This window comes from Haliaeetus leucocephalus, unplaced genomic scaffold (assembly GCF_000737465.1).
Source record: "Haliaeetus leucocephalus isolate CR32 unplaced genomic scaffold, Haliaeetus_leucocephalus-4.0 Scaffold953, whole genome shotgun sequence".
Classification (NCBI taxonomy): domain Eukaryota; kingdom Metazoa; phylum Chordata; class Aves; order Accipitriformes; family Accipitridae; genus Haliaeetus; species Haliaeetus leucocephalus.
In genome coordinates, this window is record NW_010973389.1 from 3,598,186 (window position 1) to 3,669,353 (window position 71,168).

A 71,168-nucleotide genomic window follows, 5' to 3' on the forward strand; every position below is an offset into this window, starting at 1 on the left:
ATCATGCTGGTGAAGCAAGAGGGGTGATTCTCCAACCAGCCCCTGGATCCACTCCGCACAACTGAGCCGTGCACTCACGGCAGTGCAGGCTGCAAACTCACAGCATTACCCTCCACCAACAATTTGTGCGCTACGAGTGCAACAGGCACTCTGTGAATCATTTCAGATGAAGAGACAGAGCAGAAACTGCGATGTGTTTGCAGATGTGTTTTTCTGCTCCATTCTGTGCCCAGTCCCTCTTCTCTCCAGTGGATGCTCCTGCATTTTTTTCATGCTGATGCCATCAGGGGAAAATGCATTAATTCTACAGTGTTCGTGTTAATTTGCATGCTAGCTCTCCTCCCCTCTTCAACACCATCCGATTCCTGCCTGACGTCTCTAAGTGCATCACATGTATTGCCCCAGATTGGTAATAATTGCAATGGAAATGGAGAAAGCAGAGGTTACACCAGTACAAAAGGAAAGGGAGTGGGTGGAAACCGAGTTACGTTTAGTGCAAAGCTGTTGACTGCTTTCTGCTTTTGTCACTAGGCCAAAAGCAAGTTCTACCATAAGTTAAAAATGTTCCTATCTCTGTTAGAAACCTCTGACATATGCTAGTGAGGTCTCTGAGCCCCTGCTCAGGATCTGGTGGGGGACTGCTTCCCAGCTTCTACCACTTGTGTTTCCTTGGACCTCTTGCTTGGTGAGATCCCACTTGCCCCTGCTGACTTCAGGGGCCAGGCTGACAGAAAAATCAAAGGCAGTGCAATCCAAAATGTGCTTTTCAAATGTTTGTCTGCCCTTTTGGAGGGTAAGAGAGCTCCCACCTTGTGGAAGCAACCACTTTTAGTCCACAGAATAGCATATGATGAGCACAGCAGTCCCCAAGGAGGCTTCAAGAGAAAACAAAATCCTGTTTGTGGGAGTGCAATCAACCGCTGTAAAACGCCTTTCCTGCAAGACTCAGGCCTATCAATTCCTCAAGCATCAGCTTGTGTGAAGCCGGTGCTGGAGAAAACTCTGAGAGTGGTTAGGGAGACAGGATTTCCCGGCAGTGCCAACCTTTGCAGACAGAGCTTGTCCTCCTGATGGTCACAGCACTCATCCCCTTTGGGAGAAAGATGCTCCTTTAGGCTGTCCTCCCCCTGCACATCTGACTGTCTCAGCACCGCACACATGGGGTGGGCACTGCTCTGCAGGACCTTCTTGCTTTTCCCGACCACGCTCATCCACATGCTCCACATCCCTTGTCTCTGTTGTCTCTGGCCAACCAGGTCCAAAAGCAAGTTGATTTTCCAAACTCATCAGCACCTCTGCAAGCACCAGGGGTGAGAAACAGCTCAGTGACACCTTTTTCATCTGAAAAGACATGTATTTGTTGAAAAGGTAGTGACCCTTACATCTGTTGGGCTAGGCACGGGGCGGGGGGGGTGCTGCCTTTTTTTGTCTTTTCATTCGTTGAACCCTAAAACTGGAGATGAGAGGGAAAGTAAACACATGCTCATTTTATATATATATGAGGCAAAATTACACCATCACCCTGTCCTAGTTTCAGCTGGGATAGAGTTAACTGTCTTCCCAGTCTCTCTGGGTCTTGGATGGATAACCTGGATGCAATCCATCAAGATTTTCCCAATGTCACAGCTCCACTGCCCCTAGGTATCTTTCTGGCACAGCTTAAGGTACGGTGGCTTGGAAGAGAAATCCCACCAGTCTTACTTTCTTCAGCCCTGTGAATGCCACTGTCTTCACTGCTCTCCATACCTGTTCTTCACACCCAAGCAGACATGCAGACAATCCTGCTCACTCCCTCCTCTACGAAAGCAGCCTGGCAGGGAGCACACTCATCACTCCCCCCTTTAATTAATACCTGTTGCATGAAAAGTACAGCGCTGGCTACCCCCTCTGAAGAGCCTACAGTGCTGTGAATAGGTTTATAGCTTAGCTGTGATTTAGGGGGGGACATGTACTCCCAGCTGCAGCCTTAAAAGCCACATGGGGGCTGAAGAAAAGCAACAGCACTGTCAACACAAATCACCTGGCACATGCTATGTGCCAAATTCTCTACAGAGAGGCTGAACACCGCTACTGCTTTACATCCTTTTAACAGCAGCCATTCCCTTAAGTAAAATCCCCAAAGGATCCTGGTGAAGCAAATAAAACCCTACACTTCAGGAGAAGGTGGGAGAAATCCAACCAATTCTTCCTGTTTGAGCCTGGGCTCTAATTCTTCCAATCTCACCCGAGGAGAATTCTTTCTTGAAGTCACACGTTTTAAAGCAGTGGGAATAGAACATTTTCTGCCCCAGAGCTTGTCTCCTGCTCAGGCCATTCCCTAACACCTCAGGAGAAAGAAGCAGTAATGGCATCAATAAAAACGCACAGAAATAAATTGAAGAAAAAGCAGAAGTTGATAAAAAAGGAGGGGAAAAGCCTCCTTCCTAGGTGAGCAGGAGGAGCGAAGAAGCATGTGTTGACTCAGGGGAAAGCTGTGTAGTACAGACTTTCTCAGCTGCGATCCTTAGGAACTCCACAATCACATTTTATAAAGGAGCACCTTGAACAGGAATGTCTACAGCTGAACTGCAGCCTTGTCGTGAGCAGAAGTTTCTTACCAGCCTCATCGGACAAGGGATTGAAATTTGTCTTTGGGCAATGTACCGCTCAAAAGGATTGTGAGGATCACCAAGAAGATGCCCAAGGTATAGCTGGTGTCCCAAGCTCTGTGTAGCCTTGCTGGATCCTGTGGGAGATTTGGGTGGATCTCTGGATCTGACAGGGCTTAGATGGGAATAAGTGATTTCTTTCTTCATTGCACTCCATCTCAGAGGTTAGATTTAAAGAGTTTTAAGCAATCTTATGATGAGGAGTGATTTTGATGATTACAACCTCAGAGTTAGGTATTACTGGTTTTATGAACTTCGACATGTCTAAAATTTTGGCTTAATTTGTCCATCTTACACAGGGAAACCCCAGACCAGACCTTCAGACCTTTCCACCAATGGAAGGTAGATAAATAAATGTTTGGCTCACGATATTAGGCAGCTCCTTAACATGTCCTGTGATGAGGTGTTTTCAGAAGGAAAACAACTCCTGTCCACCACAGCTAAGGCAAAGACTTTGGATGACTGTTCATATCTCAGACGCTTTTAAAAGATTTCCCACACTTCCACATGCCTCATGGGAGTAATTTTCTGCCTGGAAAGGTTATGTCAGCACACGTTTGCATCGCAGGAGCATGGTAGAAGAGGTCAATAAATGCAGCTGAGCAGGAGATCACAGCAGGGACAAGAGAGTGGTCATTGGTACCTGCTCACTAGGCTAAGGCACCACCTAAATGCTAAAGGTAACAAACAACACTTCTTTTTCCCCTTTTTGACAAGGACTTTCCTCAATTTCCCTCAACATGTTTCCTGCCTTTTTGCACTGGGGGACATCTCCTGGAGATGGAGACTGACCTAGGACTCACCTGAATGGAGTTTGGGTGAGGACATATGATCCCAAGAGAAGCCAAACAGGTCTGCCACTCCTTTGCAGGGGTCTGCACTTCTCTACGCCACTGTGGTGTTTAATAAACCTGATGTGGTTATATGGAAGAGGGATCAAAGAAATTTAAAAAAACAAAATCTAGGGACAAAATATATTGCCAGCAGACAATATATAAAACAATGTATAAAACCAGGAGGCAAGATATATAACCCTGCTAAAGGAAGTCTAAGCAGTCATATTCATTAAAAAAAAAAGGCGGGGGGGGATAACCTATAAACTAAGTCCCATTCTTAATAGCTTGCTTAAAATAACACTGTGAGTTTACTTCTTGTTTCCTTTTCTTCTACACAGAAGAGGGAAAGCAAAGGCTTCAGAAGCCTTTATGATAAATTGCATGTAGTTAGAACAGGCAAGGTATTTTATAAGTTGTGATTAATAGAAATGTTTATCAAAGACAGTGTAATTACCAGATAGTTTGGGTGCCTGAAAGCAGAGTTCTTGAAAAAAGATGGGGAAAAAAGCTAGAGAAGGAACTAAAAGAAAAATTCAAAGGGGCATATGTAGAAGCAAGTGGCTTTCAGTCCAAACTAGTGTCTCAGCTCTCTTTACACAGAGCAACAAGTATATTATGACAGGACAGTATGACCAAGGAAAGCAAGAAATACCTGTATTAGTGGGAATGAATGACAGCAATAAAAGGTCAGGGGGTGTGGAGGATGTCCCTACCCGTTGTTTGAGGGCATATTTATTGAGTAAGACACGAGTCGCATCCTCAGCCAAGCCAAATAGAACTTATGTACACATTTAAGGTTAAGTACACTCTTAAGTGTTTTGCCAATTGCAATCCCCAGGTAATTAAAAGGGCACTTTTGAGACACCATCTCAGAGCAGTGCTGGGAGATGCTTCATCAGCGATGCCAGCTGCAGGCGAGAGTTAACCACAGCGGGGCTCCCCACGAGCAGTAATTGCAGAAAGAGTCAACCATGAGACTTGGCCAAGCTCCAGGCCAGACGAACACCTCCTTCAACCCTAAATCCCATAATGATCATCACAGATAAGGTACGCCTCACGCTGCCTGTCCTGAGCTGTCAGGCAGTATTGCTGTTTAAGCAACCCTCCCGTTTTACCCCTTGAGGAGGTTGCATTTCAGCACAGGGGGAAAGTAATCACTGTGAATTCTGCACCTTGTGAACCCTGGCTGCAAGGCAGAGTTTGCAGCTAACACCAGGGATCATATTCCTGATATGCTCAATCATTCAGCCAGTGGAGTTCTACTAGACAAATAATGTCTTTACATCGTGTTTCCACGGATTTATCTTTAAAACTGTGGTCCACCTGTGCAGACTCATTCGATTCAGAGATTATCTGACTCTTACTCCCTTCCCAACGGGTGTCTTTTGAAGGTCGACTTTTTTTAAAAAGCTGCATTATTTAGTGGATGTTGAGCAAATCATTTGCTCTTGCCATTCTTTGTTTGCAAATGAGCCCAATATTTACCTCACTTGGAGCACATTGGTGTGAAGGCATTAATATTTGCAAAGTGCTTCGAAAGCTCTCGGACACAAATGAAACACCTTCCTCCCAGATAAGCCACAAAGCAAAGCTGCTCAAACAGCCTAGCTACCGCTACTGCAGCCAGGTTCAACATCAAAGCAGGAGTCACCCCAATTAGTGGACTGTAATTGATGCTTTCATGGCCAAAAATCCTCAGTTCACTGTAAATTAAACAGTGCCTGGGGATGTTTCCTGTATTGGAACACCATTGTCTGTCTCGACCCTGGAGAAGTTTTGGTCCCAGTCAACTAACACCTTGCTGGTTTGAAAAAAAACAAATGGGACATTACGGATAACTGATTTTTAAAGTTTCTTACAGAAAACAATAATTGCAAATAAATGAAAACAAGGCTACACAATGCTGTGTGGAAAATAGTCTAAACTTATAAGTAGTACAGTTTTATAAATATAGCAAAACGAGTAACCTATTCCCGCTGAAACTCTTGTGGGTTTTACAGTCTTAAGAAACACTAATAGGGGTCAGATGTTTTAGGTTAAGTCATGTTAAAGCTGCTGGTGTTAAAGTAGAGGGAAGTGTGAGTCTGCGCTCTGTGCACACATGCACACGTGGGAATCGCAGCATCTCCAGGGCACAGCCTACCTTCTCTTCTGCACTCCCTAACGTAAAGTTGCATTATTACAAATACAGTAACTACTTATGCTTAATTTATAACCTTTTTTCCAGGCAAACTCTATCAAAAATTTAATCTCATTTTTATATTCAGTGGTTATCTAAACCAGCCTGATTTTGTACCATGGCTGATGCTGGCTGTTCAAATGGAAAATTCATTCTTTCTGCCCCCTCACCTGTGCCCATTTCTTTTGATCCCTCTTCCCTTGATGTCTCTTTTTGATTATCTTAAGCTGAAAACCTTAACTTAGATAGCTCTGCAAAGCTTTATCTGTCCTGTTACATTCCCATCAGCATCATTTGCCAGTAACTTGCTATTCTTTATATTTAAGAACAGTCTTTTCACTCAACACTCACGCAGCACTGAGTCTAATAAATGCAGCTAAATGTCTAGCATTGTCCAAAAAAAATTCTGTACAGTTAGAAGTTAGTATGGGCCAGGGACTATTTCCAATAACTTTGATGCAGTCTTCCTACTTGGGAGGGTAGGAGAATTTGTAGCATTTGCACAACCATTTCTTGCCCATTGGTCTCAGTGGCAAAAATAACAATTAAAAAACAAACCCAAAACCAACCAAAAAAAAAAAACAGAACACTCTTACAAGGATATTTCATTTACTAAGGGAGATAAAGGCATTGCTTTTCAAAGCACATGCTTGTCACTTTGTCCTTGGAATTTTTAAAAAGGTTGCCATAGCTTCAGAAATGAATGGCCAGAAGAAAACAGCAGACCACATTGCCTCAGCTCCTGCAGAATTTATGTTAACCCCACTAGCACTGCGGTGAGAGCAATACCTCACCTTTGGCAAAAATCTATCTTCCAAAAAGGCTTCCAACCTTGAGCTGAAGACCTCAGCCAGAAGATGTACCTATTGGAGCTGATCCAGAGAGAAGTAAAAACAATCAGCCGTGGTCTAGAAAATGTGGCCAGGGAGGAAAGAAGAAAGTACTGAGGTTATTTCATCTTGGAAAGAGCAGGTGTGAGGCTGTAGACAAGCAAAGGTTTTGCAGAGGATCTCTTAGCGCCAAAACCCACAAAAGGCTGAGAAATGGGTGGGAGAAATCCATGAAGACAAGTCTTTCATAAAAAAACAGAATGGTCTGGATACCACCTCCTGCTCATGAAGCCACAAAGCCACAGGTAGCCAAAATTAGGGGGATATTGTGGGAGAAAGCAGTCTTTTCTGACTTTTTCTCTTATAATCTTTCCCTGTGCAACCACTAAGACCCAATGGCAGAGGCAGCACATGAGCCAGATGGACCTTTTGGTCCAACCAGGGATGGTCATTCTCCCTTTCCTAAGCAGTAGGAGCCCCACAACTTTCCTGGTTACTTCTCTCTGATGCCTAATCAGTCCTACTGCTATAAATAGCCATTGCTTATTCATGCTAAAATCATTCCAGTAATTAATAGAAAATTAATTCAAACTAGGCTGCTATGCCCCTGAGAGCATACAACCTTGCTTTGTGAAGTGAAGAAGAATTAGCCAAGGTCTATCCAATGTGAACCATCAAAATGGGAGAAACAGACTGTTCCCTGAACTCCTGACTCTTTTTTTGATTCCATGCAGGGTTTGTGGACCACAAGGGAGGAACGGCACCTGTTACCTTTCCTGCTACCTCTTTATCTATTCCCTCACCAGCAATTATTTTGTATCATCCTGGATATTGAAATCCCTGACATTTTCTTTGGTGGTTTTAGCCTTTTTTCTTTTTTTTCTTTTTTTTTTTTTTTTGTGTGTGTGTGGTCATGTCGTGCTTACAGTTCCATAAGTTCTTAACCTGGTCTATGGAAATATGGCTTAGCTTAGGCAGTTGTATTGACTGTTCATCCCTCTATCCGTCCACCTGCCTGCCCACGTATCTGACTGGCTCTCAGCCTGCCTAGGTTCAAGCAAACTCAACGAGGAGAAAGTTCTCAAGGGTCTAGACGTATTCTCAGTTTTGTGAAAATTGGTCAAATAAAGGAGAAAAACCAAAATGAGTGGTCCCTCAGCTCCTCAACCACTCTTAGAAGCAGCAGCCAGCTGGCCAGTCAGAAAATCCATACCCTGAACATGATGCTTTTTGCCCAGCCAAAGAGGAAGGAGTCATGCGAGGGAACCAAAAGGTACATAAACAGGGAACTGGGAGCTTAGAGGACAGAGGATACATGTGCATGGAAAACTAAGCTTCACTAACTTTGCTGCTCATCAGAAAACTTCCTTCATGAAAACTGCACCCTTTTGGCTGTGCCCAGGCTGCCGAGTCTGAAAATCCATCTCCTCTATTCAGGCACTGTCGGATCTCCGTTTTAATCCCAGGCACATTCCTGTCTCTATCCTTTAGCATCACAGTTTTTGCTGAAGAGACTGATAAGGCAGTTGTTAAGTCATGTGCTCAATGCAGGGCTGTGGTATCGATTACAAAAAATCTATGCTTGGGGTCTGTGGCACCTCTGAAAAGGTTACGGCAAAGCAGGACGTGCAATTTGTAAAGGTCAAGTAGGGGAAGGGATCTCTGACTCCTGCCTGGGGATGTGTGAAGGATGATTTCATTCCAGTGACAAAACCAAAAATGTAACTGCTGAGAACAGCTTTGAGTCACACCATATGAACACTGTTTTGGTTTTTTTTTTTCCTTTTATGTGTGCATTTGTTGTTGGGCATTAGACAAAACATGACCATCTGCAAGGTAATGGCCTATTTAGGGCTGAGTATCCAAGCTCCCACTGTAGTCAGTAGAGATGTAGCCAACAAATGGAGCTGGGGGGACAATTTGTCTGACTTTAGCGTAAGTTAGACAATACCCAATGCTCCCCTGACCAGGTCTTCCCTGAGGGTAGAGAGTGGCCAGGGTGGTATGGCCAGATACCACAACCCAATCACATCGCATGAGCTCATTGTTAGTGGGTGACATGGGAAGAAACTCAGAGAATCACTGAATCAGTGTGATACGGGCAGTTAAAAACTGTTAATCTGAGGATACACCAAAGAATACTTTGAGGATACAGCAAGGAAACAATGAAGTAATGATAATTTTTTTTCTAATCTGTATTGATTACTTTGGCTACTTAGATACTGTCAGGATGAGAGTTGAAGTTAGAAACAACTTCATTCCTCTGGTGCTGCTTGCCAAAGAGCCTCCTAGCCAGTACTTAAAATAGGATATAAAGCCAGAATAAAGCCCTCTCTTTAGAGCTATTCTTATACACCTTATTTAGCTAAAACCCCTTTCTTTTTGCAATGACTCCAAGAAACTGTGGGTTGATTTTTCAAATTGATTTTCCAGATAAACAGTTAAAACAGGAGGAAATGACAGATATTAATCAGAATTCCCATTATGTCTCCTGGGTTGTACCACTCATCTTCTGCTGTCCTAAGCATTGGAGCATTTGATAAAGCAGCCAGGAAAAATACTTTTTTAATGAAACAGTTTTTGTAAGAATTTGCCAATTCATCAAAATCAAATTGCTTCACGACACTGCATCTCTCCAGCCCAATTAGTTTATAATTAGTTAACACAAAGTGGAACAGTTCTAAGAGGAGGGACAAAGTCAAGTACAATCTGAATTCTAGTATCTGTGGATACAGCATCTTCTCAAGCAAAAGGAAATATGACTTAAAAGGACTGCTCCTGTATCTCCTGCATCTTAATTGCATGTCCTAACCAACAGCGTTTGGCTTTTGTAGACTGATCTTGCGTTCTCTACCTGGGTTCAATTGCAAAATCCATCCTGGACTTAAAATAGCTTTATTATTTCTGCAGAACCTTTCTTTGTCAACAAAATGATATTTTGTCAATAAATTCACAACCAAGTCACAAAACGGCCTGACAAATCTGTTCCCTCAAGAAAATACTTTTCCCATATGTAAGACCATGACCTGAGCTCCCGTGCTGAAGTTTCCTCCCTAAGCTGTGTTGAAATAGGGTAAGCAGTACCACCCATGAGTACTGGCCTCAAAATGAGGACAAGAAGGACAAAGGAAGGACCATAAGTCACCATGCATTGAATGCACCACTTCCACATGGGGAGCAATTGTCCATGATGGCCTTATAACAGGCTTGGTGTGTCCAGCCATCAGGTCTACCCTTTTCTACCTGCAGCAGCTGGACTGGAAATCGCAAGTTCTTCCCCATTGATATTCTGTGGTTTCCTATAGGGGCCAGAGTAATTAAATAATTTTCCTGATGGAAGGAAAAGGACACAGACTAGGAAGCAGCAAGCGTGCTAGGGTCCTAGTCTGAGGTCTGATGTTGCCCCACTGGGTGATCTCAGCAAAGTCATGTTTTCTGCCTGTGTTTCAAACTACCTCTTGCTACATCTGGCCATAGGAAACTGCAATGCCTGGTATGTGAAGGCATAAGAAAGTGTTTTGCGATGGCAAAGCAAGCACAGAACTGCTTTGTGATCGTAGCACAGGCTACTGTCCCCACATTTTACCCCAACTCCGAAGCGTAGGCGTAGGAAAATGCACTCCCTTTTTCCTGCAAACTCGGAGATGCGCAAGGCATGGCCAGCAGAAGCTGGCAGAGATCCCACACTCCGAGCCTTTTACAACCAAAAGAGCTTAGCAATTAGCAAAATAACAAAAAAATGTCAAATGCATTTTTGATGCTCTGAAGTTGCCGAGATTTTCAACAAACAGTCTGGGCTGCTCCCACACACCGAGAGGTCTGTGCGCCAGCAACGCAGCAACAGCACCACCGTATGGGCATTTCTAACCTCTACAGCCCTCAGAATTTTGTCCACCTACAGTTTGCTCCGCAGACAATATTAGCACCGTGGTGGGATTAATTTGCAGCAATGCATTGATTTCATGGTTGTCAGCAAGAACGCGTGGGATGTGAAGGTGAAATTTTTCTTCAAGGTTTGTCAGGCTAGCCTCTGAAATCTGAAATCCCAAATGGGAATAGCTGGATGTTTGGGTCTGTGCCTGGACCCTTGTAGAAATACTCAAGGTCAAACAGGTTGCTTGCTTATTAAACCTTTACAATGCTCACTGGTTGTACTTGTTTGCACCCATAGATCTCAAAAAAATTCCCTTGTGATGCAGTAGTCATGATGCCTATTAGCAGAAGAGGCACAAAGAAGGGAAGGCACATGCCAAAGGTCCCTCAGCAGCCCAGTCACAGAGACCCCAAGACCTTTCTGTCTTTGCTCAATGTTCTGCTCTTAATGACAGCTCCGGTCTCCGTTGCTGGACTCTGGAAGATGTCTCAGGCAGCCTAGCCTTGCCTCCCTGTGCTCTGAAGCTTACTTGAACAGCAAACCTAGAAATAAATCCTTGTAGTGTGAGCTAGACCATAACATGAAACAGCGTTAAGCATCTACAGATGTAGCAGCTGGAGCCTATCTCTGCTGGCAGTCAAGGGCAGCCCTGGAGCAGCAGGAATCATGTTTCCTGCTGCTGGGCCAGCATCGTGCCTGTCCATCCCCAGACATGTGCACAGGAGAGTGGAAAAGGGCTGAGAGGTTGATAAGAAATCCTTTAGGCTGAGACAGGGGACATAGAGCAGAGCGAAGCATGCCTGTAATCCCGCATGTAGAAGAGGGTACACAGGACTAGCTACTACAGCTCCTCCTGACTGCTAGCTATCCATCCATCTCTGTGGACATCTGTATATCTACTCGTTTTTAAATCTTTCTCTCCCCTTATCTATCCGTCTTCCTGTCTATCCAATCACATCTCATTTAGGATCCATGCTTCCCTCCTTACAGATAAGCCTGTAAAGTGATTTGCCTTACTGTCATCTAGTGAATCAGTGTCATTTATTCCCCACCTGTTCTGACTTGGGACAGTTCGCTGCTCCTGAGGCTGCTTACATTCCAGGGAAAACAGCTGTGCAGGTGTTAGAAATTCCCACTTTGATGCCTAAAATTGGCCACTAACATCCCTTATCATACATCTCACATCCCCATAGCCTGAGTAGATTTGCAGACATCACTGCAGACAGCACCAGCTCATTCACTGCACATATACCAAACACCTTCCAGGAGTGGAAAAGTCAATAAGGTTTCCTCTGCAGTCCATTGCAACCTCCACACGTGTACTACAGAACATCCTGAAAAGGAGATGCAAGCCACGTTCATGCTGAGCAAGCAATGCAGTGACCTCTCTTCAGGGCCAGGCAGCCTTGGACAGAAGCTCCTCGTGTTCTTGCACTTAATTCTGGCTTGAATTAAGGCATCCGAGAAGGTGTTACACCTCTGAGCTCAGAAGCTGGAGGTTCTGCAGGATCCCCTGATGATCTGGCTCTTTCAAGGACTACAGTTCATTCAGGAGCTTGGATAAGTGCGAGGAACTTCATCTTAGTTTCCTCTTTACCAGGTTCTGTTTGGGTTTTTTTTTCTCTGCTGCTCATAAAAGACATGCCCACAAAAAAAAGTCAGTCTTAATACATTATCTCTATCATCTTGCAAACTTTCCTACAGCCTCTTCAGACCACCTAGCCAAACAGTTGACACAGCTCAGGAAACTGAATGAACTGTATTTTGCCTTCAGAGACACTTGGTATCTCTGTCTAGATTTCCCAGGCATCTTTTTACCTATTGCCCTTCTTGTCCTCAAATTTCCAGCTCATGCCTACCACGGTTATCCAGCTCTTCAGTGTGATCCACGACATCACGCTCTGTACCACGATCCACCACCACCCACTTTCCCAGCCTGACACCAGGCAGGTGAACCAGGATACAGCAAATAATCAAGCCTTCTTTCCCTCCCTCCTCAACAGAAAGCTCCAGACCTGTATCTATCAGGAATCTGCTTTGACAACATAAATCAGTATTTAAAAAAACCAAAACCAAAACAAAACCAAAACCCAAGTGATTTGTAGATGTCCTTAGATTCCCAGGGAAAATAGATGGTCTTGTTCATGCAGTTAGATGAACTTGGGATTTTATAACATCAGGAAAATAAAAGATACCATGCACACACAATCCTATGGACAACTGCATATTAATGTATGTATAATAATTATAACAGGGCACGTTTGCCATCTTCAGGAGTTGAGCAGGAACTGCATGCATATGTTGAAAAAAACCAGTGAGAAGCAACACTCGATGTAAGGTTGTAGGAATTACTGGGTTCTCACACAGCCTTGGGCTGCAGCCAAGCAGGACTGGGGCATGGACAGGCTCTTAGCTGTGTGCATCTCTTTTACAGCACCGTAAGTCCTGGTCTTCACTGGCAGCCCTGATGCTGTTAGGAAAAAAAATAGAAAGAAATAATAGTACTAGGAGAGTTTGACTGGCAGCAAGTCAGGCCGCTGAGGATGAAAAGAGCACTCCCTCTTGCTTATCGATGAGTGGCTTGAAGGAAGAAATATTTAATTCAAGGCCTGGGTGGATTCCATAGGGTGACTAGGTTATGCTTTCCCCTTGGCTCTATCCTTCCCTAACACAAGGAACCAAACTCTACAGGGACAATCATAAGGTATTAAAAAAGAAAAATAGCCTTAAGTATCTCTGAATAAGGAACACCAGAGTCTGAGAACATATTGCCACTTTTTTTATCCAACTCTTCCACAGAAGTTGGCTATAAATGAGATGATAGTCTGCAAAAATACTGTGAAGCAAAAGTCAATAGAGACAGAAAGAAAGTGTTGGTCGATTGGGGTTTTTTCCTTTTAAACAGAAGTTCAAGAGTCCAAGGAGAAGCACTTAAGATCCCCACAGAGGAAATAGGATTTGCAAAATCATCCCCTGTACCAGATTCTCCACTGGTGTAAATCAAGGCAGTGTCATTAACTTCAGCAGACTTGGTCTAGCTCACCTTCTATCACTCATCCCAAAGTCCCTGATCAAGAGCAATGATCCACCAACACGCCAGCACACCTTACTTTCAATTTGAAGAAGTGCCTGGTGTCCTAAGAGCTAAACTGCGTGAGAGCAAATCCCTGAAGGTTATTACTGCAAAGCACTAAGTTCCTGAGTTTTTGGAAAAACCCTAAATAAAGTGAGAAACCATGGCAAATTGAATTTAGCAGAAAGGCCTGTTTTCTTTTACGCCGGTATGTACTGAGAAGTGGTCAAAGGACACGAGGGATGGGAGAGGTCTCTAATCAACCCTCAAAAGCAAACATTCACACTTCAGTTTGGAATGTGGCTGAACTGACCCTCATCTGTGATGAGAAGTGACATTTCTTTGACAAGCCTGAATTGTTTACAATACACACTGATGTGAGTTCAAGTGTCAAAATGGTACTCAACCTATCCTAGACAGACAGACAAAGAGAAGCGTGCCACAGTACAGATGTGGCAGAAGAAAATAATACCAAACAAAGCCACCACAAAGTCCCTTTGGTTTCAACACACATAAAAAAAAAAATTTGAATTGGCCATTGTCTTTTACTAGACTACAGACAATACATATGAATAAGGGAAAACGAGCACCTGGACACCTGGAAGATGCTAATGTACTGTAATTTGCCCACATACCTTGCTACCACATGCCACGAGTGTCACAGAGACACTCACACATGCAGATAAATAGCCGGCGGTGTTTATTAAAAGAACATTCTGTCCTGGGTTTAAACACAATAGCTCCACTCAGGATAGCAATGGGGGTGGAGAGCCTTGTTCACAGGGTGCAACCACAGCCTCGCTGGCTCTGGAGAAAAGCATAAGGCCAGCCTTGTTCTAAAGAATTTGGGTTTTTTCCACTCATGTGAACACTTTGCTCAAGGGTAGGAGGAAAGGCAGGGGCGTAGTGGTGGAGAGGAGCTGCTGGTAGCTCCAAAAGTCGCAGTCAGATAGGAGAGGCACCTAACACAAATACCACCACCAGAAACCAACCCCTCCATTGGTCCAGTGAGCAGCATTGCTCAGGTGCCTTCACAGGGTAACCTTCTGGGCATGCCTGATTGCTGCCTCCCACAGTATATAAACTGTCCTGGGAGGAAACAATCCCTATTCAGCACGAGAGAGGCTATCCCAAAATGAAGGCTTTCCTTGTCCTCCTGCTGGGAGCAGTCCTGTGCTTGGACTCAGGTAAGACAGCACGGAGTCCCTGACCCACGTGCCCTCCAGCAGATCTTCAAAAAAAAAGACTTGTGATGGAGTTTGGCAGTGAGGGAAGAAATGCTGACACAGTTGGCATATGAAGACATTTGCTTTTTGACGGGATGTTGCATGGAAAAAATGCATAGTCCCACCCTGCTGAGGGTGTGATCCTAGTGCTGGGTCAAGCAGCTTCCAGGAAGGATAAATCCTATACAAAACTGAATTTAACTGAAATCAAAATTATTTAAGCCAGACCATATAGCTATGGGGGGGGGGGGGGGGGGGGGGGGAAGGGGGGGGGGGGCATTATTTTTCTTCTTCCCAGGCTATCAAAATTGCAATGTTTCTGCAAAGGTAAGTTTTGTTCCAACTTGTTTTCTGATTCTTCATTTCAAAAGTGGCACAGATTATCAGGATGTTAATGGGACAGAAAAAGGGAGAATGCCGTGGCATGTTATTTTATAAACTGGATGAGTGGGATTCAGACACTGTCAGATTTTTCTAGCCTCACTGGGAAAAAAAGAGTTTAAACCAGCTTTTCTGTTACCAGAGAAGAAGCAGGTCTGAGCAGAAACGTTTCTCAATCAGCTGAGAATGTTTAAGGAAAAGGCTGGGAAGAATTTTGTACAGTCCTAGCCACATCTTCTCTTCCGCCAGCTTCCATCAGAGTGCTCTGAAATTTGACTTACATTGCATTAAAAGTCAGATAAACATGAGAGCAGAGTGCAGCACCACAGACAAACTGGGGTTTGGCTCCTTGCCTCTGTGACTGCATCAGTCATTTATACCAGAACAGCTTGGACAGAGGGAGACCAAGTGCCTAAAATCACTTCTTGTTCCTGCTCTGAATAACACTAATTTCTAAATAGGGCTTTTCTGTGTCCTCACAGGGTATATTAGGCATTAGGGTATTGACCTGAGGGATTCATGATGCAAGCCTGGTGGTCATGGGGTTAAAGTACATACATAAACATTAACTTTCACACTTGCAAGGCTCCAGTGATGCCCTGGGGCACAGGTAGGTAATAGGAACAGGTAATTGCACCATGTTCTCACTCCTCTGAGGACTATTTTTCATCAGGGCTAGACACTTGTAAGCTGCAATGCTTATTCTGCCTTTGCCTGATGTGTATAACGGCACAGCAGACATTAACAACGCTGACTTGCATCCCCCATAGAGTGGCATGTCCGTGAGGGGGTGGAAAAACATGGTGACCTGGTTTTCAGAGGGAAGCGAAAGCTGTGTTTGCACTTTGCTTTCTAAGAGGGGGTGATGGAGAGTACGTGTCACAAGTTGGTCAAACTGAGACAACGGGCTGGAAGAGACCCTGCAAATTGCCTGCTCCATCCCACCCTCACCCTCTCTTCCCTGTGGGCTTTCCCTCTTTCATTCAACCCTGGCAATGCCTCAGCTAAAGCTCACAAGCCCACCTGGTAAAACATTAATGTTTATACAGGCAGACAAATAATATCATCCTGTCATTCTGGGGACTTCATCCCTTCATCCCAGCTCAGGAGGTGGGAATATCACAAAAAGCCTTTTCCAGACAGGAACTGAGTTAGGCATCCCAAGTGCAGAGGAAAAAGCTTTTGGGAAGCACTTCCCATTGACTGATGAGATCAGTCAATGAGACCAGCTATCCAGCTGGTCTCTTTTTGCTCCCTCACTTCACTGACTACATCTGAAACATCTTCAGCACGTGCAAAACTAGACTCTCACCTCAAGTGAGTGTACTATTCTCCACCGAAAATGGAAACCCCCTTGTTTTCCCAATAACACAGGTGCTATCTTCCTTTGAGGACCCACAGGAATGGTCCTGTTTCCCAATGCAAGCACGAAGTTGGGTTTCCTGGAAAGCTTCAGATAGATTTGTCTTATAACCTCTCTTGGTCTCTTGCAGGTTCTTCTTTGCAGTGTTACAGCTGCACATCACAGCTCAGCAATGCCAACTGTCAGAAAAAAGTGGACTGTAAGGAGCAAGAAACATGCAAGACAGATGTGATCAGTAAGTCAAAGTGGGAGTGGGTAATATCTTAGTTGTGATGTTGGAGCCAAGCATGGTCCCAGCCTCAGATGTCCAAGTCAGCCTCACCTACTCTAGATACACCAGCTGGTGTGGGCCAACATATCTCAGTGTGCAGCAGGAAGAGAAAAGCCATCTGGGGAGAAATGATAGAAGAAAAATATTTATCCCTTGGTGATAGCTGGTCCCTTGGTAGTGGTGCTGGTAGTGGTGCTGGCCATCACCAACTATTCTCCCCACACTGGCCACAAGAGTGTGATTATAAAGTCATATTGGTTCATGCATGCTGTACCCCATAAATTCCTCAGTGTTTGCCAATAGATCATGCTAAAAACTGAGCAGTATGGCCAGTACAGTGCCAATGCCTGGAATGAATCTCAGGACGGTGTGCTTGACATTGCAAATACCTACCAATGTCTCTCACCTGTACAAAATTAGGTTTATTTCTCCTTCATAACACCAAAAAGTTTTGCTTACAAGGGCAATAGTTCAGTTCGTGGTTTTGAAAAATTTGGAACATTAATTAAAATGTGAGGGGCTGAGTCTGGTGAAACTTAGTCATGAAGTTAGGAGGAGCATTCAACGACAGATTGAGCTGACTTTAGGTGAATTCAATGAATAGAATTTCACCTAGGCTGACCTACAGCCAGCTCTGAATGCAGCCATCTGTCCATCTCTGGGTAAAATCCTTTAGCAGATTATGATTTAATTTTCCCATTCTAGATCTGGCAAAAAAAATGTTTGCCCTGTCCAGACCTGTGGTGACAGCTCAGTTGCTCTTAGACCTGGGGCACAAAACCATCAGTGGCATATTCAAACTGATCTCTGTCAGGCAGTAAGTGCAATACCTCCAGTAGGTTTTGTCCTTGTTGGAAATGTGCAAACCCATGGCCATGCACTCACATGCAGGAGAGGCAACACATTAACCTTAGCCCTATACACTGAATTTGCATATGTCAAAGACTTGGTGCCCAGAATAGATTGTGCAAGATCAGGAGCAATCATGCAGACCATAATCTGCTGGTAACCAGCAGCTACTGAGTACGACCTGGCCACAGAAAAATAGGTTGTGCCTCTCAGAAACAAATGAAACTGTAACTCTGTCATCTGTGAAATGTGGAGAGCCATGTTTCCGTAACTTCCCCGCATGTTGAAAAGCTCTGTGCAACAAAGATGTATAGTATATGAGCAAAGATTACCCCACGTTTGCTCCTCATCCCCATCCTAACTTAGACTCCCCAACAGAGGTGTTAATAGCTACTTGCATTATTAATTAATTTATTAGAATTTCTGCAGCTGGTGCATTTTTAGAAACCCCTGAGAATTGTGCTGTGGAATACACTGCCTTAAGCAAACACTCGGGCATTGAAATCCTTCTCCCCTTGCTGACAAACTGACACCCCAAAAATAGAACCTGCTACAGTGAAAATTGCAGCTGTTTCAAAACACTCATTTTTTTCCCAAGAAGTGAGTTCAGATAAGAATAACATTTCATTATTCAGTTCCATGAGGCTTGGCTTGCATTGAATCCTTGTAATAATGGTCCTGCTTTCCTTCCAGGAGTCATAGGGCTCTTCAGCATCATCAGCAAGGGCTGTGACCCGTCATGTGAACCATTCCATCAGGACTTCAGCGTGGGCAACAGGAATATCTCCTGCTGCAGCAGCAACCTCTGCAATGTCAACGCAGCAGGCAGTGTGAGGTGCAGCTATGGGATGGCAGCAGGGATAGCAGCCGGCGTGCTCGGGACCTTCGTGAACAACAGACTGTGAGGAGCAAAGAGGACTCCCACGACCACAGAAAGTCTTCGTGCACCCCTCTTATGACAAGAATTGTAACCGGGAGCAGTGTGGTGCGTTGGGCACACAGCATCCTTGGAGCTGATGGCAGATCTTTGCCATATGATAGCTTCTTCATTCCTGTTATTGTATTCCTGTAGTGCTACCAGATAAGAAAACATGTGTACATGCTATCTGCATAACACCTAAAATATGCTTATTTCTGAATCCAGTGTGGATGTGTTACCTCTATATCACTTAGTCATGTATTTCTGCACCCAGCAGCAACTGCAAGTGGGTGTGTTGCATGTCTGGCCAATGTTCAGTCTTGGCCATTGCTGTGTAACGATGATCTGTGCTGAGAGGTGCCATGGCAGAGCAGAACAGAGGTGGGAACTGCACCTCCAAAGCTTGAGGGGCTCTGGCTTATGACAAACGCTGGAGGGCATATACCCCAAGAAAACCTGTGAAGAGCAATCACACCCAAAGGAGAACTTGCTTGTGACCTAGAGACCCTGGGACCCTGCACCTTGTTAGCTACCATACAAGACAAAAACAGTGCTCACCTTCCCTGCTGCATGTGCATACAGCCATTTATATGCCTACCCATAGATGTAGCATCCTTGGGATGATGAGCAGGACTGCACATTCAGGTACCTGGGCAACCGTGGTGGGCAATAACCATTGGAGTGAAGTGGAAAGGGTGTCCCCGTCGTGTCCTGGTCAACCAATCCAATTCTGGGATTGCCAGTCTCCACGCCGGCCATAGTGGCATCCCATGAAGGTCCCCATCTCCCACAGGCAGGTTCTCAAGCTTTCTTCACCAAGTTCCTCCTTGATCCATTCCCCATGCCACAGCTTGGGCCACAGGTCCTGTCACAAGGTTGAAGAGGGGTTTATCTTAAAGGTCCTGTGGGGTTGCCTAGCAGACCAGGGAGAGTGGAGAAAGTAACCATCAGAGCTCCCATTTTCCCCTCTGGATACCTTGATCGTGGAGGTGAGCACGCACCCACTTCCTTTCCCAGGTGAGATACAGTAAGTAAGAGATGGGGAGGAGGCAAGTGTGGGGAAAAGATGAAGGAAAACAAGAGCAGGGGAGCTAGGGAAAGGCATGGGGCTGACTTCTCCTGAGGTGCTCTCAGGACAGGGCTAGGAGTGCTGAAGAATAGGGTGAGACTGGTCTTTCCTGAAGATTTGTTGAGGTCATGAGGATACCCACAGAGTCCTTTATTCCCTTCTTTACAATAGAAATTTCCCTTCTTCACCCACTGATCTTTCCCCTTTCCTGGGACTCCCTGCTGAAGCCAGAGTGGCTTTCTCCACTTGTCACATATAGAAGATTTGGCTTATGTCTGATGAAGGAGCAGCTTAGTGCAGCCTCTGGCACTGCTACAATCATGCTTTGCCCACTTTTACTGGTGTAATGAATGTGGCAGCCGTGCGAGCTTCAAATGTCTGGAAAACCATTTCAAGCCCTCTCTGCTGCTGATACCAATGAGGTATCTGCGTGCAAAGCAGACTTTATAGTTTTAATACCTCTTCTACACAGTTATAGCCCCTCTATATAGTCACAGATTCTGAATTATAGTTTGCCTTCTCCAGATAGTTTATTTTATGGATATAAACTTGGGTGTTCCCACCTTGCATTGGGAGATCCTGCATAGTGTTTGGCAAAGGCAGCAGAGTACTATACAAAGCTGCCTGAAAGAAATCCTCAAATAAGACCTCCAAGAAATACATGTGTGAAGAAATCTGAAAAACAAGGTAGAAAACATTCTGGAGAAGGCCACTGTGTCACGTGGGCTTCCTCCCAATAGACAATAAAAGAAGGAAAACAAGGCTGGTGTCAGCAGAGTGTACACAGATACACCTGCGGTTTGGATTTGTGTGGCAGGGTTTTGGTAGCAGGGGTGGCTCCTGTGAGAAGCTGCTAGAAGCTTCCCCAGCTCCAAGTCGGACCCGCCTCTAGCCCAGGCTGACCCAATCAGCAATGGTGGTAACACCTGTGGGAGAACAGATTTAAGAAGGGGAACCTGCAGTGAGTGAGGATACTGGAATGTGAGAGGAACAGCTCTGCAGACACCAAGGTCAGTGGGGGAGGAGGGGATGACCCCGCAGCCCCTGGTGAGACCAGACAGCAGGCTGTCCCCCCCCCAGCCCATGAAAGGAAGCAGGGGAGCAGATGCCCCCCTGCAGTCCGGAGAGAGAGGACCCCATGTTGGAGCAGGGGGATGGATGCCCCCCAAGATGGCCAGGACTCCATGGGAAAGCCTGCACTGGAGCAGGCTGTGCCTGAAGGACTGCAGCCCATGGAAAGGACCCACGCTGGAGAAGTTCATGCAGAACTGTCTCCTGTGGGAGGGAGCCCATGGTGGAGCAGGGGACAAATGAGGAGTCCTCCCCCTAAGGAGGAAGGAGCAGCAAAGACAAGGTGTGAGGAACCGACCCCAACCCCCATTCCCTGTTCCCCTGCGCCACCCGGGGGAGGAGGTGGAGAGAACTGGGAGTGAAGTTGAGCTTGGGAAGAAACAAGGGGTGGGGGTAAGGTGTTTTAAGATTTTGGGGGTTACTTCCCATTATCCTTGTTTTGATTTGACTGGTAGTAAATGAAATTGATTTTGTTTCTTCCCCAAGTTGAGCCTGTCTTTTGCCCGTGACCATACGTGGGGAGTGATCCCTCCCTGTCCTTGTCCCAACCCATGAGCTTTTCTTTGTATTTTCTCCTCCTCATCCCATGGAGGCCCGGGGGAGGAGTGAGTGAGCGGCTTCGCAGTGCTTTGTTACTGGCTGGGCTTAAACCACAACAGCCTGGAAGAGCCCTGGGTGGGAACAATAAGACAGGCTGGACCCATGAAGTCAAGGAGCTCTGAAGTGGGAGCTCAGGAGAGAAGTGGGTGGAGGACTAAAAAGGGAGGGATATTGGCCAAGAGCCCCATTTTCCTCTCTCATACCCTAAGAACTATTGGAGCTGCAAAGGGTGTGCAGAGCCACGGGCTGAAATAACAAAGAAGCATTTACCTGGTGAGGATGAGTCACCTGGGGGACCCATAGCCATGGGACAAGGGCCAGCATCAAATTTTGGATGAAGTAAATGGGATGTCAGAAGATAATGACACTGTCTGCTATTGTGAAAGAGAAAAGTACATAAATCCTTGGGACACAAGACATTAACAAGCTGCTAGTTGTAGGAAGCAGGGAAGGGGTTTTCCCAGAAGGAAAATCCAGAATGAACCACCTTCCGTGTATGAGTCGAGTCTGGTTATTGGCAGAGGAAGGATATGGGGCACGTGGGGTGATTTATTCTAGTTTTTGCAAACCCCCTGGGTCTTAGTCACTGAAGAGAGGGCTCTGTACCTCTCCCATCCAGGCTGTTTTCTGCATGGGTGACCAGCTCCATGACCTCTCCAGTCCAGGGGCTCATCTTCTTGCACTGGAGGAAGGTCCCTGACACACTACTGTCCTTTTCCCATTTTCTGAAACAATTCCCAGGCAGTCAGGCATGCCCACATCCAGCGGCCTTTCTCAACAAGAAATTTGGTTACAATGGCCCTTTCTGGAGACTGGGAGTTCAGTTGTACGGAAATGGCCAAAACGTGTTAGCCAGCACCAGAGCCATTGGAGTCCCCAGGGACATTGGGCGAGACACAGCCTCTTCCATCTTCTGAAGAGGTCAAAAACATTCAGCCCTGAAAATAAGAGGTGTCAAAAGTCTTTAGGATGAATGGGGGTTGTTCACCTGTCTTATAGCATACTGGTCCCATGTGGCAATGACAGCTACTTGCTGGAGCACAGCGTTTAAGAATTTCTTGCTGGAGCCAAGAGGGGGTTTTCCCATGCTCTGGTGGTTCAGACCTGATGTCCAGACCTTTACAGGCTGAAGGTACGATTTCTTCTCCCAGTTTCTTGTCTGTACATATTCTGGAAGGAGTCCATGATTGACCACTGAGTGATTCTCCTCTGGATTTATCTGGAGATATATTCTTTCTGTGGATATATCTGGACTTTTGGCATACAGTGCTGGAGGTGGGGGGGATTAGATAGTTAGAGAAGGTGCAACAGGAAGAAACCATGACTGGGATAGACACTGTAAAGAGCAGGGTAGGAAGCCCCAGCAGATGCAACACGGCGCTAATAGGTAGAACTCACTGCTGCTTGATGGGTGCCTGGCATGGCACTTGCAATAGCACAAAACCACACTCTCCATTCAGGTCACCGACAGCCAGCCTCAAAAACAACCCTTTAAATTCTGGGAAGGATTAGGAGGTGGCGAACTGGGGCAGATAAATGACTCAGCCACGGGTCAGAACCTGGGCTGGGTCAGGGCAGGACCAGGAAGAAGACTGTTTTTCCAAGTGCTGTGACTGCACGTTGACAGAAAGGCTGGCCTTCCCTCCTGCCTTGTAAACCCCTAACAAAGATAAACAGGGCTCAGTCCCTCCTGCTCTGATCTGCAGCGTGCTTTCTTGGTACAGATGACCTGGCATCACGCAACTGTGCGAGCCCTGGCTGAAGGTGGATTTACTCTCAGGGTGCTGAGAAAAAGGCCCAAGAGCCGTTTGCTGGGTGACAGGCAAGCACAACATTGATTTGAAAAACAAGGCTATTTTTTTGGCCCAAGCAAGTTGCTTCTTGACATTGCTGGCTGAGTAGTTTTATCAGTTCTTCTCCTATCTTTTCCACACTTATCAAAAGGCCTAAAATTGAGGACAGGCTCTTTAAGCAACTCAATCCATCATGTATGCAAGAGATTTCTATTCCTCCAGGATCAAACTGCAGTTCATTTATTTAAATAATGAATAGCTGGACAATAAAATGGATGGGTTGTTTTTTTTCAAGGGCAGCAGCTGCACTTTTCTAAAAGCTGCAGTTGCGTTATGAACTGAATCTAAACATACAATTCTCTGTTGAGGTTACCTCTTACAGATGGAAAGAGTAAAACAACTCTGATCTAGAGTAACTGCTTTGGTATGATTTTTGTGGTAGGAAACGTTACAGAGTAAAAGAAAAGTGCTGCTTATATTATATTATTGTTATGATGCTGTATTTGCTACTGGTAGTATTAGCTAGTATTCGTTATCTCTGTGGACAGGGATTAGGGTGCACAGTATTTCCTATAGCCCAGTAGAAGTTACACCCAGTGCCTGTACCTGGCCTGAAAAATGTCAGCAAGGTCCCCTGAATTCAACCCAATTTGTGGCAGCTGGTTAAAAATATTTGATCATGCTGGAGAAAGTCTCTTGGGCAGAGAGGCCAGATGAGCTGGCATTTAAGGACCAGCAGTTCCTTGCTGTGCTCCACATTTGCTTTGTGGCCTGGGGCAAGTTACACAGTGTCTCCATACCTCTGCCTTGTACAGATGTTATCAAGTCCAATACACTGAAAGATGCTCAGATAGTGACTTTAATGGGGCCAGGGGAGAGACTTAGGCTAAAAATAAGCTCAAATAGAGTCAGCTAGCATAACAGAGCCAGGGAAGGATTACCTGCTACCAACCCACCCTGCACAGCCACATTCCTGCTCTGAATTATGCACACACTGTTGTGCAATGAGGCTTTCTGTGGCCCAAATAGACCAGAAAGCAAGCCTGCAGTTAACTCCATTCTGCCAGCTATTCAGCCACTGGACAGTCACTAAAAGCAATCAAAAGACCTGCCTTTTGATTGCAGAACATCCCTAAATAACTGTACCTGCCACTCACCCTCAGCAAGGCTGGCTGGACAAGGCCGGTGAAGTCAACTTCATCCCATGCCATCTTGACTAATCCCACTCCCATCCTGCCACTTGACAACTCTGCGGCAGAGAGATCCCTCACTAACTCATTTCTGACCTTACCTTGAGCTCTAGTAACGCCTTTCTAAGCTAAATCCCAGGACTCCCTGCAAATCAGATGTTGCACCCATGCCTACCCCCTTGATGCTCTCAACCCACAGCTCCTATTGCAGCCCTTATCTCCTCCCTATATGCTTCTGATTTCTCATCCACGAGCCCATATTATAGAGACATCACCTTATAAAGTCACCACCTGATTAAAACACCTCTTGCTATGTGCCTCTACCAGAATTTGTATTCCCCAGCTGTGTTCACCACCCACACTGAAATAGCCTCTATGCCCTTCATAGGTACATGTTCACCTCTGCCAGTGTTTCCCCACCTGAATCACTTAGAGATGCCGTGACCCAGCCCTGGACCCTTTCACAACTCTGCTGGTGGTCCTCCATGGCTGGGGTAGTTTGATTGCCTCCATACACCTCCTCTGCAACAGAGATGAGAGGAATGGGGCTGAGTCAGGAAAGTGTTTTGCTCCTTCCTCTCTTGTTATTTTTATTAAAGATTCCATCTGTCCTCAAGGGAATTTGTGGAATGAGGACTTCATCCAGGGCAGGTGAGTGAAAGTGGAGTGGTGGGCAGGGAGGGGACTTGTTTTCATCAGGGGTCACTACACGTTGAATTATTTGCAGGGACCCACCTGTCCTCCTGGGTGGCTGTGTGGTACCACACACGTGGGTGCCTTCGGTCCAAACTAGTTGTGTCTTCTGCTCTGGATTTGCGTTCAGCGGCATCCTTTAAACTTGCTTTCTGCAATATAGCAAGGGTAACATGTCTGTTTGCTCTCACAGACAAATTGAAGAGAAAATGATGTAATCTCTCTCTGTAACATCCACTGTTTCTGTAGTGAGGAAAAAGACATTCATCCAGCTTAAAATACTGATGTTTGGGCAGAGTCTATTTTTTTGGACACCTATTCAACTGTAGTAATTAAAAAGAGAGGAAGGTGTGGCTAAAGTTTCAAATAGTTGAGATGTGATAATTTGAATACATCTGACCTATTCTGTTCCTCTACATGTGAAATGAGCTTTAGAAAAACAAAGGAAGGTTAGACTTGACATAAGAATTTGACTATTCAAAGTTTAAATGGGAACATTTAAAAGAAAACAATTAAGAAAACAACCCTCTCTGCTCTTTCTCTTGCATCCCATAGAGGCAGACAATGGCAATCCTTTGCCAAGAGTGTAGTGCTCATGTGCAGTCACTGCTTCTGGACCGGCTCCAATTGCTTTGTGGTAAAACGGCAGAGCGTTTCACAACAGTTCTCACACCCATGTACTATCAAAAGCAGATGTTTCCCTGCCCTTCATAATCCCATGCAATTCATTTCTCTTCTTTGCTGCTTTTGAAGCAAATGCTCTGCTACCAGGTACTATTCAAATGCAGCAGCTCTACCCTCTACTCCCCATCCTTGCCCCAGAAGGATGGAGAAAAGAAGCATTTGCCTTTGCCATGGAGATCTGTCGATGTGATGTCTTCCAATGTCCATTGGAAACAAGGAGTCTGAAGCCAGTTACAAGCATGTCCGTGTCAGAAGTGCTACATGAGCTGCTCCTCAACCTTGAATCTATTCAAGAAGTGATGATTTGAAGAGCTGGCATTTGACACAAAGACAATGAGAGAGAACTATCCTGGCATGAAGAAATACCCAGCAAACAAAGGCTATTCATCTCAGAGAGCAGGGGCACTCACAGGGTGAGTGGAAAGTTGTCCCAAATTCCCCACTCTGGAAGTTTGAGGACAACCCTTACTCATCTTGCTAATGTAGAAAGAGCTGCTGTCCCAAAGTCTGGGGAAGTTGTGAAGGCCCGAGTCAAGAGCCTGACAGGAGCCCAAAGAAGCCAGCAGAGAAACCTCATTGCCATCCTTGGCATCTGTGAATACGGAGGCTGCAAGCAGCACACCTGCAGGTAAGGGTGAGCATGTGTGGGCATGAGAGGTACAACATTTGTTTTGCTGGCTGGCACCAGGTATTGGCATTAAAGGCAACAAAAAACAGAGACATTTTTCTGCGTCTTACTGTCATTCCCTCCCTACACTCAAAATGGCATCTGAGGACAACAATAAAAGTATTCCTTATCCCTCTTATCTCCTCCTCCTTCCTGGTCCATGCAATGCCCTCATCCAGCACAAGCACTAGGACAAGGAAACCAAACCAAATGTCTTCCCTTAGCTAGACTGTGCCCTGCTCCTACTTCCCTCTTATTTCATCCTCGTTCCAACCACTCCATTTCAACAACTGCTTCCATGACCTGGTTCTGTACAGATTTGTTTCTGGAGGCCGGTCTCATCTGTCACTTCCCTTAACATGTATGAGAGCTGAGGGCACTGTGTGGCCTCTTGTACAGACAGGATGGCTCACTGGTTCAAAAGTTCTTGGCAACATTCGGGTGGGCAGAAAGGGCACATGTGTGTATTTATAGTGTGACAGTTGAAGGAAAAGAGGTTAAGAATCAAAAGAAGGTTTCATTCACATAGATACATATTTACTGAGGACTGAGACTTTACTGGAGAGCACACAAGTAGCTTCTGATGGAACGTTAATCACAGGGCAGAACAGCTGCTCCAGGAAATCTTGTCTAGCTACCATAGAAACCTCTGCAGTCTCATTACTGCATAGAGCTTAATAAGATGTTAAGTCTATGCTAAGAAAAAACATAAGTTCTTGCAGGGCTTTTATCACTGACATCTGTATCCATAAGAGTCAAAATTCACTGATGCTTGGATTGCCAGAAGAGATTCAAATGTAGTTATTACCTGGGCCTCCACCAAAATATCGTCCCCCTGTGATGCTCTTTTAACATTATTGTATGTATTCAGAGGCCCATTTAGGGGTAAATCAAGCCCAACAGCAAGTCACCGTGCAACCAGTTATACTACCTGCTATGATCCTGCTTAACAAGCACTGGAGGTTGGATATACCCACATATCCCTCAGAAATGTAGGGTGAGAAAAGGATGAGAAAAGTATTTTCTTCAAAATCATGGAACCCAAAATACAACTTACTACTTTTCTAACCTTCCAGGGATGGAACGAGCAAGTTCCAGGCCCAGAGGTTACAGTTATGTTTGTAAATCAAGCCAGGCCAGTGGACACTTCTGAGCATGGGAGGTTAGTCATCCCTACAGTCACCAGCATGGGTTAGGCCCAAGGATCTTCCAAACAATTCCCGGGGATGGCAGAGGAGTTGACACAAGACAATGACCATTCCCAGGAGGCAGTTTGGATGCAACCAGTCTGTTTTGGCAGGAAAGACCATGCCTTCTTAGTCAGCTTCAGTGCCAGAGATTGGTCCTCAGCATCTTTAATTTTTTAGCTACTCTGCAATAGCAGTTTTAAGCAATAAGCAACGTCTCTTGCTGTTGAAATCTGCAGCAAAAGACTGAAGAAGAGGATGTTTGCAGAGACTGAAGAGGTGTGTGTGAAAGGTGGCACGATGTTATCATTAAACTGTGGGATTTCTGGGGCAGGAGATAGAAACAGCCATGGAGGGAGGATGGTTAGTCTAACCCAACGGTTGGTGTAAATCTCTATTGCTACAGCACCAATCTGCATAAGATAACTGGTTTCTCATTAATTAACAGCAGCTGCTAGGTGATCAGTATTCTGATGAAGGAAACCCCTCTTCCAAATGGACCCAGGAGTTCTCAGGCTGAACTGTTTCCTCCCAGCCTAGATCTGTCCAAACTCTTGGTAAAGTGCCTTCAGCCGGTCACTACCTCAACTCCAGTCAAGGTCTACAAAATGGTCATCGCTGTTGCTTGTCCATGCAAGGTCCTCCTTGTATTCTCCTTGCTCAGCAGGCATAGTTAACAGTCAGGCTGGACCAGCTTGCTTACCCGTAAAAGTAGTCTTCCAAAGCTGTATGACTCCTGTGACGAGGGAGGCTGGGGGCAACCACTGGTGACACTGTATCCCCTTGTTTTCCAATAACCATGTTCTGGATAAATCTCTCATCCCCAGAGACCGTTTTGTAGAGAGCAAAAAAGATGCAAAGAACAGAAATAGAGAACCTGGAGTCTGGGGTGGATGTTTATTCTCCAGATGTGGAACAGAATGGAATTAATGATTAAAGGGATGAAATTTAACAAGTCCAAATGTCTCGTTCTGTGCCTAGGATGGAGTAACGCTGGGCACAAGTATGAACTGGGAGAGGAGTGGCTGGAGAGCAGCCCTGCAGAAAGGGGCTCTGGGGGTGCTGGCTCACAGCTCAATAGGAGTCAGCAGTGTGACCTGGCAGCCAAGACGGCAAACCGCATGCTGGAGTGCATCAAACACAGTAGATCCAGCCGGTCAAAAGGGCGGATTATCCTCCTGTATTCAGTGTTGGTGCAGCCTCACCTTGAATATTGTGTGCATTTCTGGGCCCCACAATTTAAGAAGGACGTTAAGGTCCTTGAATGCATCCAGAGGAGGGCAACAAAGCTGGTGACAGGGCTGGAAGGCATGTCCTGTGAGGAGCAGCTGAGGACTTTGGGCTTGTCTAGTTGGGAGAAAAGGAGGCTGAGGGGCAACCTCATTGCTCTCTACAGCTTCCTGAGGAGGGGAAGGGGAGAGGGAGATGCTGAGCTCTTCTCCCTGGGATCCAGCAATAGGATGTATGGGAATGGTTGAAGCTGCACCAGGGGAGGTTTGGACTGGACGTTAGGAAGCATTTCTTTACTGAGAGGGTGGCCAAACACTGGAACAGGCTTCCTAGAGAGGTGGTCAATGTCCCATGCCTTTCAGTGTTTGGACAAATGCCCTTAACAACATTCTTTAAACTTTGGTCAGCCCTGAACTGGTCAGGCAGTTGGAGTAGATGATTGCTGTAGATTCTTTCCAACTGAAATTATTCTATTCTATTCTATTCTATTCTATTCTATCCTCTCTAGAACAGCTGGCTATTTCCCTGCACATACTTCGCCATGCTTTCCGTAAAGAATCCCAAAATGCAAAGGGTGGAGCAGAAATACGCAGGAAGCATATCTACAACACTGTGTGGATACCTCAAGGTAAATTCCCTGCCATCACCACCCTGGTGATTCACCACGAAATAAAAAACACTGGACACCTTTGCATCACAGAAATTACATTGAAACATTTGTGTCCATGTTTCTGGTTTCAGGATTAAGATGTTGATGTAAACAAGTGCAAAGTCCTCAGGCTAAAGTAGAATATACAGCTACCTCTTTCCTATTGAATGGTGTGATAAGAAGCAGACACCATCCTAAAGACAATCAAGGATGTAGGAGGCAACGTGACCATGTGAACGCTCTCTGAAGATGGTTGGTGAAGGGGGTGTGCTGGTCTACCTCACATAATGAGACTGTCCGTCCAAGAAGAGCCTAAGAGGAGAAGGGTCTCATCTACTCCATCAGTATCTTTAACAGGATACTAAGGCAAACAGAGAATTCAGGAATAACGCTGCTGTCCCAAAACAGACCCCACACATCACAACCAGATGAATGTTTCACTTATGTCATCCTTATTATCCTAGTCACATCTTTTCAACAGTACCTAGCCAGATTTGACATTAGACTTATCAGTGCTTTCAGAAGAAATGAAGTACGAATTACTCTTATCTTGCTCACATGTAGAATAACTTTAAAAACTACCTAGCTCTCCTCCAGACCACCAGAGATGCTGCCTGGTCACTTCTTCCTTCATCACCCACTTCTACCACTCCACATACGCCAGAGCCTTGGAGTTACCCAAACACAGATTGCCAGGGCACTGGCACGGAAAAAATAGGCCTTGGTATATAGAAAAGCTTGTTTCATCTGTGCGCAGAGCTGAGCACTGGTCCTGTCCATGAACTCTTATTTCTAGCTATGGGGGTTATTTGCACACCTAGAATCCCAAATGATGCATATACCCAACATCCTTGTATGACAGGGCAGTACCATGAGGCTCACTGAGTAGATGCGTGTTGAAGGCTGAGGAGACTAATGCTTTGTCTGGAAGGCATAGAGCCCTTCCACTCAAGTGCCTGGCAAGAACCCTTCTCATATTTAGTCCAAACTAGCCTTTGCTTCTGTGTGTCCATGCCAATTTGCCAGTCACATGCACATGTAGGGTTGCTCCAGCCTTGAGCAGCTCCGAGGCTAACTGAACTTGGTACATTTACATGGAGAAGTGAAGGACCTGCCTAGTTCAGCTTTTCTGTGATCTGGAGCCAGTTTGTGTTGAGTGGACTGCCCATCTCTCCCCTGAGCATAAAAGAAGCAGTGACTACATCATCTGACAGCACAAAGCAAAGCAACTCTAAAAGCAACTTAAGAAATGAAAGAGATAATCCTGGATTACTAAAGTTATTTCTGTGCTGTACCAAACACATCATCTTGACAATACATTGATCAATAGATCATACTCTGATCAAACTCCATCTTAAAATCCAGCTCTTTGTTCTTTTCCCAACTGTTAGTAGAAGACTAATTCATTGTTTGGGCACACATTTCTAATTTCTAGTCTTGATTTGTTTCATGCCCAGATCCCACCTATGTGTCCAGTGCCACTTTCTTTTTTATCTCAGACAGATCTTCCCTTCCAAGTTGCCTGCTGTTGAGTATATCCATATGTGGGAATCTTTTCTCCTTCTGCTGAGAAATCCCAGCTCTTTTAGCTTGATATACTGTCCATTCTCATCTTCATATTAGCCTTTGTATGGGACTTCATCTCCTTTAGGCACAGGTTGAGGTGAGAAATACAGGTGAGAAATGCAGCCAGTGTTGCAAGTGTGGTCTTATTGGTGCCTTGCACGATGACCTTACCCTTGCACTGTCCTCACTGACAGCCCCCAATCATGACAGCTTTCTTCACGCTTCATCAGATGTCTGACATATATTCAGCCTGTGATCAACCAATATTCTCATGGCTTTCATCTCTCCAGTCATTTACAGGTGACCTCTTAGTTTACTGTATAAGTTACTTATTACAGTATATGATCTTATTAGTATATGATTTGCATCCAAGCCACCTGGTTGTTTGCGACATCCTGATCCTTCTCGGCACTGCTGATGCTTCCCAAGTTTGTACCCTCAGTAAATTTCATTAACACCATCCTATTTAGCATTTTTCAAGGTCTTTACAGGAAATATTAAAGAGTACTGCAAGACCAGTTCCTGAGGAACTGCACTACTGACCTCCCCCAGGCTCATATCCCCCTCCCAACATTTTAAAAAACTTTCAACCCTTCCACTTCCAATTATTATATTGTTTTATTACTTTGCTAAACTCTTGAAAATCAGACTTTATTAATGTGAAATCAAGGAAGATCATCATCTTGTTTTTTAAGCCTTTTCATGTTTTTCATTATTCTCTCCTTCAAAAATTGTTTCTAATCCTGGCATGCTATCAAGTTCAGACAAATGACTTTTACCTCTCCTCTCTTTAATTTAGGTGGTAAATTCTGACCACACGATGCTGTCTTGATCTTGATCAATTTATGAACAATACTTGGGAGTGAATCTGGACCTGTTATTCTGTATGCCAGTTCTCTAAGAGTTCCAGGATGGAAAATATCCTGTCCGGTTTTGTCCCAATTTTAATACATTAAAATTTTTTATTCCACCTCAGATGTGGTTATTTCTACAACTGGGCACCTGTCTCCATGCTGTCTTCAGCCCCAAAGACAAAAGCACTTCCTATTTTGAATAAGTAAGTGGTTAAATTTAATATTCAGTTTTCATCTACCACATATTCACTACTTTCTTTTGTCTCTCAATATAAGGGCTGAATAATTATAACGTTTAATGTCTTTCCTGAGATCTAAGTCATTTTTACTATTGCAAAATTTCATTTTATATATTTCTTAATCGCCGTCATGTAATTTTGTCTGCTGCTCAGTTTCTGCTTCCATTCTTTTAGGCTTCCCTCTCATTCCTAGTATAATCTTTGAAATGGTTATTCACCCATTTTAGGCCACAGTTATTTTTCTGTAGATGTTTTTTTCTCCACTTTTCCTCTTTGTTAGGGAAACAAATTCCAAACAGGTTCCGGAATCTTTGCTTTCAGGGATCCACAAGCTTCATGCCTTGCATGCACATCCTTGAACTCCCAGTTCACTTACCCTTTCTCTAGCCACCATATATCAACATTAATCTTTGGTATCTGTTTATCTTAAACTGAATCCATCCAAAACTCAGCTAAATCAGAGAATATTGTTCCAAGTGTGTTACAGTCCTGAGCCCAGCCATCAGAGTATGCCAGCTCAAAAAATATCTCTGTAAGGAGGGGAGATATGGGGGAGGAAGGGTAGAGTCAATTAGTCTGTGCTGTAGGCGGCTAAATGGAGGTGAAGCCAGATTAGATCAAACTTAATCCAAACAGCTAAACTCTGGGCAGGCAGCTGAGCTCTAGAAACATATAAGACACCCAGAAGAAATACACCTAGGGATGGCAAATGCAGAGAGCATTGGCTGTGGTCATTTTGGTTGGACACATGAAGGAATGAAGAAGGAGCTTGGTCCAGCTGGGAAGGATTGGCACAGTTCTGTATGGGGATGGCATTTCTTTCTTGAATTTGAGCAAGAATGTTCTCTCATTTGAGACACTGACTCAAAAGCAGGGATGGCAAAAAAAGAGATCCATGACAAAGACCCATTTGGGAAACATTGTCCTTTTCAGCTGCCATTTGCAGGCACGTACCAAAGGTAGGAACTCTTCATGCAGCATGAGGGGAGGGTGGAGAATATTAATTACTGAGAAGACTGGAAACCATGGATCAGAGCCATTCTCATCCTACATCTCCAGGAACATCTCCAGCCTTACTCATGACCAAGTGGGCAGATTTTTAATGGTTGATCCTTTATTATTAAAATCACAACAGATTTATTATGCTGCAAGTTTACTACATTCCAGGGTGTGAACTGCGGGTAGCCCATGAGTAGTTTTTAATTGCTCGCTGTTCTCCTTGGCAAAGAAGTCTTGTTGATGTCCCATCCAACTTATTCTGTAACCACATTCAGTCACAGTTATTCATGAAGTAGTAGCTTCAAAATGTCCCTGTACTTTTGTCTTTAGCAACTCCTTTTTCTTCCAAACTAGCCATGGAAGTAGCCTCCTCAGAAAAATATCCAACAGATATCCAACAGGATTATAGACAACCATGCATTAAGTTCAACTGAGCAGTGTCCTGATGTTAGGCAAAAGGAAGACATATGCTGGGACCATAGCCAGAAGTCCTTAACATAATGTGACATGAAAGAAAATGTGTTTGCTAACAAGCAAATCTTTCTAGTGCTTGGGAAAGCAAAGCACCATTTCCACACCTGTAGCCTGAGCCTACACAGAAGCTTCCCCACCAGAGTTCAGAGCAAGCTTCTTCCCTCGGTCATTTACCTAGTGCAGCTCCACCCCATCAGCAATGCTGAGAATGTAGATAGAAAGATGCCACTGGAATTTTTCCATCACCATGACATGAGCTATTATTACTGCTTTACCTGCAAAATAATCTCACAGTCCCACAAACTACAGTCCTTGTTGATGATCTAACAATATTCATACCCAGCCACGTCCTCAGAGGTTGATCTGTTCTCAACATCTGAAGATACTTTGAGGGCTGCAGCCTCCAAAAAAACTGCAGTCCAACAGAAGTGTCTGAGCCATTGCAGTGTCGTGTCAACATCCTGAGCATAATCTCAAAGACATCTGGAAAGAGCTGCTCTTCTGAGACCTTCTTCTCCATGTCCTTTTAAAACCCATTCCTAAGGTGAGTCCCAGAAATGGATATGTTTTCCTCTTCCACTGGCCACTTAGCTCTTTGTCAGAAATAGTTATGTTTTGTGGGGACATTTGATCTTGTACCTTCCAAGCCAAAAAACACTGGAGTGGGATGCACCTGCACTGACCATGAAATGATGGAGTTCAAGATCCTTAGGGCAGCAAGCAGAGTGCACAGCAAGCTCACTACCCTGGACTTCAGGAGATCAGACTTTGGCCTCTTCAGGGATCTGCTTGGTAGAATACCATGGGATAAAGCCCTGGAGGGAAGAGGTGCCCACTGAAGCTGGTTAATATTCAAGGATCACCTCCTCAAAGCTCAGGAGTGATGCATCCCAACAAAGAGGAAGTCAGGTGAAAACACCAGGAGACCTGCATGGGTGAACAAGGAGCTCCTGGACAAACTCAAACTCAAAAAGGAAGCCTAGAGAGGGTGGAAGCAAGGACAGGTAGCCTGGGAAGAATACAGAGAAATTGTCTGAGCAGCCAGGGATCAGGTTAGGAAACCCAAAGCCCTGACTGAATAAAATCTGGCCAGGGACATCAAGGACAACAAGAAAACTTCTATAGGTATGTAGGTGACAAATAGAAGACTAGGGAAAATGTGGACCCTCTCCAGAAGGAAACGGGAGACCTAGTTACCTGGGACATGGAGAAGACTGAGGTACTCAATGACTTTTTTGCCTCAGTTCACCACCAAGTGCCCCAGTCACTCTGCCCAACATGCAAAAGGCAAAAGCAGGGACTGGGACAATGAAGAACTGCCCGCCATAGGAGAAGATCGGGTTCGAGACCATCTAAGGAACCTGAAGGTGCACAAGTCCGTGGGACCTGATGAGATGCATACTTAGGTCCTGAGCGAACTGGCAGATGAAGTGGCTAAGCCACTATCCATCATATCTGAGAAGTCATGGCAGTTCAGAGAAGTTCCCACTGACTGGAAAAAGGGAAACATAACCCTCATTTTTAAAAAGGGAAAACAGGAAGATGCAGGGAACTGCAGGCCAGTCAGTCTCACCACTGTGCCCGGCAAGATCATGGAGTTGATCCTCCTGGAAACTATGCTAGGGCACATGGAAAATAAGGAGGTGATTGATGACAGCCAACATGGCTTCACTAAAGGCAAATCATGCCTGACAAATTTGGTGGCCTTCTACAACAGGGTTACAGTGTTGGTGGATAAAGGAAAAGCAATGAACATCATCTGCCTGGACTTGTGCAAAGTGTTTGACACTGTCCCACACGACATCCTTGTCCCTAAATTGGAGAGACATGGATTTGACAGATGGACCACTCGGTGGATAAGGAATTGGCAACTCAAAGAGTTGCAGTCAACTGCTCGATGTCCAAGTGGAGACCAGTGATGAGTGGCATTCCTCAGGGGTCGGTATTGGGACCGGCACTGTTTAACATCTTTGTTGGTGACATGGGCAGTGGGATTGAGTGCACCTTCAGCAAGTTTGCCAACAACATCAAGCTGTGTGGTGCAGTTGACATACTGGAGGGAAGGGATGTCATCCAGAAGGACCTTGACAGGCTTGAGAGGTGGGCCCGTGTGAACTTTATGAAGTTCAACAAGGCCAAGTATAAGGTCCTGCACAGGGGTCAGGGCAATCCCAAGCACAAATACAGGCTGGGTGGAGAATGGATTGAAAGCAGCCCTGAGGAGAAGGACTTGGGGGTGGTGGTTGATGAGAAGCTCAACATGAGCTGGTAATGTGCACAGAAAGCCAGCCATATCCTGGGATGCATCAAAAGATGCAGGTCAAGGGAGGTGATTCTCCCCCTCTACTCTGCTCTTATGAGACCCCACCTGCAGTACTGCATTCAGCTCTGAGGGCCCCGATGTAAGAAGGACATGGACCTGTTGGAGCGAGTCCAGTGGAGGGCCACCAAGATGATTAGTGGGTTGGAGTACCTTTCCTATGAAGACAGGCTGAGACAGTTGAGGTTGTTCAGCCTGGAGAAGAGAAGGCTCCAGGGAGACCTTACAGCAGCCTTCCAGTACCTAAAGGGGGCCTACAAGAAAGCTGGAGAGGGACTTTTTACAGTGGCAGGTAGTGATAGGGCAAGGGGTAATGGCTTTAAACTGAAGGAGAGTAGATTTAGATTAGAAATAAGGAAGAAGTTCTTCACTATGAGGGTGGTGAGGCAGTGGACCAGGTTTCCCAGAGAGGTTGTGGATGCCCCATTGCTGGAAGTGTTCAAGGCCAGGTTGGATGGGGCTTTCAGCAACCTGGTCTAGTGGAAGATGTCCCTGCTCATTGTGGGGGGGTTGGAACTAGATGATCTTTAAGGTCCCGTCCAACCCAAACCATTCTATGATTCTATGACAAAATACACACATTTATTATGGAAAGGCCTCCAGGTGACCTAGTCCTTACCTTTGAAAGGTGCCTTTCAAAGTCAGTGAAGGGAAACGGGTAATCCACAGCGCCATTAATTTTATGATGAGGCTTTTTTCTAAAGCAGTTCTGATGAATTGTGCATGTGTCTGCCTGACTGCAAAAGGAAAGATGTATGGTGATTCACCCAGGAGACATCTATGTTATAGAAGAAAGGCTGTACTTAAGTCAGATGACTCCTACTCGGGATTTTGTGTCCTGCTTCAATCTGTTTGTGACTGTGCAGATTTTTGAAGGTTATTGTCTTCCGCATTTTCTATTAATTGGTGTTGCCATAACTTTTGGCCCTGGCTACATAGATCCCAATGACAGGGACTGGCTTCTTTGTGTTACTATTCTTTTTATTGTGCTGGACACCCATGGCAACATGCACCATAAGCTATTTTTATTATTTAGCAAGGTTTACTATTTAGATTAGTTCATGGTAAGGCATCTAGGTCTATATCTGGTGATAGACATTGCTGCCAACATGGGACATGAAGCAGTAGTGTAAGGCACAGGCTTCCTGATAGAGCTCTCAGTCCCACCACTCAATGGCACTGCTGATGATATTGAAGGGGTGACAAAGTGATGTCAACCACTTCAATGCTCAGTCGCAGACTCAGTTACAGTCCCTGGTTTTGACAACGATAAGTGATATCTTAAGTTAATGGGGAGAACTCCATTTGCTTTCTCCTATCCTCTGCATAACCAAAGCCTAGCTGATAAAGAGAGAAATTCTCCCTACTAAGGGGAGGGAGATACCAGGCCCTGTAACTGGCCAGTCTTTGCATATTGTCCACTCCTGCACTACTGCAGAAGGTTGCTCAGAGATTGACAGTGCCATCAGCTGATCAAAGCATGGACCAAGACATCGGAGACCCTCAACCAACAGCAGCCCCCATGAATATTCCCAGCACCCTTCAGCCTTGGCTGTAAATCATCCAACTTTCAGATGGAAAATCACATAGTCACAAGATTCTCTCACATGCTAGAGCATGTACTTAGGGATCATAATGCAAAGGCTTTCACATAGAGTTTGCAGCAGCTATGACCAGGACAAAAAGGGGAATCACAACACAACAATGAATGCAAGAGGTTTTCATTTGTGGCCACATCCAGGTTACATCTACACTGGTCTTTAAAAGGGGCTAGGATCCATTCTTTTGTCTTGATGACAACTGCCACAGCTCATGCCTCCATAAGTGAATTTTCTTATTTCTCCAACCAGAATGTCCTCATTGGAAACATCGTTAGCCCACACTATGCTTCAGAGTGTGCCTGGGCATTGCCTGGGACAGATCCAGGGAATTCAGGCCATAACAGGGCCAGGGACCATGCCAAATGCTACGTGTCCTAGGCAGTCCTCAAGTCCATGGTAGGACTAATACAGGTTAAAGGATCCCTGAATTGCCTGACTGGTGGATATCCATCCCTCTGGGGTGCAGTCCAGAACCACTTGTTGGACATTTTGAATGTCTTCGGCAAATGCCTGGGGGAACCTACGTTCCCAGGGCTGACCAAACACAGCAGGCAAGATGATGCCTGAAGGGATTGTCTTCAACCCTGCGTGCAGCTGAAAGAAGAGGAACCTGCAGATGTAGAGTTCATGTCCTTGGACTCCCCTTTTTTCTCTCAGAGCACTGAGCAGAACTCACTTATTTTTCTAAAAATACAGCAGGTGAGGGAGTTTTCCTCCCATCTGCAGAAGTACACCTGCTTTTTAGCCTAGAGTTTAGTGTGTTTAAGCCAGAATTTGAGAGATGTGAATACAATTTCTTTCTCTGCTTGGAGAGGTTCAATTTCCCATCTCAGACAGGGTGTGCAAACCACCAAAGTGAAGCACAGGCATGAGAAGAAAGGGGTAAGAGCTCTTTACAGGTTAACTGAGTCAGCGCTGGGACTCTGGATTTCTCTCTGATACCCTCTATGTGGAGACATGTGAGTTTTGTATCAAACAGCCCCTGGAAGAAAGACCTAAAGAACTCCTAGGGGAAGGGTGCTCACCGAGCCATGCTTACACTTTCACCCTTCTCCACATGAAACCTGCATTCCTTTCTGCCCAGTGGCAGTTTCATCAGGAGGGTGGAGAGCAACTCCACCCGAACAAGCCTACAGTCTTGTCATTAGCGCACACCCGAGAGAGGTGGAAGCTTCGATTAGCTGAACACCTCATCAAGCATCACTGCAGCCATGGGTACATGATTTCCCGCTAGTGAGTCAGAGATGAAGATGGTAGAGCCCACAGGCACAGTCATCCAAATGGTCCCGAGCAAAAATCTACCCTCCCTGAATCACAGGAGCTGAACTCAAGTTGGCTCAACACACTGATCGGTAGTCGCTCTATTTTCCTATACTCCAGCTATCACCATGGTATCTGCAAACCTCATAGCAGACTCCATCCTGCAAAGCAGCTCCCGAGAAAGATGTTGACATCAGGTAGACGGATGTCATGGCTACAGTGCCACAGCCGCAGTGACAAATATGGTTAGTTGATGATCATCTCATGACAGAAGGATCCGTTCTGCTTGCACCTGGGACTGGAGTGGCTGTTGCTGTAAGACAACATCTAGTTCTGGGTTGGGCGATGCAGGGGAGAAGGTGGTAAATCAGAGGTGGTTCAGAGAAGGACCACTGGAAGGGTTAAAGCCCTGGAGGACAGACCTTCTGAGAAGGAGTCAAAGAGCCCACCAAAGTCGATCAAAGCGATATCCTAGACAAAAAGCATCTTCATGGGGAAAGTAAAATCACAACAGTGAGCAATTAAGTTTAGTAGAGGGGTGTAATGAGAGCCACTGGCTGTGGAAGCTGCATAAATCAGAGCAGAAATATTTTACAGAAGGGTAATTTTACACATGGCTGATAACCAACCACTGGAACAGCTTATCAAAGCTTGGCGTACACTTCTGTCACAGGACATCTCTACAAAATTCAGTTTCTTTTTAATTTAAACAGGAATTAACTATAACAGAAGTTAGATCAGATAGTTATAAAGCACATCGCCGCCTTGCCTCTGAACACTGAATTTACATCATCTGCCTTTCCTTGCATATGTGATAAGCAGAGAAGGATTATATCTACCCAGATTACCTTATAAATAAGGACAGTCTCACAGGGACAGGCTGGTAGTGGTTTTGGATTGATACCTCTGAAAATTCAGAGAGGCTTTTGGCACACAAGTCTTCCTCCCTACACACCATGCCTCATTTATATTCTCAGATCTTCAGACCTGAAGTGACATTTCAACTGAAGTCCCTTATGGCTCCTGTCAGTCAGTGCTCAAAACCTTGCTCAGGGTTTATTCCACCACCAACAAAGACAGATGGGAATTTAGGTCCTCCTGAGTCCTACAAGCTGTCTAAGGCTGTCCTAACTGCTATATCAAACCACTTCTTTCACATATTTATCAAGCTCCATCTCAAAGCAGGTGGGATTTCTACCCTGCCTTTGTTTTTAGAAAGAACACAACTTTTCCTAGTGTTTAAGACCCTACCTCTGATTGCCAGTCCCATTTAAATCACGCTAGTCTTAGCTCTAGTGCAGTGTGATGTTTTAGCTTACAGAGCTTTTCTTTCTGTAGCTCTGTTTTCAATGTCTGCAATGTATTTCTGGGGAAAAAATCGTATCTCCACACAATCTCTGCTCTGCTAAGCTAAAAGGGGACGGTGTTTTCCAGTGTCATCCTTTCAGGTGAATCCTGTTCTCCCAGTCTTCCCATTAGTTTCCATCTGCCTTTTTTTTTTTTTCCATCAGGACCCCATTTTTTCTTGATAGGGGCAATGAAATTCCAGGTGAGAAGCCTCCAGGGCTTCATGCCAGGGTGCTAGCACTTCCATAATCACCCTGCTAACAGCCTCCCTTAGACCCCAACACACAACTTGACATCACCTGTGTTTGTCTTTGTTTTCAGGGCTCCATCCTGAGGCTCCTAGTTATCGTTAGATCAGCTAATACCTGTAGGCTTTCCCTTTCCTCCACAAACTTACTGGCACGCTCCCAACTTCTCTCTCCCTGAAGTCTGGCACTTTCGCACCCTCAGCCAGTCTGCAGGAGCTTTAACAACCCCAGCTCCTGTGGTTTCCTGATGCCTTGCCTTAACGGCCAGATCTCAAACCTTTTCAAGCCATTAGACAGAGTTAAGTGGCTGTGCACTGGCCAGAGGCAAACAATCCTACCGCGCTGATACATCCCATGACCGGTGATGGACAGCCTCCACCAAGCTGGACAGACTCATTTAGTTTCCTATTTATATCACTAGTCCTTCAACCACACTGATATATTCCAAGGATTTCTCAGTATGCAATGCCTTTCAAGTGCAGGCAGACCATTAAAACATGCCTGTGTGACATCTCCATTTCAGCAAGGTATACAGAATCTGTCAAGCAACGTTTTAGTGTTGTGAACGCTGGAGTGCCAACCCTGCCATGCTTAGCTATTGAGGTATAACCACCTTGAATGCTTAAAGCACTGGATCTTTTCCAGTATCATGGGTGTTAATTAAGATATTGCTCAAAAGTGCCTTGAACTGCCCAGTTACAAGAAAGGATCTGGATGTAATCAGGTCTGGTGGCTTTCACAGAGCTGAGTTTTTCCTATATACCCAGAGAGGTATATCTGCTGCTCTGACAGCACAGCAAGATAATATAAAGATAAATTATAGTTTTCACTCTCACAGCTAAGAGAGCATTAGGGTGCACATCTTTCCCTCCCTTTCCCACGGCACAGTACTGATTCCACCACCCCAGCTCGATCAGCTTTGTGTCATCCATGACTGTGGAAATTTTCATTAGCAATGCTTCTCGAGTTACTGAGAACCGTTTAGGGAGCAGCGCTTCCCAAAAATCCTCATTCTCAAACTGGGAGAAAAAGGATAGGCTGCTGGGAATGGTAGCAATGTCCATGTGCATTGCCACAACTAACCTTTGACATTAATGACCCCCAGTCATTAAATCAGCTTGCGCACTCACTTTGTCTCCATCCCTGAAGTCTCTGAGTGCTTCACAGTGACTCACAAACTTTCCTTCATTGGCTTATTCAGCTGTTTTAAGGGAAATAGCATAATGCTGGGGTTTTCCACTCTGGATCACAACAACAACAACAACAGAAAGTCTATCAATTTTTCCTCTGAAATATAAAATGCCATTGGCTCAGTCAAAAGGGAGGAGCAAAGCATTTCTCCCTAACTGCACGCTTTTTAAGCTGTTTCCACAAATACTGTATAAATTAAAAAAAAATTATTATGTTTGAAAGGGTTGCCTTGAAATGCATAAAGTGAAATTTTCTATCAGGAAGGTACTGCAGTGGGAAAATTGAATCATTCCTCCACATTGGGTTTATTTCCCAGCTTCAGAATAAAATTAGGTGAATAGCTGACAGTTTTACAAAAGAAGGCACAGTACCCTGCTCTGCCAGCATGACCCAGGACTTGAAATAAAATGACATATCCAAATTCCAGACTTGGAAACACCATCTCCCATGCTCACCTCCACTGGCCTTTCAGTGACTCCCATGCCCAGCAGCTCAGCACCAGGGCTCGGTTAATAACTAAGCCCCTGGGAGCCAGAAACCAGGCTTGCTTTTGCACTGGATTTGGGAAAATAGACATGTTTTGGGTAAACCCAGCCACGCCAGCTTCCCGCTTGCCAGCCCAGGGAGCAGTAGGCATGAGAACATGGCACAGGTTTTGGTGAGGCTGAGCCAGCATGTGTGGAAGCCCAGCCCGCTGCCGCTTGCATCTTGACTGTTGTTGCCCAATGCAACACACATGACACAACCCAGTTCTTGGCTCGCGGAGCCAGACGTGAAGGAACAAACATATCTTGTCACATTCCCCATCCAAGCACTGGCGTGGGGCCACCCCTTGCAGTGCAAGATGTGTTTTTCCTTTTCCATGGCACCAGCCCCAGGACATAAACCTGAAGAAGAGATGACGTATGAGAGGAGTCTGCTTGTTGCGGTGACGTCACCTCCTTGGGGAACTTGTTTCTCTACAAATCCCAATCCAGTCTGGAGCTGAGTTCTCCCCTGATCACGCCGAGGGAATCCGCCCACAGGATCAACAAGAGGTGGAGGGTGGGAAAACATATAAAGGTCCCTGGGAGCAGCTCTCCTTTACTGCCCTGGCTGCACGCATCTGCTCTCAGCATGAAGACACTTCTGGTTGGGCTCCTGCTTGGCCTGGCATTCATGGAGTTGGGTAAGACCGCTGCATTCCTGACACCCCGGGGACCCCCTGGGAAATGCCTGGGAGGGGAGGGGAAAGGCATCAATAGAAAAAGATCTGGTCATCTCCAGGTAGGGGAAATAACACCCTTATGTATTTAAGAAGGTCAGTGGAGAGGGTGAATGGGGAAAGAGGATATGCATGCCTGGCAGGGAGAGATGTGACACTTGACAGAGAGCCATTCACATCATTTGGATGCATAGGTGGTTGACTGACACCCAACCCTGCTCATACTGTACCCTGGGATGGAGGGGACCAACACGTCGCTTTATAAGACTAAGGAGTGAATGACAGTCACATGGCATAGGGCAGTACAAGCTCTTAAGCTGCCAACTTTTCCCCTCAAGGATGGGATGGGGTATGTTCATCCTGAGCTCCTGCCATCCTTAAAACCTCCCAGCTGGCTGCTGGAAGCTCTGAAAACCAGAGGGTGAGGCTTCAGTACAGATATGGGCAAGGATATGAGAAATAACTCCAAGGATTTTGGAAAGGTTCGTTTAACCGCCAGCTCTAGGGTTTTCACTAATTTCTAGAGATTAGGGTATAGGTGGAGATAGGCAATTCTTCTGGGTTTGTTTAGGTTTGGTGTCTGACAGGGATGGGTCTTGGGCAAGCTGGTAGCAGGGTCTGGTCATTGCTGTGTTCTTACTCCATCTATTTGTGACCCACTGCAAATACATCCTTGGCCTGGAACAGAGTCATCCTTGGGGTGACACCAACCCAGTGGGTTTTAACCTACAGCCCATGGGCCCCAGAGATCCTCACACTGCTTTCATGGGACTCTGAAAGATCTCAGAGGAAAGGCAGCCTGGGCAGAAGTTGAACACCTTTATCTGGAGGCATGGCTACATGGAGATCATTCAAAGGGTTGCAAATGCAAGAAGGTTGAAAGGCATACGTCCTGCAATTCTTTATGCAAGGAAGTGTTTTGGGTCTCTTCTTCAGGCTGCTTTGCTTTTTTTAATCCCCCTACCCTCATTACTCTTTCTACCTGTCTCTAAAGCAAACCCAACTGCTGGCTGAAGGACATGGTCTGGGTCAAACCCACCACAGGACTGAACTAGGACAGGGGTGGTTACTTCTATACAGCTACTGCAATTTTTTACATTTCAGTACCTGTTGGTTTTCTTTTTTTCTTTCTTTCTTTCTTTCAAGAAGTTTCACAGGAGTTTCTTTTCCTCCTTCTGGGTCTAGGCCTGTCCTGGATTTAATGGGTTTGCTGAGGAACTGACAGAGCAGATTTCTACCCAAAGGTCTCAGAGTGCTTTATGGAAACAGAGACACATCACCACTGTTTGCTTTATAACTGAGAAGGAGGCAGAAATGGAATTTCTGGGATGATCCAGTGGGAGGCAACTGGTCTAAGCACAGCTCTTGCAGCTGAGGAATATGTCTGTGACCATTTGTCTTCCAGGCATTTGATATCAAGGGGTAGAAAGTACTGTTGGACAGTGATGAATGGTGAATTATTGGCTTCAGATCAGGACACAGCACTCTCCTCTATGTTCAGTTCTTCTCTTCTGTTCTGGTCCTTATGGTTTTGGGCTTTCTTCTTCCACTGCAACCTTCTTACAAAATCAATGTCCTCTGAGTGGCCCACCCAAAGTCAGTGAAAGATAAGGAGGCTGAGAATTTTCTTCCTTAAACGTGCTTTTAACTGGAAGTAACTCCCTCAGAGCCCATGGCACTGCCCTGCTCACCCATGAAAATGGTAAGGTTTGGAAACCTGCTCAACCCAAAGGTTGCAGATCAGTTTCTCAGATGCTTTAAGCTAGCACTGCTCCATCCAGCCATCCATTAGCCAGTCCTACACACTCACAAACATCCCTATGCTTGTCAGGTTGACAATGTTGTGCGTTCTCTCTCAGTGGGCACTACATGTTAAAATATAAAACAACCTCTCATGGGTCATTTGGAAAGGTTCTACCAAGGTCCTCAGCTCGGGTAAACAGGGACAGCTCCAGCGCACCTATTTACAAAGGATATGGCCATGAGAACACCAGCACTGCTCACATTTAAAAGTCCTTCCTACCTCTGCAAAGAGGACAAAGAAGGTTTTTGCATCGTGTAGGTTCTATTGCACAGCTGAATTTTCCAAAGGAGGTGCTGAAAGTAGTAGATGCTCTGAAAATTCTTTCTAGAGTCAGGTGTTCAAACAGCTGCCTTCAAAAATGTTTATCCTTATCACAAAGTCCCAGAGGTTTCTCTCTTAACAACAGATGCTGCAGAACTAGAACAAGAAAACATCGTCTCTCTGCAATTTTGCCAATAGATGGCAGTGGACACATTTGGGTGGTTCTTCAGCTGCCGTGTTGCTAGAAGGCAGGTAGGATAGAAAATATCAAACCAGGCTGGTTTCTGTCATCAAGCCACAGCAGCACGACTCCAAAAAATATGCACACTGGGTATCTGCCAACTGCGGACGGACGGGTCTCATACCGAGAATTTTGAGCAACTGCTGTGATCAGTGCTTGCATATATAAAGATGTCCCTCTTTTGGCAGGCAGCCAGCAAGAGCTCTATAGCATCATCTCCTTTAAAAAGCAGCAGTAGCCCCTGATGAAAGTATTTTTTAGGCCACATCGAGCCCTTAGGATCTCTGATATGGCTCTGAAATTTAAATTCTGCTCTCAGTTACAAAGTTCTGCAGAAATCCCTCTAAACAAGCCCAAAGAAGCTGTCACTGTGGGTGGAGGGATGGGGGAACTGCCAGTCTTTCAGTGCTGGTGAATGCTGCTCTCAACGGAAGGAGCTATTTTGCTCTGTGTTACAGCATTTCTTAGAGAGGATGCAAAGATCCTATCACAGCTGCTCAAGCAATAGATCCTTCTAGATCCCTGCTCTTTTTGGGCTGCTGAGCCCCCAAGGTAGTGATCACGCTCAACTCCCGCAACACCAGCCTTGTCCTTTGGTGCTGGGCTTTGGTCTTTCCCCCCTGCCATATCTAAGCTTTGCCTTTGCCTCCAGATGTGCTTAGTTTCTGGGATCACTGCATCTTGGTCTGGGCGGGGGGATGAAGCACTGACCATCACGTAGTCCCCACCCCAGATCAGAGAACCTGCAGACTTGCTGTCTGTCTTCACTGCTGCGACCACCTCAGACCCATTCTGTTCCCCTCTGCAGCCCAGTCCCTACGATGTTACACGTGCAAGGAACCAACGGACATTGATCGGTGCAGAACAGCCACCCTGTGCCCCCCGAAAGCCACCGTGTGCACCACAACGCTGCACTCTGTAGACTCGGGTAAGTTTCGTTTCTTGATTGGAGTGCTCGCAAGGAGAGATCATGGAATTACAGAATGGTTTGGGTTGGAAGGGACCGTAAAGATCATCAGGACTCACTCTGCTTACTCTGTTTTACCTTTCCTACCCCTATGCCCTTATGGACCCTGAACCTGTAGATGTCTGCAAACATACCGCAGAAACCCAGGGGCTCTCTCCTTGTTTGTAGATGCTTTCACCTAACACCAACTGTCTCACCAATGACCATGCCAGCGTTACACCAGCGCTTCTTGGCCCTGCCAACTTCTGTGCAGAGCCGTTGCAGGAGCAACTCACCTGAACAAAATAGACAGGGACTTGTGTTCCTTGTCCATGCTACAATAAATTTGGAAGGAGGAGGAGGGAGAGAGGGACTCGGCAGGGAGAACTGGCAGACCTGTTCCTACAAAGAGCAGTCTGGATTACAGGCACCCATGGATTAGAGATGCTCAACACCTTGCTTGCCTCTATTTACCTATAAACACTTTACTTTTAATTCCCCTCCATTAAACAAAGTCAGTGTTTCTCAATGCCAGCTGTCTGCACCTTCCTTTGCGATTTCTTTCTCTCTCTTATCCTCCTCCTCCTCTCCAATCTGCCTGTTTCAGGTTACCCCTTTTTCGGCAACATCACCGTCACCAGAAGCTGTGAGGAGGAATGCCTCGCCTATAACGGGATAGGGGCAACCAGACCCAAGTCATGCTGCTACACCGACCTCTGCACCGATGACACCAAGAGCAGCAATGGGGTGGCAAGCAGCTCTGCAGCGCTGGGTCTGATGGCCATGGTTTTTGGGACGGTCCTCCAGTGTGCTCTGTAACGTCGCAATGGCCCGTGCTCCAGCCAAAACACCCCCCCCTCCTCTCTGCCAAGCTGTCTCATGAACATTTAGATGCCTTGGGAATAACTTTCGCCGATGTGTGGCTTCATCCATCTTCAATGCTGTGAATTCAAGCGGATTCAAGCCAAGAGTTTGGGCACCTGGACCTAAAACCCTCAAATTTCCAGTTTCCAGCTACTAAGCAGATGTTCCTCGCCTTCAGCTGCTTCTGGTCCTCAGGACCCACATCTTCCCTTTTCCTCTGTGGGGAGCAGTAGTGGATGAAGCATTGCAGCTCTGCACAGCAGGAGGGACCGGGCAGTGCCATGAAGGCTGGCGTTCTGGCATCATCAGCAAGAGCAGGGGCTGTACACACACTGAACATGGACAGTGCTTTTTTTCCCAGGTTTCCCCAAGCTCCCACACAACCTGTGCCTGTATGCCTCCAATAAATCCCTATGCACAACCCCCGAGAAAATCCTGCAACACTCCGACAGGAGCTTGGCTTATTTTCTTTCCACTTCTGGTGTCATCTCCTGAGTCAGAGCAGCAGGTGGATATTTGTTCCCACTTACTACCTGCTCAGCAGAGCGTGGCTTGCAACTGCAGAGAGCTGGCACTTAATTCTGTCTAGAATAAGCTATGGAATGAGTTCAGAAGGGCTCAGCCTTCATGTGTTGAGCTGGGATGTATTTCTGTAAAGCTCTAAACATGCCCTGGACTAACAGGCCAGGGCAAGTTAGACCTGCAAAAGCAAATTTGGGAGTTTGGCTAGCCAAAACCCTCAGGAGCCCTTTGCCTGAGCTCGGGTTGCAGTCAGAGCTCCTGAATTTCCCTTCCCAGATGATTTACAGAGCATTTCAAGCAACTTCTTCTGTTACTCTGCCCTCCTCCATCCCTTCACAGCAGGGACTACAGGAAAGGAAAAGTAATGATTATCCCAGATCCTCAACTCTGGGAAATGCCAACGGCTTTACTCACACTGGTTAACAGCACTATTGTGTCCCAGCTGAGGATTTGCTCCATTCTCCCTTGCAGCAGCTGTAAGATTGATTTTGATGCCCTGTCTGCTGTAAAAACAGATGGAGAGGAAGCAGATACAAATGAGCCAGGCGTGCCCAGCTCGCAGACCTCTCTGGTCGGGAAGAGCTGGGCAATTTGCCATTTGCTCTGTTCCTATTGCCAGGGCTCGTCCAGGGGAGCAGGAGGCAACCTGCAGGAGCAAGGACAGAGTGGAGCATGGGTATATCCCATGCACCATCCTTGTGTGTTCATGCCATCCCTGCAACCTCCCCTGTGCAAAGTCTATTTTTTCTCCATTTTTTTTTCCCCATTTTCCACTCTGTTTCCATAAGGCATCAGCCAGGAAACCAAAGGAATAAGCAGAGGGCCTGTTTTTTTCATTGCACAGAGGAAATTGTTTCTCAAGGTCTGTCTCAGTACCATTTGCAAGAAAACTTTGACAAGGCATTGTGTTCCTTGGCAGAGGGCCCTGTGCAAGCCTGGGGCTCAGGAGGATGATGAGCCCTTTTGTTCTGGAGGTGAAATGCTCTGTGCTTCACTAGAACACTTACAGTTTCCCTGCAACACCCTTGCAATGCTGAGGTCTGTGGAGGGAAAATGCCATTGAGAGTATAATGATTGTGAGTTACTCAAATACTGATGTTACACCCACCCTTGCAGACACAGAGCACCAGCTTCTGCTTCCTACTCGTCTGTTCTCTGTTTCCCTGCTTCAAAAACAGTCTGATGTGTCAGGCCACATCAGCAAACCACCATCACTGCCATCCTTAGATCAGATCCACTTTTCTATTCTGGATTCAAGCTCTGGAGTCAGGCATTGTCCCCAGTGGCTTTTCCATGCTGGCTGCAGGGTCCTGTGCCATGCTAACATGGGCTGAACTTTCCTCCATCTATTGCACACGCAGATGGGGCAGGGTCTGGATAGAGGGACTGGGAGGGTAAGGATTCCCTTCTGGGTGAGAATCTAGCAAATAAAGTTGGATCTTCCAGTTTTAAGCCTGCAGCATCTTTCTTGTGCGCTCAGCCTTCACCTAGGAAAGGAGCGTGGAGCAGCACAGGTTGCAGGGAGGGCATGTCTCTGGTTGGTTTTCTGCAGCTCCCCAGCTGCCCTGTGGCAGAGAGGGGAAAAGCTACAGAAGGGGACAAGCAGGGGAATGCAAAAATACTCCTTTGAAGAGCTAGATTTAAGGCTATCCCCATTAGAAGAGGAGGGGGAGAAGGGTAACGTACTGTTCAACATTACAGGAGGCTCATCTGGGGCATGCACAGAGAGACCAGGGAAGGGTTCGTGGTGCAGCTTCTCTTGCAGCAGGCAAAGAGAAAGCAGCTGAGCTCAGCACAGCAAGGCAAGCAGGCGGCTGGGAGCAATTTTTCGGGGTCCCCTCTGCGCTGCAGGGATGCTGCAGGTGGGACCCACTGCCCTCCTTGTGTCACTGGTTCTGGCTGCGAGCATCCTGCATCACACTGCGCTGCACCTGGGACTCGCCAGTTAACGTGGCTCCATCAGCAGAGCAGCGAGCTTCCACCTTAGCCAAAACAGAGCCAAAGGCAGGGTTTAGCTTCAAAGCACTTGTAATATGTTCCTACATTAGGCGAGGTGAAAAGCCCTTCACCCAGAGTGTCAGGTGTACAAAATGTCCTTTTGCGTTAATATTCATCTGTTCACACAGTGTTAGCTGTAAGCCACAGGCTGAACTGTCGTCACTGGCAGCCCTTGCAAAGTTTGATTTGCTGCTGGTTAGGCTATTGCTTTTATTTCTTCTTGCTATTTGGTCCCTAGGAGTTAAACCCAACGAGTACTACTGCCCCAGCAAATGCAGGACACTGCCAGGGGATTCAAAGGAGTTGGCAGACTTTTGCGTCACTGGGTCGAGTGGACATACGGAGGGAGAAGTTTAAATATAGTCTGAATAAAATAGAACAGAGAAAGATGTGTCTCCAAAGGGCCATAAAAAGTCTTGCAGCCTCTCGGCCCTGCAAGATGAGGCTTCAAAGCAGGCGGCATCCAGCGCTGCTGTTGCTGTGTTGGAGGATTTTAACTGCCCCCCTGGGGGCTTGTTCTTCCCAGAAGTCATTCTGTGCACGTCCAGAGACTTTATCTCCTTATGCTCTATCTGGCCAAGAAGTTGCTTTTTCCATCACCTTCCAGCCCTTCCGCAAATGTGGGGCAGCCCTACAGATGTGCAGCTGCCCTACAGATGTGCAGTCCTGATCTGCATCACCTGCTTTCAGTTGTGAATCTGCAAATGCTTTCGTCCATCTAGAAATTAAAGCATGGCAGAGACTAAACTTTCAGGGAGGCGTCTGCAGACCCACATTGGTGAGGGTATTCAAACTGGTCTACCATGTTGAGTCCCATCTCCAGCCAGCCATCAGGGCGATATGTCTGCCTTGTGTGGCCTTTCTTCGTGGGTTCCATGAGTCTTGAAGGTGGAGTGGATATTTCAGTGGATAGTTCCTCCTCTGGAAACACAGTGCACAACCAGCCTTGGCTTGGGCTGGATCAAGACCCAGGTTCATTCATGCTGCTTTAACTTGGGCAAGATTCCCACAAAGGTATCACTGGCGCTGTGGGCAAGAAAAACTACACAAACAGCATGATTAATACTTAGAGGACCAGGGTTTCCAGCAGGGATCATTTGCGGTTGCTTTCCACAGCAGGACACTGGTCACATCATGTGTAGCCATGAGTGGTGGTAGTTATCCTGGCATACCCTGATTGCAGGCTGGTTCAAGCTGCAAGGTGGAAAACAGCAGGAGCTGTTTTGCTGCTTGATTTCTTTTAATTTTATATATTTTGTCTTCTTTGGGATGGAGGGGGGGGGTGGGGAAACCATACAGCTCTTTTGGTAGGTGCATTAATCCAGGTGGGCATGAAAGAAAAAGGGACAAGACAGGGGCAGAAATTATTGCAAAATGCCAAGAGAAGAAAAAAGAATGGGATATTTTTGCAGTCCAGACATTTAATGTAAAACAGAGCTCTGATGTAATCAAATACAGAAAGAACTCGTAGTTCTTGCTAAAAATACCTATCTAGAATATAAATATACATTAGCATGTAGCTGCAAGGCTTATGGAGATATCTGCCACAGTCTTATATTTACAGATAGGGATTTAAATGTTTAATACTGCACATTCAAAAGAAAGTCACTTCATCTGAAGTAGCTATTAATTATAGAATGCGCTTGGCAGGACTGAAGTGCAGCAGGAGTGATATCATTTTCAATATCACTCCCAAATTATTTCTCATCTAAAACCTATCATGTGCACTTTTTTTTTTTTTTAAAGAGATCTATTTTTCCATATTAGGACTTGAATGACTTGGAATGGCTGTCTCTGACACACCGGCACATCCTCTCTCAGATATCTTCATTGCTCTCCTGCACAACTCTCACATCCCTAATTCCAGAGAAATACAAATCCAAAGCCTCTTTACTCAGTATGGCCCCAGGTCTGAGAACAAGACAAATCCCCTAAAAATGAGGTGAAAGGAAACTATAGGGTGTCTGAAGCGGGTAGGTAGAGGGGGCAAGGGAGGTAAGCACAGCATCATGGTTGGTATCTCAATTTAGCAAAGTCATTTTGGGTCACGAGAGGGATGCTTAGAGTATTGTAAAAGGATGGGGCAGATGGCCCGTGTCTGCATTAACTGCCTTCGCTGCATGCCTTCATCCCCATTCCCTGGGGCTCCAGTCTACAGTTTGCCACGAGGTTTTAAAAAATACTAAGTGTGTCAGTTAATCATTCTGTGCCCTACCTGAGGCTGGTCTGGATCCTGATTCCCTTTCCCTGGTCAGTCCCTACTAAACAGACAGGAATTGTCACACATTGGTAGCTCCAGACATGGTCTTGCAACACATCTTTAGTGCCAAATGAGCTTTAAATTTCTGAACACACTTAGTAAATGTGGGTAAGGACATTGTGCCTTGGGGTGAACCAATTTTGCACTAGTCCCTTGTGGCCGTATTGCTGAAATCCATGCAAATCCACAACCTTAAAGGCAACCAAAAGCCATAGCATATGAAATCCATGGGTCAGATTCCCAAAAATCTAACCCAGTCATTGGAACAAAACCACTTCAGGCTCCCTTTATCCAGCAGGTCTCTTGAATTCAAGGGGTCAATACATTTTTCATGCCTTCAGGCCATTCCTCCCAATTGCAAGGTCAATTTGATGTGCCCTCAGTCACATCAGCGATGGCACACCGGTACTGAACCCTTGTCTGACTCTGCTTTTAACACACAGCCTTGCCCTGGACTCACCAGTATTTGGAGCAGTAGAGCTCACTCCGGTCTTGTTGACGGCTGTAGCTGGGACTGGCATGAACATCCCTTCATCTCCTTGCTTTTGCCCAATAATCTGAGAATGAGATATAAAAGTCTGCCTGGAAAAGGAGATTGAGTGATGTCAAGGTGCTCGTGTTGGTGCATTTGATCCTGCAGTACATTTGGACTTGCGAGGAGCAGGGTGAGGAGCACCCCGATGGTTGGGAGAAGTTTTGCACCTTCTTTGAGCCCTGCACACACCTTTGCTGCTTGGCTAGTTCCCCAGACAAAGCACAAACACAGGCAGAGGCGCAATGCTTTTCCACTTGCCTGCATGAAATCCCGGGGGCGGGTGGCACTTGGCCAGTCGAAACTCTCCCGCAGGCAGCGGCAGGATTTCAGAGGGTGGCTGTGAGGCGGCAGTGATGGGAGATGCTTGCAGAGGGATGTGCCACCACTCCCAGTGAGGAACACCAACTTACAGTGGGCAGTGGTGTCCGGGTTCCCGGTGGCACCAGGATGTGCTCACCATGAGCTGGTGTGAGTGGCAGAACGGCAAAGCCTCATTAAAAAATGTGCTTTGATGCAGCTCTTCATCACGGATCCTCTGAAGCTTTAAAAAGGGCTGAGCTGTCTTCAGTCCCAGTACAGTAGAGTCTCTTCCACCTGAATATATGTTTTTCTGACACCCACAGGGACTTCACAAACTCTGGCCATGCAACGAATGCAAACCAGCAGCTGTATGTTGTTAGCTGTGCACGCACAAATCCACAATCAGATGAGCCGTGTCATTTTAAGGCTGGGCTAAAAACAAGCCAGAATTGGTTTTTAATCTTTCCTGGCTGCTGCCAATCTCCTGGCTCTGGGGAGAGACAACACAGGGGAAGAGGTGTTTTTAGTGTACAGACAGCTGTCGCTGTGTTTGGGGATGACATCCAAATCTGAAAAAGAAACAAACACCCAGGAGGTAGTGACAGATTCTGATGCACTTACAGCGGAGGACGAAAGCCATCCTGGTGAGGAGGGGAGAGTTAATAGCAAGACATCTGACTTCTGCCCCAGAAAATAAGGGGTTTTAAACAAACTGCTGTCAACCACTAGCCACGGCCACCTTGGGAAAGGGGTCTAGTTTATCTTTGTCTTGGGGGAATGCAACTAGGAGATTTTTTTTTTTTAACCTGCTGATGTCCTCAGATCATGGTAGTGTTTTCTGCAAGCTTATTTTTGCTGTGCCAGCTCTGCGCAAAGACATCATGGGCTGGTTGGGGTTCTTCATGCATAGGAAGCCAGTTTAGGTGCCTCAAGGGGCTTTTACTGCTAAACTCGATGAGCACATGCAAAGGGTCTTCTCAGCTTTCAAGACTCAACTTTCATCCTTTCTTCTTCTTATCACTTCTTTAAAGAAAAAAAATTGACTGAAGTATATGCATCTTTGTGGCTCTGCTGGCAGAAGGCTGTTCAAGAGCCTCACAGCTGTGATGGTCAGAAACCACATTTATAATAAAATATTGCTCTTGCTTCTCCCTGCTCTGAGATGGCATTTCTATGGGCAGCTGGTCCTGTCTCAGATGTTTTAAGTTAAACAAGCCAGCCTGTTCTGATCTGCTCTTGGAAGATCAGCTCTCCAAGGACATCAAGAATTGAGCGGCATGGACTGTTTACGTGGAGAACAAGCACTGGGTCATCTTCAAGCTATGGTTACCTTGGGTGATCCAAGCTACGTGCAAGATCTCATGAGCTAGAAGGCCACCACAAAAAGGATCCTTACAGGATCTGTTGTTTCAGCGGTCTCCTGGGGAATGGTTGGGTTAGATAAAGGAGCTGAGAGTTGTTTTATTCAGGCAGTCTCTGAGCTACAATATTACCCCTTTATGAAGGCAGTTCATGAATCCTTGTCCAACGGAAAAACGTAGATGAGAGTCTCATCGGAGTCCTCTTGTTGTGCCAGTTTGCCTGAACAAGGCAGGGAAAGCAAGTGTTTTTCATCAAATGGGAAATGGGAATGAGTAGGCATTTCTGTCACCTAACCAGAGCACACATGTGAGAACCTGCCTTCCACTGGCAGTGCAAGGATGCATGCACAGGGCTGAGCTTCAGCTTTTAAGTCACCTTGTGAAATTCCTCTCAAACTCCTTAGAAAAAGGTTGGCAGACGTGCAACTTTTTTTTTTTTTTTTTTTTTTCCAACACTAAAAAAATGCAATTGCTGGCAGGCTGTTGCTTTGATAAGCCACGAGGTCTGTGAGGAATAAACATCAAGTGTGTGCAGTCAAGCACTAACTTTCTGATCAGGAGACATGTATTTGGTCACACAAGTGCATCTAACCCCTATGGAAAATGCTGTGTCACACAATAAATAGCAGCAAAGTGTAAAGGGACCTTCATGCATTGAGTTTTCTTTTATTATTTTTTTTTCTGGAAACGTCTCAGGGTTAGCAGAGTCAGGTAGAATAGAATAGAATAGAATAGGGTAGAATAGAATAGAATAGAATAGAATAGGGTAGAATAGAATAGAATAGAATAGGGTAGAATAGAATAGAATAGAATAGAATGGAATTTTTCTGTTGGAAGGGACCTACAATGATCATCTAGTCCAACTGCCTGACCAATTCAGGGCTGACCAAAAGTTAAAGCATGTTATTAAGGGCATTGTCCAAATGCCTCATAAACACTGACAGGCTTGGGGCATCAACCTCCTCCCTAGGAAGCCTGTTCCAGTGTTTGGCCACCCTCTCAGTAAAAAAATGCTTCCTAATGTTCAGGCTAAGCTGAGGTGTTCAGCTCCTCTTATTTATTTTATCCAGGTCTTATTCAGACTGTCTCTTTTCTCCACTTGCCCTGGACCCATGGATGTTTCCATGCAGCCCACCAACCTGTAGAGCTCAACCACCCTCCCCCACACCAGCAAGAAGCTGGATCCCACACCCTGCAGTGCTTGAGGGAGGACAAGAATGCTCTCGTCAAGCTGAGAAGTCACAGAGACCTGAGTCAGGGTGGTGGGATCCATCCCACAGAAGGCACAGTTGTCTCCCAACCTCTGAACCGTGGTGCCAGCGGTGTTTGGGCTAGGAGCTGTGGGGAGTGGTTGTGTGTTTTGAAAAGGCCAGGGCAGCAGGAGCACGTGCATGCGAGACTTTGCACGTGGGTGGATGGATGTGCCCATGGATGCTGGGCATGGATGTTATTGTTTCTCCCTAGTTGCTCAATAATCTCACTTGTTTACTTTGGCATGATCTTGACAGCCCTGGAGGCCAAGGGGGAGTTAATGGGTTTTATGGTATCCTGTAATCATGCAAACCTTGAAATAACATGTGACAACATGGTTGTTTTAGTAAGGAGTAGGCGCATCTAAGATTAATGAGGCTTTTAGGAGATGCTTTGTTTGTAGTTGGGCACCAGCTAGCTGTTAAGCACTACCTGCACCCCCCAGAAGTTTGCAGCTGATTGTCTCCAAGATCCTCGTGCTTTCTTTTGGGGGAGAAAGATACACATAGTCACCTCCTCCTGGCCTCAGCATTCAGGTAGAAAGAGCCCCGGGAAATGTCTCTGCCATGTCCTGGGTGTACCCAGTCCCAAGGGATTGACCATGCCACAGGGATCGGTGGTGGCAGGTTGCCACTAACCAGCTCTGCAGCCCACGCAGGTCCAGTACAGAGTGGGATCATCTTTTTCCTGATCACAGGAGGAGGCATAGAGCCCAAACTTTTCCTGTTCCTCATTTCATAGTATTGCTTCTCTCCTTGAAACTCAGTATCTGCCCAAGTCCTGGGCCAAATCCTGCCTCGAGTATAGGTCTGGAAAGATGCAGCAGAGTTAGCCACTACTGAAGTAAACAGCTTTTAGAGCAAACCAGGTCCATGGCATACCTGCAGCTCTTGAAATGCAGCGCTGTTATTTCTAATGTTTTTTTAATTCCTCACGAGGTTTTATTCTACTCTATTTTTGGTACTGAGATGTAGGTTTCCATTATAAATAGCTGCATATTCTAATTCAGTCTGATAACTAGGACAAGGATGCGCTGGGCATCCAGACCTTGATTTTGGGGAAGGAAGACTGCAACATTTCCAGCCAAGCTTCAGGCTTTCTGTGAGATCCTTCTCTCAGGAAAACTAGTACCTTTGCGTCTGGAAAGTGTCCTGCACTCCCTGGATATAAATCAAATGGGAGCACTGGTAAGAACTCATTGGCAAGCTGACAAATCATAGAAACAAGGCTTTGAAGCTCTATAGCAGCCTTCCCTCTGAGGAGCCCAGAATCTGAATTTAGACACAAGGACTTCAGCATCAAAGCTGGGTGATAAATATTCTTCCCATTTTATAGTCAAGGAAGCCATGCTGTAAGCCTGCGCATCCTTGTATGTGACACTGAACCAAAGCCCTTTGCAAAAATAAAACCCAAATGTTCTGCGTGGTTTGTGAACACTTTTAAATAACTAATTACTCCAAAGAAAATCAGAAGCAGGTTGCAAACATGTCCCGACAAACAGAAACGGTTCTGTTTGCAAGAAATATTGTTCACCCATGAATAAGGGAGAGCTGACGGATCAGGGCAACTATGAAGGATGGCTCAGTTCCCATCCCACCCTCATCCTACCGTAGCCTGGGGAAAGTCTCTCAACCTATGTAATTCACTGTGGGCTTTGGATCAGGAATTCAATCTACATGTTTCCCAGCTGTTTGTGCAAAACATTATTACTGTTCATGCTGCTGCCTTGGGGCTTGGGAAGACAGATCTGTGCTCACAGAGGGCCTGCTCATGTGTGAAATAAGAGCAGCCAGTGAAAAGCAGCTGGATTGGCTCCCAAAGCAGCCCTGCTCTGCCCAGGGGGATGGATCACAGACCCCAGAGCTCCCTTCCAACCTCATCTGTATTATAAATCCAGATCTCCATCCTTACCAGAGAGCAACTCCTTGTTTTCTGCTTTACCCTCAAAATGCCTTTCGCTATACACCAGTTGCTGTCCCTTACAGCTGGGTGTCTTTTCAAATATCAGCAACAGTCTCCCTTCTCCCTCTTCAGAGGACTAGAGAGCAGTGGCTGTGCTGTACCCAGGTCCTTCACAGTTTGTTTGCAAAGGGGAGGATAAAGTTGCCACAGGGAGCACAAATTTGCAGGCACATAAGCCTTGACTGGCGACACAGCCTTACCCTTAAGGGCATGAATCATATTTACATAGCCACTAAGTGAAAGATAATCTTCTTGTTATATAACCACGGGTATTCTTCTCTGATTGAAATAAGTCACCTAGATTTGTTTTAAAAATAAGTTTTCAAAAGAGCTCCCTAGATTTTACAAGTGTACATAACTGCTTCCCTGCCTACGCACACATGCAACTCCGCTTTCAAACCGCGACACTCAATCTGGGTACAACTATCCAGGTTTGTTTTTTTCCAGGAGGGTAACGTAGAGCTGCATTGCTGGCGGTGGGTCTCTCTCCAGGCTTAATCAGAAAGGTGCATGGAGAAACACAGCAAACGAGAACAGCCGTGAATAATAAATAAGCAGTAAATGAGATGAGGTCCTGCTGTGCAATTCTGTGGACAGCGGGGAATTAAAGTGATGCTTTTCCAGAGGGGACAGCACAAGCAGGCTTTGAACTTCTGACTGCGGCTCACGTTGTCAGCAGCAGCAAAGTGCATGTTTATGCAGGGACATGAAAGGAAACCTCCATGCCTCCTCCTACGGATATTACTGAATGGCTCTGCAATCTCAGCAGGAGGTCACAAATGCCTTGGCCTCCTGAAATGCTTCCTCTAAAGAAGAATTAGCAAACACAATAGATTCATACTACTCTGTAAGGATTGGAAGCACGACACAGGTCCGTGCTTCTCATGCCTTTCAGAGGCAGCCGTGCCAGGTCTCAAACCTCGAGCATTCTGGTGGGGGTGTTTGCTGCCTCCCACTTTCCTTGCCTGTGCTAGATCACGCAGCTGGATTTTACCTGGAGGATTTCCAAGCAGAGTGTTCACCTGCCCAGCCAGCGCCCTCCCTTTGCTGTGCCACTGGGGAAAGGGAGAAAACACAATATATTCAGAGAAATATGTTAGAGGTAGCTTAGCTCTGCATACAGCAATGTTGTATTTATCTAGGGTCCTGGCTGATACCTGCTGCTTCCTCGGGAAACCTGTCTTAGATGGCTCCAAGACCCAGGGGAAGGGTTCTCAGGCTGGTGGCTGAAGCAACAAGCTACAGCCAGACTGGTCTATAAAAATTCATCACCGAGCTGAGCTAGGAAGAGAATGCAGATCACTTTGGGAGATACTCACAGTAACAAAAAATTAGGTAGCAACTCATCCCAGCCCCATGCAAGTGTCGGGAAGGGGTGGGATGGATGTCTACGGCAAAGCCAGTGTCTCTCTCTACTGACCAAGAAAAGTCCTGCCTGATTTCCTCAGAAAGCTTTTGGACACGACAAGTTATCCATCTCTCCCCGAAGTTCTCCTCGTCTCGCATCTGTAACATGAACCATTGCCCTCTCCCAGCATTTCAAAACACTTGCTGGGATATTTTACATAGGGGTGGGGTTTTTTCATTTTTAAAATAAACAGCCCACTTTCCACTTCTGCCATTGTTGCAAGGGGCTGGCAAAGAAGATCTGTGAAGCATTTACATAGAGCTCAGATATGAAGTATGCTAAGCTGTTCCTTGTTGTTTCCAGAATCGAAAGTTCCCGGGTTTTTTACTGTCAAAACTTGCCTAAACAAAATTAATCATTTTGATTTTTCACTAGGCTGGGTAAGGTTGGAAAACTTCCACTCTTCTATTAAAAAATATCAATCAAAGACCAAACATAATTGCAGGAATTATTAGGGAAAATATTACCCAGAATATTGGTACGTTCAGAATCTTTTGGGGAATGGGAAAAAAACCCAATCTAACTGGAAATTACATTAAACAAAACTCTTCTTCCTACTCATCTCAAGCTACAAGCTATTTTGCACAAAGTTACCTATGAGCTTATGAAGCAGCAATGTGCAAGCAGACAGGCTGCTGTTGCTTTTGTCTCATTTTGGGTGACAATACCTCATCATTGCAAAGTACCTGCTACTACATTCCCGCGCTGACAACGTTTCTGTCCCAGTTCAAGCACCAAGTGCTTCGGCAGATCAAAAAGCAGGTTGACTGCACTCTTAGCCCACCTGGGTCACGTCATTGTCACCAGGTTCCATGGCAACTCCAGAAATGCTGCTCATCCCATGGTCATGTGTTACACAAAGTAGGTATTGCTGGATGGAAGGGATGGTGCTGAGATGGGACAATGCGATGCATACCCATGTACTCTCCTAGTAAAGGAGAGAAAAGCAAACGAGAAGGAAAAATGTCATTTAGCTTTCTGGTTGAGGAGCTGAAATACTACAAAAAATCGTAACAAATACTACTTTGGGACACCAGTAGAGAAAGAGAAACCAGAGCAACTCCAGAAGACATTTTCAGGGGGCTGGAGCCCAGAAGGTATGAGAAGCAAATTACATTTGAGCAAAAATGAACAAAAAACGACCTTCTGTGATTGTTGGGGGGAAATCAATATGCAGAGACGTCATCTTCAAACGCAGCCTAGGTACAGACAGCTTTTACACCAGGTCAGTGGAAACAGAGCTATAAATTTTGCTTGCCACGCTACCTGCTCCTTGCAAGAGAGGTTCAGGTTTATGTTTAACCAGCTAGCATTGCCCTGTGGTTTGAGAGCTCTGGTTTGGTCTGGGGGTGCAACTACAAAGCACAGCGCCTCGCCCACACAGATTTTATGCTTTTCAGACTAGATCTCATCCAGGAGCTGTGATCCCTGCCATAATATCTAGAATGTGGGGAACATGCTGACAAACTGGCCCGAGATCAAAGAGGTGAAGCATCCATGGCCAATGAAGGGAGGGGAAGATTAGCCTGCCCTGCATGCGGCTTGTCAAAGCAATGACAGCTACGCAGACGCACAAGTTAAAGTCATGGAGCATGAGCACCGAGAAGTGGCTGCAATCAGCTATGTCTAATGCTTTTTAGCTGGTGACGATCTCAAAAAATCTCCTTGGTCCAAGTGCATCATAAAAGGGAGGGCTGAAGCACGCAGCTCTATGAAGAATTCTCGCTGCTTACCTCTAACACAGTCAGCAGATAGTCGGGATGTTGGGACTTTCTCCCAGGTGTCACTTTTTGTGCTCAGCCCGATTTGCTCTACGTATGCCTCTGTGGCTTTGGCACAGCTGGAGAAATCCCTACCAAGGACTGCTGCGCAGTCACGGTTTACTTTCTTTCCCAGTGTACTCTCCTTGTTCTGGCTTGTGATGCCAGGCTTGGTACAAACGTGAAAAGACACTGAAGATAGGGCCCATCTCACCAAACCTTGGACATTTTTAATGTGGAAGGCTCCACCAGAACTGTTCAGTCAAGCTCCTTGAACAGCCACCACTAAGAAATGGCCATTCCCAACCTACTTCATCCTAGAAGAGATGTTAACAGCATGTCAGATTAATTGTGCCCTGGTCAAATTTAATCATGATTCTCTGTCTTTCCACTGAGTCTCAAGGGACCCATGAGGAACGGCTCAAGTGTAGATGTTTACACCATAATCCTGCCCCATTCTCAGTTACACCACTCTACAAAAAAATATTTCCCCTTAGAAAGAATCCATCCAAGCACTTAGTAAACTGTTCCTTTTGAGTGACCTCTGATGTTAAAAATGTGCACCTTATTTCCAGCCTGAATTTGCCTGCCTTCAGCTTATAGCATCTTGTTATGCCATTGCTTGCTGGAGCAAAGGGTTCTGTGTTACTAGATTTCCTTTCCTCATGGAAGTATTTGCACTGCTCGTCCTCAAACTCATAGTATGATCATTTTCAAGCAGTGGTATGGCACAAAAGAAGGACAAAAGTGCTGCTCACTGCTTTTCTGCCCCACGTCCTGCCATGAGAAACCCCACCAGTCCAGAGCAGAGAGGTGACAACTTTCTCAGCTTTGTCATGTTACGTCCCATTGAAAACATTTACTGCAATAATCCAAAGGGGTTTGGTGTCTCTCTAGGAGCTCTTCTTCATTTTCAAAATCACTGCTCCCCAGAATAACATGTCCCTTGACTGTGAGTTTCTCAGATACCACAAAGATGCCTTCAGCGTCAGGAGATAGACTAACAGCCTCCCATGGAGATACTGGTGTGTACTCCAGTCAAATACACAGCGCTTAAAATAAGGCCTACTTAAGCATCTGTATGCCTAGCTATCTCTCCATACCCAGCTGGGAATCTCCATAATTTTGTTACACTCAAAGTCTTGTTATGGGCAAAAAGGAAACACATCTTACATATAAAGCCAAGAATTTATTATTACTGTGTATGAAATCTCAACAGTTTAATCAAAGAACTGATTAGTGAAGATCAAATTATTACAGACATAAAGAGGAAATTATTATTATTACAGAAAAAAGTTTCAATAACAATACAGTTAAAATTGTTATACACATACTTACTAGTTTCTACCCATTTTCCTGGGTTTTATGCTCACTCTTCCACTAATATTACTGCTTCCCACCTTACAGGGAGGTACAGTGAGTCATCTGCATTCTGAGTCCTCCACTGGGAGGAGTATGATGGTGGAAATGGATTCTTCTTCCTCAACCAAGGATCTACTGGAAGTCATCTTGATTATGTTTGCTAAAACACTTTCATACCTTGTTCTTTCTTCCTTGGTCAGAAGGTGCAGGTCCACCTCACGTAGGATTTTACCACGTATGGTGCATTTTGCATTGGTTTGCTATTTTCTCATGGTTCTCTTTGCTATTCCCAAAGATGATTTTGTCCACCTCTAGGTCTGCATTTCTTTTTGTTGTGGTTTTTTTTACTGTTGGTGAATTGTTTATAGCTGAGGGGTCTCTAATGCCAAGCCGGTGCCCCACCTCATATCACCCCGTGCCAGCACTTCCCTGTGGCACATCTTGCACCTCCATCTCTTGAGCCCTCTGCTGCTGTACCAGGTCTGTATTTCTTTACGTCAGAGTCGTAAATAGCTCACCTACATACAACAACTACTTGTTACGGCTATCTATGTAAACTTACAGTTGCGCCATACAAAGATAAACAAAAGTAAAGCAAATTAGGCATAGCCGCCTGGCCAATTAGGAAAACTACTGTTACAGCTGAGCAAAGTAAAAACAAAGCTGAAGGCAAGTCAAGACGAGTCAAGCAAGCCCAACAAGCCTCAGCCCTGAGAACTTGCAAACTCAATAAAAAGAGCATGGCCTATTATGAGCAATGCCAATATTGTGTTTACTGGGCTACAGAGCTATACCGCCATCTCTTGCAATTGGGAGCCAATGTTTTTTCTTCTGTGCACTTTACTGGCGACATGACTTTAGCTCCGCCAGCGAGATATGCTCTGCTTACATTCCCAAGCCCAGCAATGGCTGGGCTTCAAGCATTTTCAGTGTCTCTGCCCATGATTTATGCTCTCAGTGTCCATGACTGCAGTGGCATTTTTAGTGTTGTTCTCTAAGATGATGATATAACACAATCATCTGGCTCCTGATGTATTTGTTTTCAAATGCTCTTTGACATGATAATTTTGTGATGTTCTGGGCCATGACTGCACTGCTTATCAACCAACGCAGGGTAAGGACAGGGTAGTCTGAGCCCAGTAATTCACGTCTGAGAAAGAGCAGTGTTGTACAGTAAAAATCTGTGAAAGTTGTATTCCTTTCTGAGTTTTGCAAGTATGTAATTAATGTTGGTTTCATGTGCAGAAGTGCTGACATATGTAAACTCCTGGACAGTGAATAGGAAATGTCTAATATTTTTTCTATCCCTAACAAGTGAGTGAGTAGCCAGGAATTTTGACCATGTCCTAAGAAATCCTCCATTTACAACAATGCAAAATAAATGGTGTTCTCTTTGGCTTTGCTTGGAGAAAGAAGGTAAAATGGGGTTTGTCACGAGTGTCTATGGGCAGAGTTGAGGAAGTACACACATATCTGGGCTCCAGCTTTGCTTTCAGGGAAACTTCAATTTCTTCAGATTATAGAAGAAAATTATCAGCTACGGTAAAGTTCCCTGGGCTTCTGGATGTAAAAAACATCACTCAGTGATGCAATGAAAAGCAGAGAGGTGGGCATGACGGAACCCAGGGACTACAAGGTGGCCTGTCACCATTGCATTTTACCAGTGCATAACAAATCACTTGTGTTAGGTCTTAGCCATAGCAAGAACATGGAGTGCCCACTTCACATCTTGGCACTCGTGCATGTCCTCGGGCTGGTGAGAAAGTGTGACACCCTTCTTTCGCCATCCTCTTTCTATTGCACTCGGTACCTGGAGTACAGATGGGTTCATGTGCTCATGGGTTCATGAGCGATATCTGGATTTAGACAAGGGATCTTTGGCTTGGAAAAGAGCAACCAGGGTGGACATTGGGCTATGTAACATAAATGGTGTAGAAAAGGTAGACAGGGAGCAGTCTCACTACTGCTCATCCATGAGAACAAGGGGTCTGAATGAAACTACGAGGCAAAGGGTTTGAAAAAGAAACAAACAACCCTTAATGAAATGGTGGCATTAAGCCTAAAAGTGTGCTGTGAAGGCTGGGAGTGTGAATAAAATCAACATACATTAAGACATATTGGTGGTGTTTCACTGTTGGTTACTATACATAGTGGTCCTGATGCAGCCCCTGGGCCAGCAAACCTGAGACTGCTGACTGCCAGAACTGACAGGTAAAAAGGGAGAACCTTCATGTACCACCCTTGTGCAACAGAAAGCCAAAAATATATCAAACATCTCTGGCGACTGAGCTCTGGGCATGACTTATGGGTAGAGGACACTGCAAAGCACACACTGCCAGCTAATGCAAGCCTGCAGCTTCTTTCCAAAGTCCTTCTGTAGCCATGGATGTGGTTCATCCAGCCACCTCCATGCCAGCACAAAATCCTGACCACTTACTCAATGTTGTTCCAGCAAAGAAATTATATTTAGGCAACCTGGGAGCTGTGTGTGGATCCAGAATTTCGGTTCATTGCAAATTTGTTCTCATTTTGGCAATGGGAAGCAATGCAGCACAGGTGAAAATCATTGCAGAAGTATCTGCCAGACTTTGCAGAATGCCTGGAAATAGTGGTGTTTGTGCTCTGGTGGTCTTAGTGGGTGCATCATAGGATTACAGGAAAGTCCAGCTGGAAGCAAGACCTCAGGAGGTTTCTAATCCAAGTCCCCAGTCAAAGCTCTTAGCTGTGAGGTCAGCCCAGGTTCCTCAGGACTTCATCCAACTGAGTCATGAAAAATTCCAAGGATGGTAATTGTACCACCTCTCTTGGAAACCTGCTGTAATGTGTATGCTACATGTAAGACTTTAAATCACATGTTTATTGATTATTCCAAATATCACAAGCAGAGTGATAATTGGAGGAGGTCATTTTTGCCAAATCTTGTAAAGGGGATTATAGGAAAATGTACAACCAGACCAGAATGGATAACATCAAAATGCAGGAGCCCTTACCAACACAGAAGGAATTGCAGGTGATGCTCTGGAGGATTGAAGCAAGAGGCAAAGTCATTCCACTGAATTCCAAATTCAGGCCAGAACCATTACAGAAATCACCCAATCTTCCCAGTAAAGATAGCTTCATACCAGTGGAGTTGGTAGAAGAAGTGTTGATGGAAGGCCACTGCCAGTGGAGGATAACAGGAAATGTCTTACACATCTGCTGCAAGACCACAAAACTTAAGTCGTCTCACTGTATAAACAATACTGAAAGGTGGAACTGGAGTTTGGAAAGTAAATAATATGAAATGAAATGAAATGAAATGAAATGAAATTAAATTAAATTAAATTAAATTAAATTAAATTAAATATTTATCAGAGTTGCACTATAAATAACTTTAGTGATCACTACAGTTTTAACACAACATACTTTTTATTCTGCTCAAAAGGTACAGAAAATAAGAGATTTTAGCCTCCTTGGATCAGGTCACTGGCACTGGAAGTTTAGTCTCCTTAATTTCTTATGTACAAAGAAGGAGATCAGACAGCACAAAGAGCCAGCACAAAACTGTGGGGTGGAGAGGATCTGCCACATAAGTGAATTTCATCTGAGAAGACTGGTCAATTCAACTACTCTGCTGGCTAACTCTGGGGGAAAAATGCTCTAAGGAGGTACAGAAGGCTTTTAGCACAAGGTTTCTTGCTTTAAATATATTTCATACAGCAGAATTTTTTAGTTCAAAACCAACCAGACCAGCACAGCAAAGAAATTCCATAGTTAGTTTTGCAGGAGTTGTTGAGTCAATTCAAAAATTTTTGTCGGGACCTCCTGAGTTTTGCTTCTCTCTTGGTTGTGGGAAAAGGGAAAGTACTAAAAAAGCAATTTCTGGGAGTTTTTGAGGGTTCTCCATGAGGCACCCAAACAGAAAGCTGGGCTGGCAGAGGTTTATTCTCTTCTTTGTTGGGTTCTTCAGCATGAAAGACCCCCCCAGCAGCTCCTCACAGTCTAGTCCAGAAGAGGACACAAAGGGAACTTGCTAGCATCCCAACTGGCACAAAGCTGATCCTCAAACTAGCTGCACCATCATCAAAGTTGCACAAGTCAGAGTAACAGCAGGAGACGGGGCGCGTCATGCCAATCCCGTCCACGTCGGATGGGATGCAGATGGAAGAGCACATCTTGGTGACAGTTGAGACTCCTGTGAAGGGATAAACTACAACAAAGCAAGAAAGAAGGAACGGTTAGGAATGGGAGGAATAGAGGAGAACTCTCCTTGTCCCTAGTGAAACATTAGCTGCCTTCACCACTGAAGTCTTAGCTCCAGTTCAAACACAACTGGTCTTCTTCCTACCAGGAATATAGGAAACAGTTCCCAGGGAGTAGCTGCAAGCTGAACAGCACCTTGCATCCTCTGTGTCCTGCCTGGATCAGCTTTACCTTGCGAAAGGTCAGTTAGGCACTTTTTCTTCCTCTGCTTTGACTTTACTCTCTATCTCCTGCCTCTCCCATGTGCGATCAGAGCCTTATCAGTAGGACCATGGGAAAGAGAGAGCACTTCCCAGTGCATTTCTTTATTTGGACAGGTTATAAACTGTAGGGTCATCAGTCAGACTGATGATGCCTTCCTGAGAGCTCCAGAGAATTCAAGGGCATTTCTTTTTTGCCTCCAGATGACCAGAAGTTGGTGCCTTCACATTACCGAGCTTCGCTTATCTCTACTGGCCTCTGTACTCAAACCAGCTTTCATAAACAGTTCTTGGGTCAGGAGAGCACTGTTAACCCACACTCATTTTGCGAGTCATGGAAAGGGTCTGGAGAGCCAGAACTCTTTAGCTACAAGTCTCAAGCTTAAGTCAACATGTTTTTTCTAACCATTCTCAACACTGAGCATTAACTATGAGCTTGCATTTACTAAGTATTCACTTACAATGGAGACTGCTTTCTGCAACAACAGAAGACTGCTCTCTGGCCCACAAGAGCTCTCTTCCAGGCTTACATATTTAAGCGAGTAAAGGTACTGCTCCCCACAGCAGCAGTCTTCATTGTAGAAACACTGGCTCATGTTGAAAATATAAAAAATTCATTGCTCTTACCTTCCTCCAGGGAATACATGGTTGTCTTGCACATGGTTTCATTCTTCGTACATTTCTGGATCGTCATGCACTTTTCAACAGCGGTAGGTTCATGGCAAGTGTAACATCTCAAGGTTTGCGCTGCAAGGAGGAAAAACATGAGGCTGGCCTTAGTGTGGACCACCAGATTTTGTCTGTGCCCCTCCAGGTACCTCTGGGGAGGGTAACTTTCCAAAATATTCATACTGAGAACAGGAATGGAATAATAAAATTCATTCATACCAATGGGAATGAGAAATACGGTAGTCTGGTGGTCAAAGCACAGCTTCAGATGTGGGTTCAGACCCCTTGTAACAAGTCAAGCAAGAGAGAGCCACACACAGAAGACCCCATGATATAGGAAAGACCTTGTGTTTACCTCAACTCTGTTCTTACTTTGCATCTGCTTTTCTCCTTGCCTTTGCATTAGTAGAGCATCAGAAAGAGATCACAGACTCACAAACTCACAGAATCACAGAACGGTGGAGGTTGGAAGGGACCTCTGGAGGTCATCTGGTCCAATACCCCTGCTAAAGCTGGACTACCTAGAGCCAGCTGCCCAGGACTGTGTCCAGATAGGGTTTTAATATCTCTAAGGATGGAGACTCCCCAACCTCCCAGGGCAACCTGTGCCAGTGCTCAGTCACCCTCACAGTAATAAAATGTTTCCTGATGTTCAGAGGAACCTCCTGTGTTCCAGTTTGTGCCCGTTGCCTCTGGTCCTGTCACTGGGCACCAGTGAAAAGAGCCTGGCTCCGTCCTTTTTGCAACGTCCCTTCAAGTATTTATAGATGTTAATAAGATCCCCCCTTGAGCCTTCTCTTCTCCAGGCTGACCAGTCACAGCTCTCTTAGCTTTTCCTCAGAGGAGAGAAACTCATCCCTGTGGCCCTTCATTGGACTCTTTCCAGTATGTCCATGTCTTTCTTGTACTGGGGAGCCCAAAACTGGACACAGGACTCCATGTGTGACCTCACCAGTGTTGAATAGAGGGGAAGGATCACCTAAATCGACCTGCAGGCAATACTTCATCTAATGCAACCCAGGATAGCATTAGCCTTCTTTGCCGCAAGGGCACATTGCTGGCTCATGTTCAACTTGGTGTCCACCAGAACCCCCAGAACTTTTTCGGACAAGCTGCTTTCCAGCTGGATGGCCCCCAGCATATATTGATGCATGGGTTTGTTCTTCCCTAGGGTCAGGACTTTGCACTTCCCCTTGTTGAAAGTCATGAGGTTCCTGTCAACCCATTTCTCCAACCTGTGAAGGTCCCTCTGGATGGCAGCATGACCCTCTGGTGCATCACCCACTCCTCCCAGCTTTGTGTCACCCACAAACTTGCTGAGGGTGAGCTCTGCCCCATCATCCAGATCATTAATGAAGATGTTAAAGAGGACTGGACCCAGTATTGACCTCTGGGGTACACCTCAAGTTACTGGCTTCAAATAGACATCGTGCCACTGATCACCACCCACCAGTTTTCAGTTACCAGCCAGTTTTCAGTTACCAGCCAGTTTTCAATCCACTTCACTGTCTGCTCATCCAGCCCACACCTCAACAGCTTGTTTAGGAGGATCTTATGGGAGACAGTGTCAAAAGCCTTCCCGAAGTCCAGGCAAACATTATCCACTCCTCTCCCCTCGTCTACCAGTCCAGTCACTTCATCACAGAAGTTTATCAAGTTGGTCAAGCATAACTTCCCCTGGGTGAAGGATCTGGATACACAGAAAAGTCAGACTTGAATGTGAGTTGCAGCACAGAGAATTGCATCTGGTGCTGCTCCACTCTGTCAGCTCTTTCCAAAGACTGGGACCTCTCGGACAGGAGAGTGTCCCAGAAAGAAGGAACTGTCTCCACCAAATTTACTGAGCCAGGAGAACAAATTAAGCACAATCTTTCCCGTGTGCTGAGATTCTAGTTTCATGAGAAGAATGTTAAGAAGTTACCTTAAAAAGATGGCAGTGGCCACAATAATAGAACGCATGGGGACATGTCCTGCTCCAGGCAGAGACCATGGAAACGAGACTTTGGTACCCAAGTCTCCAAAACCAGTCCAAGGTAGCTCACCCTGCCTCATCTCTCACCAGTTCATAGATACTCCTCATCATCTCCCTGTTGAGATGCAAAGGCCCTTGCAAGCCTGCAGGTGCCAGTTGGCTCCTCGACATACAGAATAACCACAACCCAAGTCTGTCAGTGCCTAAAGTCTTTTGAGATGGAGAGATTTTAGAGAGAGACACTGAAGAGCCCAGATGGTTGCAATGCAGTATTTCCAGAGCACTCCAAGCTAAAGGTATCAAGCCAAAATAGTGTCTGGTATTTCCTATCACCAGGAAAGCCATTTCTGGACAAGCTTTTCGGGGCACTTTGCTCTCTGAAAGTCTTTCTGAGGAATCTAACTCTTGGTCTAGGTCCTCTCTTCCACCCCCTAGAAGACACCTGAATATGTGTGCCTTGCAGGCATAGCAATGCATTTTGGTACCATTACAGACCAGCAGCCCCTCCTTGGTCTGGAAAGCAGTTCTCACCCCATCTGTGTGACAGCCCTGCGGAAATTCCTTTAAACCCCATTGAAAAAGAAAAACAATTCAGCTCATGTCAGCACCCCTGAAATGGGGTGTCATAACAGCAGCCTCAGGCAAGGAAGCCACCTTAGGAAAACAGATAATGCAACTTCACCCTAACTAGTAAGCCAGAAAGAGCCTTTTTATAAACAGACACAACAATTATCTTGCTTTTATTCAAAGCAAACTTTGCTATTCTTTTTTACCCATTGTGGACTGATGTTTTATTTGCATTAATTCTGTCTGACAGCTGTCAAATACATCTTTAGGGAGGAAGCTTTGGCATTATTCTCAGATTTCATGATACTCGTCCCTGGACAAGACAAAGCCACTGCATTTGTGTTCCTCTTTGAAAAAAAAAAAAAAGAATAACACCAAAAACCAAACAAAAGATAAGCACAAAGGGACATTAAATTAAGAGAGCATTGTCCCCAATGTGTGCAAATCCAGTATTTTCATTAATTTCACTCAGACTAACAGCCTCAAACACAGCTAAATATGTTAAATAGTAGCTACAGATATGAGGTTTGTGGGTTTTGGTTGTGGGTGGGGTTTTTTTGAGGTGGAAAAGAGAGCAGATCAGGAAGTGTTTAACACAGTAAAATAACAAAAAGCTGGAATGAAACAACTTTACTTTTGCAAATGAGGCAGCTTTTCAGCAGCAATATACAACTGGCATCACACAGAGCAGGGAGGAAACACCAAGACTTGGAGACTTGAAGACCTGTGGTCTAAAAGCTCTGTTTAAAGCAAGCTTTGGAATATCCACCTGGCCTATTTGTGAAGGGTAGATATTTGTGAAGATAACAAAACTGTAGTCATGCCTTTTTGTTTCAAGAGCCTACAATCTTTAACATAGGCAAGCAGACATGCAGTAGCTTAAAAATGAAATTACAATATAAAAACAACAGAGACGTATTAGAAGTCTTATTTAAAAGAAGAAGTAAATAGAAAATGCTAAAATATTTCAATGTAGTTATAGCACATTCTTTTTAGAGTGCTGAAAGCAAAGGAGGAGATAAAAAAGCAAAAAATCTTGGAATTTCATAGGAGAGGTTTTTACTAGCTTCACTTGGATATTGGTAGATCTTGCATGCTTCAACTCTGACTGTCTTTCCTGGAAAAGCCAAAATTACACAGATTCCACTCATGCCCAGAAGAAAGCCTGGAGGAGCTGCAGATATGTCATGGGTTTATCCCAGCTTTGCAGAGGAGAGAGTGTGCAGAAGAAATTTGCCAATGTTTGCCTGCCAAATCAAAGCATTCATCCTGACTCTGACCACCTGAATGGGATAGGGAATTGGGGAAGGACGAGAAGGGAGAAACGTGGCAGCACTGGGTCACAGCAGGAGCTTCTGCTCCCCAGCTGCCCAATTCTTGACAAAATCTCATGAAGCAGGATGGCAAAATCAGGTTGGTGAGTCAATCCTAGACCAAATGTATATCCCACCCCATTGCTTTCCTGCTACATTCTGCCTTTCAGATTCTTGTCCGTCACTTAAGGAGATCTGACCATAGAGTCCTCTTCTCTCCAAGCCATCCTCTATTAATTAATGATGTTCCTCTCTGAACTGTCGTCTCTCCATTAACAAGCACACACAAATCCCCAAAATGAACAGGGCGCTTCACACTTGTTCGTTTTCCAAGGTAGTCTGCCAAAATTGTCTTCGACTTCATGCAAATCACAGTGTGTTACTAAATAGAGCTTGAAAAATCAGCCCTGCAGTATCTGGGCCACCAGCTTTGTGTCCCAGCCCATCTTTCCCACTTTAAATGGCTGAAGTTTAACAAACCACACATGCAACATATAATTAGAGAGATCCGCTACACACGCTGTGTTAAACTGGCTAGCTGGCTTCAGGGTTAAGTATCAAAAGAGGAACAGAAAGTTTAAAAAAAAAGATGTGAACGACATTGAGCAAGAACGTGTAAAAAGTGAGAGCTGGAATTTGCATTAAAGAAATGACATAATATAATCACACTTTGTCTTGTAACACTTCCTAAAGAGCCTGAACTAACAACCCCAATGAGACCATGATGGTCCTGAACACCTGACAGGCTGGAAATATTCCAAAGACAGATTTTTTGCTGAAAACTG

General features: G+C 45.5%; 3 protein-coding genes across 3 annotated transcripts in view; 2 read left to right on the forward strand and 1 right to left on the reverse strand.

Moving 5' to 3' along the window:
* The first annotated feature begins 14,575 nt into the window (after positions 1-14,575).
* PSCA (prostate stem cell antigen) lies at positions 14,576-18,435 on the forward strand. The gene is made up of 3 exons (XM_010584215.1): positions 14,576-14,627; positions 16,541-16,645; positions 18,224-18,435. The coding sequence occupies exons 1-3, from the start codon at positions 14,576-14,578 to the stop codon at positions 18,433-18,435; spliced, it is 369 nt and encodes a 122-aa protein (XP_010582517.1).
* A 24,062-nt stretch (positions 18,436-42,497) lies between these two features.
* LOC104842110 (secreted Ly-6/uPAR-related protein 1-like) lies at positions 42,498-46,656 on the forward strand. Its single transcript, XM_010584216.1, has 3 exons — positions 42,498-42,549; positions 45,700-45,819; positions 46,445-46,656. The coding sequence occupies exons 1-3, from the start codon at positions 42,498-42,500 to the stop codon at positions 46,654-46,656; spliced, it is 384 nt and encodes a 127-aa protein (XP_010582518.1).
* An 18,738-nt stretch (positions 46,657-65,394) lies between these two features.
* The window catches only part of LOC104842111 (ly6/PLAUR domain-containing protein 2-like), a 5,927-nt gene continuing 153 nt past the window's right edge, over positions 65,395-71,168 (reverse strand). The window contains exons 2-3 of the mRNA XM_010584217.1: positions 66,490-66,609; positions 65,395-65,609 (exon numbers count right to left, since the gene is read on the reverse strand). Of these exons, the coding sequence (XP_010582519.1) occupies positions 65,395-65,609; positions 66,490-66,609 (335 nt within the window). The remainder of the gene's footprint in view (positions 65,610-66,489; positions 66,610-71,168) is intronic.

Coding starts and splice junctions, on each gene's coding strand:
- PSCA (XM_010584215.1), top strand. CDS start 14,576: ATGAAGGCTTTCCTTGTCCTCCTGCTGGGAGCAGTCCTGTGCTTGGAC. Junction 14,628..16,540: donor AGTCCTGTGCTTGGACTCAG/GTAAGACAGCAC, acceptor GGTCTCTTGCAG/GTTCTTCTTTGCAGTGTTAC. Junction 16,646..18,223: donor ATGCAAGACAGATGTGATCA/GTAAGTCAAAGT, acceptor CTTTCCTTCCAG/GAGTCATAGGGCTCTTCAGC.
- LOC104842110 (XM_010584216.1), top strand. CDS start 42,498: ATGAAGACACTTCTGGTTGGGCTCCTGCTTGGCCTGGCATTCATGGAG. Junction 42,550..45,699: donor CCTGGCATTCATGGAGTTGG/GTAAGACCGCTG, acceptor TCCCCTCTGCAG/CCCAGTCCCTACGATGTTAC. Junction 45,820..46,444: donor GCTGCACTCTGTAGACTCGG/GTAAGTTTCGTT, acceptor TGCCTGTTTCAG/GTTACCCCTTTTTCGGCAAC.